Genomic DNA, 72089 nt, shown 5'->3' on the forward strand with positions numbered 1-72089 from the left:
TAGACATCATGACTTTCAAAGTACTTCTGCTAGGGGCTCCTCCAGTTTACCAATGTATTTCGCCTGTTGACGAGGCATTTGGCAACCTTAAGAGAGTCATACTTACTCCTGTCAGTTGCTCCCCGTTAAACCACAGTCACATCTACGATTTTCCTCTGCCGCTTTCACCAGACGCGATACGCCATTATTTGTCGAAATTATGACTTTCACAGTACTCATGCTAGGGGTTCCTCCAGTTTACCAATGTATTTCGCCTGTTGACGAACCATTTGGCTACCTTAAGAGAGTCATAGTTACTCCTGTCAGTTGCTCCCCGTTTTACCACAGTCACATTTTCAATCTTATTCTGGCCAGTTCAATTGAAGCGATACGCCATTATCGGTCAACCTAAAGAATTTCACAGTACTCCTGCCGGGAGCTCTCGAGTTTGCCGATGTATTTCGCCTGTTGACGAGGCATTTGGTTACCTTAAGAGAGTCATAGTTACCTCTTGCTGTTGCTCCCCATTTTACAACAGGCACATCTACAAGCTTACTCTGGCCAATTCTCCTGAAGCGATACGCTAATATCTATTGACATAAAGACTTTCACAGTACTCCTGCCGGGAGCTTTTCGACTTTGCCGATGTATTTCGCCTATTGACGAGGCGTTTGGCTACCTTAAGAGAGTCATAGTTACTCCTGCCAGTGTCTCTCCGTTAAACCACAGTCACATCTACCATTTTCCTCTGCCCCTTTCACCAGACGCGATACGCCATTATTTGTCGACATCATGACTTTCAAAGTACTCCTGCTAGGGGCTCCTCCAGTTTACCAATGTATTTCGCCTGTTGACGAGGCATTTGGCTACCTTAAGAGAGTCATACTTACTCCTGTCAGTTGCTCCCCGTTTTACCACAGTCACATTTTCAATCTTATTCTGGCCAGTTCACCCGAAGCGATACGCCACTTGACGAGGCATTTGGCTACCTTGAGAGAATCATAGTTACTCCTGTCAGTTGCTCCCCGTTAAACCACAGTCACATCTACGATTTTCCTCTGCCGCTTTCACCAGACGCGATACGCCATTATTTGTCGAAATTATGACTTTCACAGTACTCATGCTAGGGGTTCCTCCAGTTTACCAATGTATTTTGCCTGTTGACGAACCATTTGGCTACCTTAAGAGAGTCATAGTTACTCCTGTCAGTTGCTCCCAGTTTTACCACAGTCACATTTTCAATCTTATTCTGGCCAGTTCAATTGAAGCGATACGCCATTATCGGTCAACCTAAAGAATTTCACAGTACTCCTGCTGGGAGCTCTCGAGTTTGCCGATGTATTTCGCCTGTTGACGAGGCATTTGGTTACCTTAAGAGAGTCATAGTTACCTCTTGCTGTTGCTCCCCATTTTACAACAGGCACATCTACAAGCTTACTCTGGCCAATTCTCCTGAAGCGATACGCTAATATCTATTGACATAAAGACTTTCACAGTACTCCTGCCGGGAGCTTTTCGACTTTGCCGATGTATTTCGCCTATTGACGAGGCGTTTGGCTACCTTAAGAGAGTCATAGTTACTCCTGCCAGTGTCTCTCCGTTAAACCACAGTCACATCTACCATTTTCCTCTGCCCCTTTCACCAGACGCGATACGCCATTATTTGTCGACATCATGACTTTCAAAGTACTCCTGCTAGGGGCTCCTCCAGTTTACCAATGTATTTCGCCTGTTGACGAGGCATTTGGCTACCTTAAGAGAGTCATACTTACTCCTGTCAGTTGCTGCCCGTTTTACCACAGTCACATTTTCAATCTTATTCTGGCCAGTTCACCTGAAGCGATACGCCATTATCGGTCAACCTAAAGAATTTCACAGTACTCCTGCCGGGAGCTCTCGAGTTTGCCGATGTATTTCGCCTGTTGACGAGGCATTTGGTTACCTTAAGAGAGTCATAGTTACCTCTTGCTGTTGCTCCACATTTTACAACAGGCACATCTACAAGCTTACTCTGGCCAATTCTCCTGAAGCGATACGCTAATATCTATTGACATAAAGACTTTCACAGTACTCCTGCCGGGGGCTTCTCGAGTTTGCCGATGTATTTCGCCTGTTGACGTGGCATTTGGATACCTTAAGAGAGTCATAGTTACACCTTGCTGTTGCTCACCATTTTACAACAGGCACATCTACAAGCTTACTCTATCCAATTCTGCTGAAGCGATACGCTAATATCTGATGACATAAAGACTTTCACGGTTCTCCTGCCGGGAGCTTCTCGCCTTTGCCGACGTATTTCGCATATTGACGAGGCACCTGGCTGCCTTAAGAGAGTTATAGTTACTCCTGCCAGTGTCTCTCCGTTAAACCACATTCACATTTACAATTTTCCACTGCCCCTTTCACCAGACGCGATACGCCATTATTTGTAGACATCATGACCTTCAAAGTACTTCTGCTAGGGGCTCCTCCAGTTTACCAATGTATTTCGCCTGTTGACGAGGCATTTGGCTACCTTAAGAGAGTCATACTTACTCCTGTCAGTTGCTCCCCGTTAAACCACAGTCACATCTACGATTTTCCTCTGCCGCTTTCACCAGACGCGATACGCCATTATCTGTCGAAATTATGACTTTCACAGTACTCATGCTAGGGGTTCCTCCAGTTTACCAATGTATTTCGCCTGTTGACGAACCATTTGGCTACCTTAAGAGAGTCATAGTTACTCCTGTCAGTTGCTCCCCGTTTTACCACAGTCACATTTTCAATCTTATTCTGGCCAGTTCAATTGAAGCGATACGCCATTATCGGTCAACCTAAAGAATTTCACAGTTCTCCTGCCGGGAGCTCTCGAGTTTGCCGATGTATTTCGCCTGTTGACGAGGCATTTGGTTACCTTAAGAGAGTCATAGTTACCTCTTGCTGTTGCTCCACATTTTACAACAGGCACATCTACAAGCTTACTCTGGCCAATTCTCCTGAAGCGATACGCTAATATCTATTGACATAAAGACTTTCACAGTACTCCTGCCGGGAGCTTTTCGACTTTGCCGATGTATTTCGCCTATTGACGAGGCGTTTGGCTACCTTAAGAGAGTCATAGTTACTCCTGCCAGTGTCTCTCCGTTAAACCACAGTCACATCTACCATTTTCCTCTGCCCCTTTCACCAGACGCGATACGCCATTATTTGTCGACATCATGACTTTCAAAGTACTCCTGCTAGGGGCTCCTCCAGTTTACCAATGTATTTCGCCTGTTGACGAGGCATTTGGCTACCTTAAGAGAGTCATACTTACTCCTGTCAGTTGCTCCCCGTTTTACCACAGTCACATTTTCAATCTTATTCCGGAAAGTTCACCTGAAGCGATACGCCATTATCGGTCAACCTAAAGAATTTCACAGTACTCCTGCTGGGAGCTCTCGAGTTTGCCGATGTATTTCGCCTGTTGACGAGGCATTTGTTTACCTTAAGAGAGTCATAGTTACCTCTTGCTGTAGCTCCCCATTTTACAACAGGCACATCTACAAGCTTACTCTGGCCAATTCTTCTGAAGCGATACGCTAATATCTATTGACATAAAGACTTTCACAGTACTCCTGCCGGGGGCTTCTCGAGTTTGCCGATGTATTTCGCCTGTTGACGTGGCATTTGGATACCTTAAGAGAGTCATAGTTACACCTTGCTGTTGCTCACCATTTTACAACAGGCACATCTACAAGCTTACTCTATCCAATTCTGCTGAAGCGATACGCTAATATCTGATGACATAAAGACTTTCACGGTTCTCCTGCCGGGAGCTTCTCGACTTTGCCGACGTATTTCGCATATTGACGAGGCACCTGGCTACCTTAAGAGAGTTATAGTTACTCCTGCCAGTGTCTCTCCGTTAAACCACATTCACATTTGCAATTTTCCTCTGCCCCTTTCACCAGACGCGATACGCCATTATTTGTAGACATCATGACTTTCAAAGTACTTCTGCTAGGGGCTCCTCCAGTTTACCAATGTATTTCGCCTGTTGACGAGGCATTTGGCAACCTTAAGAGAGTCATACTTACTCCTGTCAGTTGCTCCCCGTTAAACCACAGTCACATCTACGATTTTCCTCTGCCGCTTTCACCAGACGCGATACGCCATTGATTGTCGAAATTATTACTTTCACAGTACTCATGCTAGGGGTTCCTCCAGTTTACCAATGTATTTCGCCTGTTGACGAACCATTTGGCTACCTTAAGAGAGTCATAGTTACTCCTGTCAGTTGCTCCCCGTTTTACCACAGTCACATTTTCAATCTTATTCTGGCCAGTTCAATTGAAGCGATACGCCATTATCGGTCAACCTAAAGAATTTCACAGTACTCCTGCCGGGAGCTCTCGAGTTTGCCGATGTATTTCGCCTGTTGACGAGGCATTTGGTTACCTTAAGAGAGTCATAGTTACCTCTTGCTGTTGCTCCCCATTTTACAACAGGCACATCTACAAGCTTACTCTGGCCAATTCTCCTGAAGCGATACGCTAATATCTATTGACATAAAGACTTTCACAGTACTCCTGCCGGGAGCTTTTCGACTTTGCCGATGTATTTCGCCTATTGACGAGGCGTTTGGCTACCTTAAGAGAGTCATAGTTACTCCTGCCAGTGTCTCTCCGTTAAACCACAGTCACATCTACCATTTTCCTCTGCCCCTTTCACCAGACGCGATACGCCATTATTTGTCGACATCATGACTTTCAAAGTACTCCTGCTAGGGGCTCCTCCAGTTTACCAATGTATTTCGCCTGTTGACGAGGCATTTGGCTACCTTAAGAGAGTCATACTTACTCCTGTCAGTTGCTCCCCGTTTTACCACAGTCACATTTTCAATCTTATTCTGGCCAGTTCACCTGAAGCGATACGCCATTATCGGTCAACCTAAAGAATTTCACAGTACTCCTGCCGGGAGCTCTCGAGTTTGCCGATGTATTTCGCCTGTTGACGAGGCATTTGGATACCTTAAGAGAGTCATAGTTACCCCTTGCTGTCGCTCCCCATTTTACAACAGGCACATCTACAAGCTTACTCTGGCCAATTCTCCTGAAGCGATACGCTAATATCTGTTGACATAAAGACTTTCACAGTACTCCTGCCGGGATCTTTTCGACTTTGCCGATGTATTTCGCCTATTGACGAGGCGTTTGGCTACCTTAAGAGAGTCATAGTTACTCCTGCCCGTGTCTCTCCGTTAAACCACAGTCACATCTACCATTTTCCTCTGCCCCTTTCACCAGACGCGATACGCCATTATTTGTAGACATCATGACTTTCAAAGTACTTCTGCTAGGGGCTCCTCCAGTTTACCAATGTATTTCGCCTGTTGACGAGGCATTTGGCTACCTTAAGAGAGTCATACTTACTCCTGTCAGTTGCTCCCCGTTTTACCACAGTCACATTTTCAATCTTATTCTGGCCAGTTCACCCGAAGCGATACGCCACTTGACGAGGCATTTGGCTACCTTAAGAGAGTCATAGTTACTCCTGTCAGTTGCTCCCCGTTAAACCACAGTCACATCTACGATTTTCCTCTGCCGCTTTCACCAGACGCGATACGCCATTATTTGTCGAAATTATGACTTTCACAGTACTCATGCTAGGGGTTCCTCCAGTTTACCAATGTATTTCGCCTGTTGACGAACCATTTGGCTACCTTAAGAGAGTCATAGTTACTCCTGTCAGTTGCTCCCCGTTTTACCACAGTCACATTTTCAATCTTATTCTGGCCAGTTCAATTGAAGCGATACGCCATTATCGGTCAACCTAAAGAATTTCACAGTACTCCTGCCGGGAGCTCTCGAGTTTGCCGATGTATTTCGCCTGTTGACGAGGCATTTGGTTACCTTAAGAGAGTCATAGTTACCTCTTGCTGTTGCTCCCCATTTTACAACAGGCACATCTACAAGCTTACTCTGGCCAATTCTCCTGAAGCGATACGCTAATATCTATTGACATAAAGACTTTCACAGTACTCCTGCCGGGAGCTTTTCGACTTTGCCGATGTATTTCGCCTATTGACGAGGCGTTTGGCTACCTTAAGAGAGTCATAGTTACTCCTGCCAGTGTCTCTCCGTTAAACCACAGTCACATCTACCATTTTCCTCTGCCCCTTTCACCAGACGCGATACGCCATTATTTGTCGACATCATGACTTTCAAAGTACTCCTGCTAGGGGCTCCTCCAGTTTACCAATGTATTTCGCCTGTTGACGAGGCATTTGGCTACCTTAAGAGAGTCATACTTACTCCTGTCAGTTGCTCCCCGTTTTACCACAGTCACATTTTCAATCTTATTCTGGCCAGTTCACCTGAAGCGATACGCCATTATCGGTCAACCTAAAGAATTTCACAGTACTCCTGCCGGGAGCTCTCGAGTTTGCCGATGTATTTCGCCTGTTGACGAGGCATTTGGATACCTTAAGAGAGTCATAGTTACCCCTTGCTGTCGCTCCCCATTTTACAACAGGCACATCTACAAGCTTACTCTGGCCAATTCTCCTGAAGCGATACGCTAATATCTGTTGACATAAAGACTTTCACAGTACTCCTGCCGGGATCTTTTCGACTTTGCCGATGTATTTCGCCTATTGACGAGGCGTTTGGCTACCTTAAGAGAGTCATAGTTACTCCTGCCCGTGTCTCTCCGTTAAACCACAGTCACATCTACCATTTTCCTCTGCCCCTTTCACCAGACGCGATACGCCATTATTTGTAGACATCATGACTTTCAAAGTACTTCTGCTAGGGGCTCCTCCAGTTTACCAATGTATTTCGCCTGTTGACGAGGCATTTGGCTACCTTAAGAGAGTCATACTTACTCCTGTCAGTTGCTCCCCGTTTTACCACAGTCACATTTTCAATCTTATTCTGGCCAGTTCACCCGAAGCGATACGCCACTTGACGAGGCATTTGGCTACCTTGAGAGAGTCATAGTTACTCCTGTCAGTTGCTCCCCGTTAAACCACAGTCACATCTACGATTTTCCTCTGCCGCTTTCACCAGACGCGATACGCCATTATTTGTCGAAATTATGACTTTCACAGTACTCATGCTAGGGGTTCCTCCAGTTCACCAATGTATTTTGCCTGTTGACGAACCATTTGGCTACCTTAAGAGAGTCATAGTTACTCCTGTCAGTTGCTCCCAGTTTTACCACAGTCACATTTTCAATCTTATTCTGGCCAGTTCAATTGAAGCGATACGCCATTATGGGTGAACCTAAAGAATTTCACAGTACTCCTGCTGGGAGCTCTCGAGTTTGCCGATGTATTTCGCCTGTTGACGAGGCATTTGGTTACCTTAAGAGAGTCATAGTTACCTCTTGCTGTTGCTCCCCATTTTACAACAGGCACATCTACAAGCTTACTCTGGCCAATTCTCCTGAAGCGATACGCTAATATCTATTGACATAAAGACTTTCACAGTACTCCTGCCGGGAGCTTTTCGACTTTGCCGATGTATTTCGCCTATTGACGAGGCGTTTGGCTACCTTAAGAGAGTCATAGTTACTCCTGCCAGTGTCTCTCCGTTAAACCACAGTCACATCTACCATTTTCCTCTGCCCCTTTCACCAGACGCGATACGCCATTATTTGTCGACATCATGACTTTCAAAGTACTCCTGCTAGGGGCTCCTCCAGTTTACCAATGTATTTCGCCTGTTGACGAGGCATTTGGCTACCTTAAGAGAGTCATACTTACTCCTGTCAGTTGCTCCTCGTTTTACCACAGTCACATTTTCAATCTTATTCTGGCCAGTTCACCTGAAGCGATACGCCATTATCGGTCAACCTAAAGAATTTCACAGTACTCCTGCCGGGAGCTCTCGAGTTTGCCGATGTATTTCGCCTGTTGACGAGGCATTTGGTTACCTTAAGAGAGTCATAGTTACCTCTTGCTGTTGCTCCCCATTTTACAACAGGCACATCTACAAGCTTACTCTGGCCAATTCTCCTGAAGCGATACGCTAATATCTATTGACATAAAGACTTTCACAGTACTCCTGCCGGGGGCTTCTCGAGTTTGCCGATGTATTTCGCCTGTTGACGTGGCATTTGGATACCTTAAGAGAGTCATAGTTACACCTTGCTGTTGCTCACCATTTTACAACAGGCACATCTACAAGCTTACTCTATCCAATTCTGCTGAAGCGATACGCTAATATCTGATGACATAAAGACTTTCACGGTTCTCCTGCCGGGAGCTTCTCGACTTTGCCGACGTATTTCGCATATTGACGAGGCACCTGGCTACCTTAAGAGAGTTATAGTTACTCCTGCCAGTGTCTCTCCGTTAAACCACATTCACATTTACAATTTTCCTCTGCCCCTTTCACCAGACGCGATACGCCATTATTTGTAGACATCATGACCTTCAAAGTACTTCTGCTAGGGGCTCCTCCAGTTTACCAATGTATTTCGCCTGTTGACGAGGCATTTGGCTACCTTAAGAGAGTCATACTTACTCCTGTCAGTTGCTCCCCGTTAAACCACAGTCACATCTACGATTTTCCTCTGCCGCTTTCACCAGACGCGATACGCCATTATTTGTCGAAATTATGACTTTCACAGTACTCATGCTAGGGGTTCCTCCAGTTTACCAATGTATTTCGCCTGTTGACGAACCATTTGGCTACCTTAAGAGAGTCATAGTTACTCCTGTCAGTTGCTCCCCGTTTTACCACAGTCACATTTTCAATCTTATTCTGGCCAGTTCAATTGAAGCGATACGCCATTATCGGTCAACCTAAAGAATTTCACAGTACTCCTGCCGGGAGCTCTCGAGTTTGCCGATGTATTTCGCCTGTTGACGAGGCATTTGGATACCTTAAGAGAGTCATAGTTACCCCTTGCTGTCGCTCCCCATTTTACAACAGGCACATCTACAAGCTTACTCTGGCCAATTCTCCTGAAGCGATACGCTAATATCTGTTGACATAAAGACTATCACAGTACTCCTGCCGGGATCTTTTCGACTTTGCCGATGTATTTCGCCTATTGACGAGGCGTTTGGCTACCTTAAGAGAGTCATAGTTACTCCTGCCAGTGTCTCTCCGTTAAACCACAGTCACATCTACCATTTTCCTCTGCCCCTTTCACCAGACGCGATACCCATTATTTGTCGACATCATGACTTTCAAAGTACTCCTCCTAGGGGCTCCTCCAGTTTACCAATGTATTTCGCCTGTTGACGAGGCATTTGGCTACCTTAAGAGAGTCATACTTACTCCTGTCAGTTGCTCCCCGTTTTACCACAGTCACATTTTCAATCTTATTCTGGCCAGTTCACCTGAAGCGATACGCCATTATCGGTCAACCTAAAGAATTTCACAGTACTCCTGCCGGGAGCTCTCGAGTTTGCCGATGTATTTCGCCTGTTGACGAGGCATTTGGATACCTTAAGAGAGTCATAGTTACCCCTTGCTGTCGCTCCCCATTTTACAACAGGCACATCTACAAGCTTACTCTGGCCAATTCTCCTGAAGCGATACGCTAATATCTGTTGACATAAAGACTATCACAGTACTCCTGCCGGGATCTTTTCGACTTTGCCGATGTATTTCGCCTATTGACGAGGCGTTTGGCTACCTTAAGAGAGTCATAGTTACTCCTGCCAGTGTCTCTCCGTTAAACCACAGTCACATCTACCATTTTCCTCTGCCCCTTTCACCAGACGCGATACCCATTATTTGTCGACATCATGACTTTCAAAGTACTCCTGCTAGGGGCTCCTCCAGTTTACCAATGTATTTCGCCTGTTGACGAGGCATTTGGCTACCTTAAGAGAGTCATACTTACTCCTGTCAGTTGCTCCCCGTTTTACCACAGTCACATTTTCAATCTTATTCTGGCCAGTTCACCTGAAGCGATACGCCATTATCGGTCAACCTAAAGAATTTCACAGTACTCCTGCCGGGAGCTCTCGAGTTTGCCGATGTATTTCGCCTGTTGACGAGGCATTTGTTTACCTTAAGAGAGTCATAGTTACCTCTTGCTGTTGCTCCCCATTTTACAACAGGCACATCTACAAGCTTACTCTGGCCAATTCTCCTGAAGCGATACGCTAATATCTATTGACATAAAGACTTTCACAGTACTCCTGCCGGGGGCTTCTCGAGTTTGCCGATGTATTTCGCCTGTTGACGTGGCATTTGGATACCTTAAGAGAGTCATAGTTACACCTTGCTGTTGCTCACCATTTTACAACAGGCACATCTACAAGCTTACTCTATCCAATTCTGCTGAAGCGATACGCTAATATCTGATGACATAAAGACTTTCACGGTTCTCCTGCCGGGAGATTCTCGACTTTGCCGACGTATTTCGCATATTGACGAGGCACCTGGCTACCTTAAGAGACTTATAGTTACTCCTGCCAGTGTCTCTCCGTTAAACCACATTCACATTTACAATTTTCCTCTGCCCCTTTCACCAGACGCGATACGCCATTATTTGTAGACATCATGACTTTCAAAGTACTTCTGCTAGGGGCTCCTCCAGTTTACCAATGTATTTCGCCTGTTGACGAGGCATTTGGCTACCTTAAGAGAGTCATACTTACTCCTGTCAGTTGCTCCCCGTTTTACCACAGTCACATTTTCAATCTTATTCTGGCCAGTTCACCTGAAGCGATACGCCATTATCGGTCAACCTAAAGAATTTCACAGTACTCCTGCCGGGAGCTCTCGAGTTTGCCGATGTATTTCGCCTGTTGACGAGGCATTTGTTTACCTTAAGAGAGTCATAGTTACCTCTTGCTGTTGCTCCCCATTTTACAACAGGCACATCTACAAGCTTACTCTGGCCAATTCTCCTGAAGCGATACGCTAATATCTATTGACATAAAGACTTTCACAGTACTCCTGCCGGGAGCTTTTCGACTTTGCCGATGTATTTCGCCTATTGACGAGGCGTTTGGCTACCTTAAGAGAGTCATAGTTACTCCTGCCAGTGTCTCTCCGTTAAACCACAGTCACATCTACCATTTTCCTCTGCCCCTTTCACCAGACGCGATACGCCATTATTTGTCGACATCATGACTTTCAAAGTACTCCTGCTAGGGGCTCCTCCAGTTTACCAATGTATTTCGCCTGTTGACGAGGCATTTGGCTACCTTAAGAGAGTCATACTTACTCCTGTCAGTTGCTCCTCGTTTTACCACAGTCACATTTTCAATCTTATTCTGGCCAGTTCACCTGAAGCGATACGCCATTATCGGTCAACCTAAAGAATTTCACAGTACTCCTGCCGGGAGCTCTCGAGTTTGCCGATGTATTTCGCCTGTTGACGAGGCATTTGGTTACCTTAAGAGAGTCATAGTTACCTCTTGCTGTTGCTCCCCATTTTACAACAGGCACATCTACAAGCTTACTCTGGCCAATTCTCCTGAAGCGATACGCTAATATCTATTGACATAAAGACTTTCACAGTACTCCTGCCGGGGGCTTCTCGAGTTTGCCGATGTATTTCGCCTGTTGACGTGGCATTTGGATACCTTAAGAGAGTCATAGTTACACCTTGCTGTTGCTCACCATTTTACAACAGGCACATCTACAAGCTTACTCTATCCAATTCTGCTGAAGCGATACGCTAATATCTGATGACATAAAGACTTTCACGGTTCTCCTGCCGGGAGCTTCTCGACTTTGCCGACGTATTTCGCATATTGACGAGGCACCTGGCTACCTTAAGAGAGTTATAGTTACTCCTGCCAGTGTCTCTCCGTTAAACCACATTCACATTTACAATTTTCCTCTGCCCCTTTCACCAGACGCGATACGCCATTATTTGTAGACATCATGACCTTCAAAGTACTTCTGCTAGGGGCTCCTCCAGTTTACCAATGTATTTCGCCTGTTGACGAGGCATTTGGCTACCTTAAGAGAGTCATACTTACTCCTGTCAGTTGCTCCCCGTTAAACCACAGTCACATCTACGATTTTCCTCTGCCGCTTTCACCAGACGCGATACGCCATTATTTGTCGAAATTATGACTTTCACAGTACTCATGCTAGGGGTTCCTCCAGTTTACCAATGTATTTCGCCTGTTGACGAACCATTTGGCTACCTTAAGAGAGTCATAGTTACTCCTGTCAGTTGCTCCCCGTTTTACCACAGTCACATTTTCAATCTTATTCTGGCCAGTTCAATTGAAGCGATACGCCATTATCGGTCAACCTAAAGAATTTCACAGTACTCCTGCCGGGAGCTCTCGAGTTTGCCGATGTATTTCGCCTGTTGACGAGGCATTTGGATACCTTAAGAGAGTCATAGTTACCCCTTGCTGTCGCTCCCCATTTTACAACAGGCACATCTACAAGCTTACTCTGGCCAATTCTCCTGAAGCGATACGCTAATATCTGTTGACATAAAGACTATCACAGTACTCCTGCCGGGATCTTTTCGACTTTGCCGATGTATTTCGCCTATTGACGAGGCGTTTGGCTACCTTAAGAGAGTCATAGTTACTCCTGCCAGTGTCTCTCCGTTAAACCACAGTCACATCTACCATTTTCCTCTGCCCCTTTCACCAGACGCGATACCCATTATTTGTCGACATCATGACTTTCAAAGTACTCCTCCTAGGGGCTCCTCCAGTTTACCAATGTATTTCGCCTGTTGACGAGGCATTTGGCTACCTTAAGAGAGTCATACTTACTCCTGTCAGTTGCTCCCCGTTTTACCACAGTCACATTTTCAATCTTATTCTGGCCAGTTCACCTGAAGCGATACGCCATTATCGGTCAACCTAAAGAATTTCACAGTACTCCTGCCGGGAGCTCTCGAGTTTGCCGATGTATTTCGCCTGTTGACGAGGCATTTGGATACCTTAAGAGAGTCATAGTTACCCCTTGCTGTCGCTCCCCATTTTACAACAGGCACATCTACAAGCTTACTCTGGCCAATTCTCCTGAAGCGATACGCTAATATCTGTTGACATAAAGACTATCACAGTACTCCTGCCGGGATCTTTTCGACTTTGCCGATGTATTTCGCCTATTGACGAGGCGTTTGGCTACCTTAAGAGAGTCATAGTTACTCCTGCCAGTGTCTCTCCGTTAAACCACAGTCACATCTACCATTTTCCTCTGCCCCTTTCACCAGACGCGATACCCATTATTTGTCGACATCATGACTTTCAAAGTACTCCTGCTAGGGGCTCCTCCAGTTTACCAATGTATTTCGCCTGTTGACGAGGCATTTGGCTACCTTAAGAGAGTCATACTTACTCCTGTCAGTTGCTCCCCGTTTTACCACAGTCACATTTTCAATCTTATTCTGGCCAGTTCACCTGAAGCGATACGCCATTATCGGTCAACCTAAAGAATTTCACAGTACTCCTGCCGGGAGCTCTCGAGTTTGCCGATGTATTTCGCCTGTTGACGAGGCATTTGTTTACCTTAAGAGAGTCATAGTTACCTCTTGCTGTTGCTCCCCATTTTACAACAGGCACATCTACAAGCTTACTCTGGCCAATTCTCCTGAAGCGATACGCTAATATCTATTGACATAAAGACTTTCACAGTACTCCTGCCGGGGGCTTCTCGAGTTTGCCGATGTATTTCGCCTGTTGACGTGGCATTTGGATACCTTAAGAGAGTCATAGTTACACCTTGCTGTTGCTCACCATTTTACAACAGGCACATCTACAAGCTTACTCTATCCAATTCTGCTGAAGCGATACGCTAATATCTGATGACATAAAGACTTTCACGGTTCTCCTGCCGGGAGATTCTCGACTTTGCCGACGTATTTCGCATATTGACGAGGCACCTGGCTACCTTAAGAGACTTATAGTTACTCCTGCCAGTGTCTCTCCGTTAAACCACATTCACATTTACAATTTTCCACTGCCCCTTTCACCAGACGCGATACGCCATTATTTGTAGACATCATGACTTTCAAAGTACTTCTGCTAGGGGCTCCTCCAGTTTACCAATGTATTTCGCCTGTTGACGAGGCATTTGGCAACCTTAAGAGAGTCATACTTACTCCTGTCAGTTGCTCCCCGTTAAACCACAGTCACATCTACGATTTTCCTCTGCCGCTTTCACCAGACGCGATACGCCATTATTTGTCGAAATTATGACTTTCACAGTACTCATGATAGGGGTTCCTCCAGTTTACCAATGTATTTCGCCTGTTGACGAACCATTTGGCTACCTTAAGAGAGTCATAGTTACTCCTGTCAGTTGCTCCCCGTTTTACCACAGTCACATTTTCAATCTTATTCTGGCCAGTTCAATTGAAGCGATACGCCATTATCGGTCAACCTAAAGAATTTCACAGTACTCCTGCCGGGAGCTCTCGAGTTTGCCGATGTATTTCGCCTGTTGACGAGGCATTTTGTTATCTTAAGAGAGTCATAGTTACCTCTTGCTGTTGCTCCACATTTTACAACAGGCACATCTACAAGCTTACTCTGGCCAATTCTCCTGAAGCGATACGCTAATATCTATTGACATAAAGACTTTCACAGTACTCCTGCCGGGAGCTTTTCGACTTTGCCGATGTATTTCGCCTATTGACGAGGCGTTTGGCTACCTTAAGAGAGTCATAGTTACTCCTGCCAGTGTCTCTCCGTTAAACCACAGTCACATCTACCATTTTCCTCTGCCCCTTTCACCAGACGCGATACGCCATTATTTGTCGACATCATGACTTTCAAAGTACTCCTCCTAGGGGCTCCTCCAGTTTACCAATGTATTTCGCCTGTTGACGAGGCATTTGGCTACCTTAAGCGAGTCATACTTACTCCTGTCAGTTGCTCCCCGTTTTACCACAGTCACATTTTCAATCTTATTCTGGCCAGTTCACCTGAAGCGATACGCCATTATCGGTCAACCTAAAGAATTTCACAGTACTCCTGCCGGGAGCTCTCGAGTTTGCCGATGTATTTCGCCTGTTGACGAGGCATTTGGATACCTTAAGAGAGTCATAGTTACCCCTTGCTGTCGCTCCCCATTTTACAACAGGCACATCTACAAGCTTACTCTGGCCAATTCTCCTGAAGCGATACGCTAATATCTGTTGACATAAAGACTATCACAGTACTCCTGCCGGGATCTTTTCGACTTTGCCGATGTATTTCGCCTATTGACGAGGCGTTTGGCTACCTTAAGAGAGTCATAGTTACTCCTGCCCGTGTCTCTCCGTTAAACCACAGTCACATCTACCATTTTCCTCTGCCCCTTTCACCAGACGCGATACGCCATTATTTGTAGACATCATGACTTTCAAAGTACTTCTGCTAGGGGCTCCTCCAGCTTACCAATGTATTTCGCCTGTTGACGAGGCATTTGGCTACCTTAAGAGAGTCATACTTACTCCTGTCAGTTGCTCCCCGTTTTACCACAGTCACATTTTCAATCTTATTCTGGCCAGTTCACCCGAAGCGATACGCCACTTGACGAGGCATTTGGCTACCTTAAGAGAGTCATAGTTACTCCTGTCAGTTGCTCCCCGTTAAACCACAGTCACATCTACGATTTTCCTCTGCCGCTTTCACCAGACTCGATACGCCATTATTTGTCGAAATTATGACTTTCACAGTACTCATGCTAGGGGTTCCTCCAGTTTACCAATGTATTTCGACTGTTGACGAACCATTTGGCTACCTTAAGAGAGTCATAGTTACTCCTGTCAGTTGCTCCCCGTTTTACCACAGTCACATTTTCAATCTTATTCTGGCCAGTTCACCTGAAGCGATACGCCATTATCGGTCAACCTAAAGAATTTCACAGTACTCCTGCCGGGAGCTCTCGAGTTTGCCGATGTATTTCGCCTGTTGACGAGGCATTTGGTTACCTTAAGAGAGTCATAGTTACCTCTTGCGTTTGCTCCCCATTTTACAACAGGCACATCTACAAGCTTACTCTGGCCAATTCTCCTGAAGCGATACGCTAATATCTATTGACATAAAGACTTTCACAGTACTCCTGCCGGGAGCTTTTCGACTTTGCCGATGTATTTCGCCTATTGACGAGGCGTTTGGCTACCTTAAGAGAGTCATAGTTACTCCTGCCAGTGTCTCTCCGTTAAACCACAGTCACATCTACCATTTTCCTCTGCCCCTTTCACCAGACGCGATACGCCATTATTTGTCGACATCATGACTTTCAAAGTACTCCTGCTAGGGGCTCCTCCAGTTTACCAATGTATTTCGCCTGTTGACGAGGCATTTGGCTACCTTAAGAGAGTCATACTTACTCCTGTCAGTTGCTGCCCGTTTTACCACAGTCACATTTTCAATCTTATTCTGGCCAGTTCACCTGAAGCGATACGCCATTATCGGTCAACCTAAAGAATTTCACAGTACTCCTGCCGGGAGCTCTCGAGTTTGCCGATGTATTTCGCCTGTTGACGAGGCATTTGGTTACCTTAAGAGAGTCATAGTTACCTCTTGCTGTTGCTCCCCATTTTACAACAGGCACATCTACAAGCTTACTCTGGCCAATTCTCCTGAAGCGATACGCTAATATCTATTGACATAAAGACTTTCACAGTACTCCTGCCGGGGGCTTCTCGAGTTTGCCGATGTATTTCGCCTGTTGACGTGGCATTTGGATACCTTAAGAGAGTCATAGTTACACCTTGCTGTTGCTCACCATTTTACAACAGGCACATCTACAAGCTTACTCTATCCAATTCTGCTGAAGCGATACGCTAATATCTGATGACATAAAGACTTTCACGGTTCTCCTGCCGGGAGCTTCTCGACTTTGCCGACGTATTTCGCATATTGACGAGGCACCTGGCTACCTTAAGAGAGTTATAGTTACTCCTGCCAGTGTCTCTCCGTTAAACCACATTCACATTTACAATTTTCCTCTGCCCCTTTCACCAGACGCGATACGCCATTAATTGTAGACATCATGACCTTCAAAGTACTTCTGCTAGGGGCTCCTCCAGTTTACCAATGTATTTCGCCTGTTGACGAGGCATTTGGCTACCTTAAGAGAGTCATACTTACTCCTGTCAGTTGCTCCCCGTTAAACCACAGTCACATCTACGATTTTCCTCTGCCGCTTTCACCAGACGCGATACGCCATTATTTGTCGAAATTATGACTTTCACAGTACTCATGCTAGGGGTTCCTCCAGTTTACCAATGTATTTCGCCTGTTGACGAACCATTTGGCTACCTTAAGAGAGTCATAGTTACTCCTGTCAGTTGCTCCCCGTTTTACCACAGTCACATTTTCAATCTTATTCTGGCCAGTTCAATTGAAGCGATACGCCATTATCGGTCAACCTAAAGAATTTCACAGTACTCCTGCCGGGAGCTCTCGAGTTTGCCGATGTATTTCGCCTGTTGACGAGGCATTTGGTTACCTTAAGAGAGTCATAGTTACCTCTTGCTGTTGCTCCCCATTTTACAACAGGCACATCTACAAGCTTACTCTGGCCAATTCTCCTGAAGCGATACGCTAATATCTATTGACATAAAGACTTTCACAGTACTCCTGCCGGGAGCTTTTCGACTTTGCCGATGTATTTCGCCTATTGACGAGGCGTTTGGCTACCTTAAGAGAGTCATAGTTACTCCAGCCAGTGTCTGTCCGTTAAACCACAGTCACATCTACCATTTTCCTCTGCCCCTTTCACCAGACGCGATACCCATTATTTGTCGACATCATGACTTTCAAAGTACTCCTGCTAGGGGCTCCTCCAGTTTACCAATGTATTTCGCCTGTTGTCGAGGCATTTGGCTACCTTAAGAGAGTCATACTTACTCCTGTCAGTTGCTCCCCGTTTTACCACAGTCACATTTTCAATCTTATTCTGGCCAATTCTCCTGAAGCGATACGCTAATATCTATTGACATAAAGACTTTCACAGTACTCCTGCCGGGGGCTTCTCGAGTTTGCCGATGTATTTCGCCTGTTGACGTGGCATTTGGATACCTTAAGAGAGTCATAGTTACACCTTGCTGTTGCTCACCATTTTACAACTGGCACATCTACAAGCTTACTCTGGCCAATTCTGCTGAAGCGATACGCTAATATCTGATGACATAAAGACTTTCACGGTTCTCCTGCCGGGAGCTTCTCGACTTTGCCGACGTATTTCGCATATTGACGAGGCACCTGGCTACCTTAAGAGAGTTATAGTTACTCCTGCCAGTGTCTCTCCGTTAAACCACATTCACATTTACAATTTTCCTCTGCCCCTTTCACCAGACGCGATACGCCATTATTTGTAGACATCATGACTTTCAAAGTACTTCTGCTAGGGGCGCCTCCAGTTTACCAATGTATTTCGCCTGTTGACGAGGCATTTGGCAACCTTAAGAGAGTCATACTTACTCCTGTCAGTTGCTCCCCGTTAAACCACAGTCACATCTACGATTTTCCTCTGCCGCTTTCACCAGACGCGATACGCCATTATTTGTCGAAATTATGACTTTCACAGTACTCATGATAGGGGTTCCTCCAGTTTACCAATGTATTTCGCCTGTTGACGAACCATTTGGCTACCTTAAGAGAGTCATAGTTACTCCTGTCAGTTGCTCCCCGTTTTACCACAGTCACATTTTCAATCTTATTCTGGCCAGTTCAATTGAAGCGATACGCCATTATCGGTCAACCTAAAGAATTTCACAGTACTCCTGCCGGGAGCTCTCGAGTTTGCCGATGTATTTCGCCTGTTGACGAGGCATTTGGTTATCTTAAGAGAGTCATAGTTACCTCTTGCTGTTGCTCCACATTTTACAACAGGCACATCTACAAGCTTACTCTGGCAATTCTCCTGAAGCGATACGCTAATATCTATTGACATAAAGACTTTCACAGTACTCCTGCCGGGAGCTTTTCGACTTTGCCGATGTATTTCGCCTATTGACGAGGCGTTTGGCTACCTTAAGAGAGTCATAGTTACTCCTGCCAGTGTCTCTCCGTTAAACCACAGTCACATCTACCATTTTCCTCTGCCCCTTTCACCAGACGCGATACGCCATTATTTGTCGACATCATGACTTTCAAAGTACTCCTGCTAGGGGCTCCTCCAGTTTACCAATGTATTTCGCCTGTTGACGAGGCATTTGGCTACCTTAAGAGAGTCATACTTACTCCTGTCAGTTGCTCCCCGTTTTACCACAGTCACATTTTCAATCTTATTCTGGCCAGTTCACCTGAAGCGATACGCCATTATCGGTCAACCTAAAGAATTTCACAGTACTCCTGCCGGGAGCTCTCGAGTTTGCCGATGTATTTCGCCTGTTGACGAGGCATTTGGATACCTTAAGAGAGTCATAGTTACCCCTTGCTGTCGCTCCCCATTTTACAACAGGCACATCTACAAGCTTACTCTGGCCAATTCTCCTGAAGCGATACGCTAATATCTGTTGACATAAAGACTTTCACAGTACTCCTGCCGGGATCTTTTCGACTTTGCCGATGTATTTCGCCTATTGACGAGGCGTTTGGCTACCTTAAGAGAGTCATAGTTACTCCTGCCCGTGTCTCTCCGTTAAACCACAGTCACATCTACCATTTTCCTCTGCCCCTTTCACCAGACGCGATACGCCATTATTTGTAGACATCATGACTTTCAAAGTACTTCTGCTAGGGGCTCCTCCAGTTTACCAATGTATTTCGCCTGTTGACGAGGCATTTGGCTACCTTAAGAGAGTCATAGTTACTCCTGTCAGTTGCTCCCCGTTAAACCACAGTCACATCTACGATTTTCCTCTGCCGCTTTCACCAGACGCGATACGCCATTATTTGTCGAAATTATGACTTTCACAGTACTCATGCTAGGGGTTCCTCCAGTTTACCAATGTATTTCGACTGTTGACGAACCATTTGGCTACCTTAAGAGAGTCATAGTTACTCCTGTCAGTTGCTCCCCGTTTTACCACAGTCACATTTTCAATCTTATTCTGGCCAGTTCACCTGAAGCGATACGCCATTATCGGTCAACCTAAAGAATTTCACAGTACTCCTGCCGGGAGCTCTCGAGTTTGCCGATGTATTTCGCCTGTTGACGAGGCATTTGGTTACCTTAAGAGAGTCATAGTTACCTCTTGCTGTTGCTCCCCATTTTACAACAGGCACATCTACAAGCTTACTCTGGCCAATTCTCCTGAAGCGATACGCTAATATCTATTGACATAAAGACTTTCACAGTACTCCTGCCGGGAGCTTTTCGACTTTGCCGATGTATTTCGCCTATTGACGAGGCGTTTGGCTACCTTAAGAGAGTCATAGTTACTCCTGCCAGTGTCTCTCCGTTAAACCACAGTCACATCTACCATTTTCCTCTGCCCCTTTCACCAGACGCGATACGCCATTATTTGTCGACATCATGACTTTCAAAGTACTCCTGCTAGGGGCTCCTCCAGTTTACCAATGTATTTCGCCTGTTGACGAGGCATTTGGCTACCTTAAGAGAGTCATACTTACTCCTGTCAGTTGCTCCCCGTTTTACCACAGTCACATTTTCAATCTTATTCTGGCCAGTTCACCTGAAGCGATACGCCATTATCGGTCAACCTAAAGAATTTCACAGTACTCCTGCCGGGAGCTCTCGAGTTTGCCGATGTATTTCGCCTGTTGACGAGGCATTTGGTTACCTTAAGAGAGTCATAGTTACCTCTTGCTGTTGCTCCCCATTTTACAACAGGCACATCTACAAGCTTACTCTGGCCAATTCTCCTGAAGCGATACGCTAATATCTATTGACATAAAGACTTTCACAGTACTCCTGCCGGGGGCTTCTCGAGTTTGCCGATGTATTTCGCCTGTTGACGTGGCATTTGGATACCTTAAGAGAGTCATAGTTACACCTTGCTGTTGCTCACCATTTTACAACAGGCACATCTACAAGCTTTTTCTATCCAATTCTGCTGAAGCGATACGCTAATATCTGATGACATAAAGACTTTCACGGTTCTCCTGCCGGGAGCTTCTCGACTTTGCCGACGTATTTCGCATATTGACGAGGCACCTGGCTACCTTAAGAGAGTTATAGTTACTCCTGCCAGTGTCTCTCCGTTAAACCACATTCACATTTACAATTTTCCTCTGCCCCTTTCACCAGACGCGATACGCCATTATTTGTAGACATCATGACCTTCAAAGTACTTCTGCTAGGGGCTCCTCCAGTTTACCAATGTATTTCGCCTGTTGACGAGGCATTTGGCTACCTTAAGAGAGTCATACTTACTCCTGTCAGTTGCTCCCCGTTAAACCACAGTCACATCTACGATTTTCCTCTGCCGCTTTCACCAGACGCGATACGCCATTATTTGTCGAAATTATGACTTTCACAGTACTCATGCTAGGGGTTCCTCCAGTTTACCAATGTATTTCGCCTGTTGACGAACCATTTGGCTACCTTAAGAGAGTCATAGTTACTCCTGTCAGTTGCTCCCCGTTTTACCACAGTCACATTTTCAATCTTATTCTGGCCAGTTCAATTGAAGCGATACGCCATTATCGGTCAACCTAAAGAATTTCACAGTACTCCTGCCGGGAGCTCTCGAGTTTGCCGATGTATTTCGCCTGTTGACGAGGCATTTGGTTACCTTAAGAGAGTCATAGTTACCTCTTGCTGTTGCTCCCCATTTTACAACAGGCACATCTACAAGCTTACTCTGGCCAATTCTCCTGAAGCGATACGCTAATATCTATTGACATAAAGACTTTCACAGTACTCCTGCCGGGAGCTTTTCGACTTTGCCGATGTATTTCGCCTATTGACGAGGCGTTTGGCTACCTTAAGAGAGTCATAGTTACTCCTGCCAGTGTCTCTCCGTTAAACCACAGTCACATCTACCATTTTCCTCTGCCCCTTTCACCAGACGCGATACCCATTATTTGTCGACATCATGACTTTCAAAGTACTCCTGCTAGGGGCTCCTCCAGTTTACCAATGTATTTCGCCTGTTGACGAGGCATTTGGCTACCTTAAGAGAGTCATACTTACTCCTGTCAGTTGCTCCCCGTTTTACCGCAGTCACATTTTCAATCTTATTCTGGCCAGCTCACCTGAAGCGATACGCCATTATCGGTCAACCTAAAGAATTTCACAGTACTCCTGCCGGGAGCTCTCGAGTTTGCCGATGTATTTCGCCTGTTGACGAGGCATTTGGATACCTTAAGAGAGTCATAGTTACCCCTTGCTGTCGCTCCCCATTTTACAACAGGCACATCTACAAGCTTACTCTGGCCAATTCTCCTGAAGCGATACGCTAATATCTATTGACATAAAGACTTTCACAGTACTCCTGCCGGGAGCTTTTCGACTTTGCCGATGTATTTCGCCTATTGACGAGGCGTTTGGCTACCTTAAGAGAGTCATAGTTACTCCTGCCAGTGTCTCTCCGTTAAACCACAGTCACATCTACCATTTTCCTCTGCCCCTTTCACCAGACGCGATACGCCATTATTTGTCGACATCATGACTTTCAAAGTACTCCTGCTAGGGGCTCCTCCAGTTTACCAATGTATTTCGCCTCTTGACGAGGCATTTGGCTACCTTAAGAGAGTCATACTTACTCCTGTCAGTTGCTCCCCGTTTTACCACAGTCACATTTTCAATCTTATTCTGGCCAGTTCACCTGAAGCGATACGCCATTATCGGTCAACCTAAAGAATTTCACAGTACTCCTGCCGGGAGCTCTCGAGTTTGCCGATGTATTTCGCCTGTTGACGAGGCATTTGGTTACCTTAAGAGAGTCATAGTTACCTCTTGCTGTTGCTCCCCATTTTACAACAGGCACATCTACAAGCTTACTCTGGCCAATTCTCCTGAAGCGATACGCTAATATCTATTGACATAAAGACTTTCACAGTACTCCTGCCGGGGGCTTCTCGAGTTTGCCGATGTATTTCGCCTGTTGACGTGGCATTTGGATACCTTAAGAGAGTCATAGTTACACCTTGCTGTTGCTCACCATTTTACAACAGGCACATCTACAAGCTTTTTCTATCCAATTCTGCTGAAGCGATACGCTAATATCTGATGACATAAAGACTTTCACGGTTCTCCTGCCGGGAGCTTCTCGACTTTGCCGACGTATTTCGCATATTGACGAGGCACCTGGCTACCTTAAGAGAGTTATAGTTACTCCTGCCAGTGTCTCTCCGTTAAACCACATTCACATTTACAATTTTCCTCTGCCCCTTTCACCAGACGCGATACGCCATTATTTGTAGACATCATGACCTTCAAAGTACTTCTGCTAGGGGCTCCTCCAGTTTACCAATGTATTTCGCCTGTTGACGAGGCATTTGGCTACCTTAAGAGAGTCATACTTACTCCTGTCAGTTGCTCCCCGTTAAACCACAGTCACATCTACGATTTTCCTCTGCCGCTTTCACCAGACGCGATACGCCATTATTTGTCGAAATTATGACTTTCACAGTACTCATGCTAGGGGTTCCTCCAGTTTACCAATGTATTTCGCCTGTTGACGAACCATTTGGCTACCTTAAGAGAGTCATAGTTACTCCTGTCAGTTGCTCCCCGTTTTACCACAGTCACATTTTCAATCTTATTCTGGCCAGTTCAATTGAAGCGATACGCCATTATCGGTCAACCTAAAGAATTTCACAGTACTCCTGCCGGGAGCTCTCGAGTTTGCCGATGTATTTCGCCTGTTGACGAGGCATTTGGTTACCTTAAGAGAGTCATAGTTACCTCTTGCTGTTGCTCCCCATTTTACAACAGGCACATCTACAAGCTTACTCTGGCCAATTCTCCTGAAGCGATACGCTAATATCTATTGACATAAAGACTTTCACAGTACTCCTGCCGGGAGCTTTTCGACTTTGCCGATGTATTTCGCCTATTGACGAGGCGTTTGGCTACCTTAAGAGAGTCATAGTTACTCCTGCCAGTGTCTCTCCGTTAAACCACAGTCACATCTACCATTTTCCTCTGCCCCTTTCACCAGACGCGATACCCATTATTTGTCGACATCATGACTTTCAAAGTACTCCTGCTAGGGACTCCTCCAGTTTACCAATGTATTTCGCCTGTTGACGAGGCATTTGGCTACCTTAAGAGAGTCATACTTACTCCTGTCAGTTGCTCCCCGTTTTACCACAGTCACATTTTCAATCTTATTCTGGCCAGCTCACCTGAAGCGATACGCCATTATCGGTCAACCTAAAGAATTTCACAGTACTCCTGCCGGGAGCTCTCGAGTTTGCCGATGTATTTCGCCTGTTGACGAGGCATTTGGATACCTTAAGAGAGTCATAGTTACCCCTTGCTGTCGCTCCCCATTTTACAACAGGCACATCTACAAGCTTACTCTGGCCAATTCTCCTGAAGCGATACGCTAATATCTGTTGACATAAAGACTTTCACAGTACTCCTGCCGGGATCTTTTCGACTTTGCCGATGTATTTCGCCTATTGACGAGGCGTTTAGCTACCTTAAGAGAGTCATAGTTACTCCTGCCCGTGTCTCTCCGTTAAACCACAGTCACATCTACCATTTTCCTCTGCCCCTTTCACCAGACGCGATACGCCATTATTTGTAGACATCATGACTTTCAAAGTACTTCTGCTAGGGGCTCCTCCAGTTTACCAATGTATTTCGCCTGTTGACGAGGCATTTGGCTACCTTAAGAGAGTCATAGTTACTCCTGTCAGTTGCTCCCCGTTAAACCACAGTCACATCTACGATTTTCCTCTGCCGCTTTCACCAGACGCGATACGCCATTATTTGTCGAAATTATGACTTTCACAGTAGTCATGCTAGGGGTTCCTCCAGTTTACCAATGTATTTCGCCTGTTGACGAACCATTTGGCTACCTTAAGAGAGTCATAGTTACTCCTGTCAGTTGCTCCCCGTTAAACCACAGTCACATCTACGATTTTCCTCTGCCGCTTTCACCAGACGCGATACGCCATTATTTGTCGAAATTCTGACTTTCACAATACTCATGCTAGGGGTTCCTCCAGTTTACCAATGTATTTCGCCTGTTGACGAACCATTTGGCTACCTTAAGAGAGTCATACTTACTCCTGTCAGTTGCTCCCCGTTTTACCACAGTCACATTTTCAATCTTATTCTGGCCAGTTCACCTGAAGCGATACGCCATTATCGGTCAACCTAAAGAATTTCACAGTACTCCTGCCGGGAGCTCTCGAGTTTGCCGATGTATTTCGCCTGTTGACGAGGCATTTGGTTACCTTAAGAGAGTCATAGTTACCTCTTGCTGTTGCTCCCCATTTTACAACAGGCACATCTACAAGCTTACTCTGGCCAATTCTCCTGAAGCGATACGCTAATATCTATTGACATAAAGACTTTCACAGTACTCCTGCCGGGGGCTTCTCGAGTTTGCCGATGTATTTCGCCTGTTGACGTGGCATTTGGATACCTTAAGAGAGTCATAGTTACACCTTGCTGTTGCTCACCATTTTACAACAGGCACATCTACAAGCTTACTCTATCCAATTCTGCTGAAGCGATACGCTAATATCTGATGACATAAAGACTTTCACGGTTCTCCTGCCGGGAGCTTCTCGACTTTGCCGACGTATTTCGCATATTGACGAGGCACCTGGCTACCTTAAGAGAGTTATAGTTACTCCTGCCAGTGTCTCTCCGTTAAACCACATTCACATTTACAATTTTCCTCTGCCCCTTTCACCAGACGCGATACGCCATTATTTGTAGACATCATGACCTTCAAAGTACTTCTGCTAGGGGCTCCTCCAGTTTACCAATGTATTTCGCCTGTTGACGAGGCATTTGGCAACCTTAAGAGAGTCATACTTACTCCTGTCAGTTGCTCCCCGTTAAACCACAGTCACATCTACGATTTTCCTCTGCCGCTTGCACCAGACGCGATACGCCATTATTTGTCGAAATTATGACTTTCACAGTACTCATGCTAGGGGTTCCTCCAGTTTACCAATGTATTTCGCCTGTTGACGAACCATTTGGCTACCTTAAGAGAGTCATAGTTACTCCTGTCAGTTGCTCCCCGTTTTACCACAGTCACATTTTCAATCTTATTCTGGCCAGTTCAATTGAAGCGATACGCCATTATCGGTCAACCTAAAGAATTTCACAGTACTCCTGCCGGGAGCTCTCGAGTTTGCCGATGTATTTCGCCTGTTGACGAGGCATTTGGTTACCTTAAGAGAGTCATAGTTACCTCTTGCTGTTGCTCCCCATTTTACAACAGGCACATCTACAAGCTTACTCTGGCCAATTCTCCTGAAGCGATACGCTAATATCTATTGACATAAAGACTTTCACAGTACTCCTGCCGGGAGCTTTTCGACTTTGCCGATGTATTTCGCCTATTGACGAGGCGTTTGGCTACCTTAAGAGAGTCATAGTTACTCCTGCCGGTGTCTCTCCGTTAAACCACAGTCACATCTACCATTTTCCTCTGCCCCTTTCACCAGACGCGATACCCATTATTTGTCGACATCATGACTTTCAAAGTACTCCTGCTAGGGGCTCCTCCAGTTTACCAACGTATTTCGCCTGTTGACGAGGCATTTGGCTACCTTAAGAGAGTCATACTTACTCCTGTCAGTTGCTCCCCGTTTTACCACAGTCACATTTTCAATCTTATTCTGGCCAGCTCACCTGAAGCGATACGCCATTATCGGTCAACCTAAAGAATTTCACAGTACTCCTGCCGGGAGCTCTCGAGTTTGCCGATGTATTTCGCCTGTTGACGAGGCATTTGGATACCTTAAGAGAGTCATAGTTACCCCTTGCTGTCGCTCCCCATTTTACAACAGGCACATCTACAAGCTTACTCTGGCCAATTCTCCTGAAGCGATACGCTAATATCTGTTGACATAAAGACTTTCACAGTACTCCTGCCGGGATCTTTTCGACTTTGCCGATGTATTTCGCCTATTGACGAGGCGTTTGGCTACCTTAAGAGAGTCATAGTTACTCCTGCCCGTGTCTCTCCGTTAAACCACAGTCACATCTACCATTTTCCTCTGCCCCTTTCACCAGACGCGATACGCCATTATTTGTAGACATCATGACTTTCAAAGTACTTCTGCTAGGGGCTCCTCCAGTTTACCAATGTATTTCGCCTGTTGACGAGGCATTTGGCTACCTTAAGAGAGTCATAGTTACTCCTGTCAGTTGCTCCCCGTTAAACCACAGTCACATCTACGATTTTCCTCTGCCGCTTTCACCAGACGCGATACGCCATTATTTGTCGAAATTATGACTTTCACAGTACTCATGCTAGGGGTTCCTCCAGTTTACCAATGTATTTCGCCTGTTGACGAACCATTTGGCTACCTTAAGAGAGTCATAGTTACTCCTGTCAGTTGCTCCCCGTTAAACCACAGTCACATCTACGATTTTCCTCTGCCGCTTTCACCAGACGCGATACGCCATTATTTGTCGAAATTCTGACTTTCACAATACTCATGCTAGGGGTTCCTCCAGTTTACCAATGTATTTCGCCTGTTGACGAACCATTTGGCTACCTTAAGAGAGTCATAGTTACTCCTGTCAGTTGCTCCCCGTTTTACCACAGTCACATTTTCAATCTTATTCTGGCCAGTTCACCTGAAGCGATACGCCATTATCGGTCAACCTAAAGAATTTCACAGTACTCCTGCCGGGAGCTCTCGAGTTTGCCGATGTATTTCGCCTGTTGACGAGGCATTTGGTTACCTTAAGAGAGTCATAGTTACCTCTTGCTGTTGCTCCCCATTTTACAACAGGCACATCTACAAGCTTACTCTGGCCAATTCTCCTGAAGCGATACGCTAATATCTATTGACATAAAGACTTTCACAGTACTCCTGCCGGGGGCTTCTCGAGTTTGCCGATGTATTTCGCCTGTTGACGTGGCATTTGGATACCTTAAGAGAGTCATAGTTACACCTTGCTGTTGCTCACCATTTTACAACAGGCACATCTACAAGCTTACTCTATCCAATTCTGCTGAAGCGATACGCTAATATCTGATGACATAAAGACTTTCACGGTTCTCCTGCCGGGAGCTTCTCGACTTTGCCGACGTATTTCGCATATTGACGAGGCACCTGGCTACCTTAAGAGAGTTATAGTTACTCCTGCAAGTGTCTCTCCGTTAAACCACATTCACATTTACAATTTTCCTCTGCCCCTTTCACCAGACGCGATACGACATTATTTGTAGACATCATGACTTTCAAAGTACTTCTGCTAGGGGCTCCTCCAGTTTACCAATGTATTTCGCCTGTTGACGAGGCATTTGGCTACCTTAAGAGAGTCATACTTACTCCTGTCAGTTGCTCCCCGTTAAACCACAGTCACATCTACGATTTTCCTCTGCCGCTTTCACCAGACGCGATACGCCATTATTTGTCGAAATTATGACTTTCACAGTACTCATGCTAGGGGTTCCTCCAGTTTACCAATGTATTTCGCCTGTTGGCGAACCATTTGGCTACCTTAAGAGAGTCATAGTTACTCCTGTCAGTTGCTCCCCGTTTTACCACAGTCACATTTTCAATCTTATTCTGGCCAGTTCAATTGAAGCGATACGCCATTATCGGTCAACCTAAAGAATTTCACGGTACTCCTGCCGGGAGCTCTCGAGTTTGCCGATGTATTTCGCCTGTTGACGAGGCATTTGGTTACCTTAAGAGAGTCATAGTTACCTCTTGCTGTTGCTCCCCATTTTACAACAGGCACATCTACAAGCTTACTCTGGCCAATTCTCCTGAAGCGATACGCTAATATCTATTGACATAAAGACTTTCACAGTACTCCTGCCGGGAGCTTTTCGACTTTGCCGATGTATTTCGCCTATTGACGAGGCGTTTGGCTAATTTAAGAGAGTCATAGTTACTCCTGCCAGTGTCTCTCCGTTAAACCACAGTCACATCTACCATTTTCCTCTGCCCCTTTCACCAGACGCGATACGCCATTATTTGTCGACATCATGACTTTCAAAGTACTCCTGCTAGGGGCTCCTCCAGTTTACCAATGTATTTCGCCTGTTGACGAGGCATTTGGCTACCTTAAGAGAGTCATACTTACTCCTGTCAGTTGCTCCCCGTTTTACCACAGTCACATTTTCAATCTTATTCTGGCCAGTTCACCCGAAGCGATACGCCACTTGACGAGGCATTTGGCTACCTTAAGAGAGTCATAGTTACTCCTGTCAGTTGCTCCCCGTTAAACCACAGTCACATCTACGATTTTCCTCTGCCGCTTTCACCAGACGCGATACGCCATTATTTGTCGAAATTATGACTTTCACAGTACTCATGCTAGGGGTTCCTCCAGTTTACCAATGTATTTCGCCTGTTGACGAGGCATTTGGCTACCTTAAGAGAGTCATACTTACTCCTGTCAGTTGCTCCCCGTTTTACCACAGTCACATTTTCAATCTTATTCTGGCCAGTTCACCTGAAGCGATACGCCATTATCGGTCAACCTAAAGAATTTCACAGTACTCCTGCCGGGAGCTCTCGAGTTTGCCGATGTATTTCGCCTGTTGACGAGGCATTTGGATACCTTAAGAGAGTCATAGTTATCCCTTGCTGTCGCTCCCCATTTTACAACAGGCACATCTACAAGCTTACTCTGGCCAATTCTCCTGAAGCGATACGCTAATATCTGTTGACATAAAGACTTTCACAGTACTCCTGCCGGGATCTTTTCGACTTTGCCGATGTATTTCGCCTATTGACGAGGCGTTTGGCTACCTTAAGAGAGTCATAGTTACTCCTGCCCGTGTCTCTCCGTTAAACCACAGTCACATCTACCATTTTCCTCTGCCCCTTTCACCAGACGCGATACGCCATTATTTGTTGACATCATGACTTTCAAAGTACTTCTGCTAGGGGCTCCTCCAGTTTACCAATGTATTTCGCCTGTTGACGAGGCATTTGGCTACCTTAAGAGAGTCATACTTACTCCTGTCAGTTGCTCCCCGTTTTACCACAGTCACATTTTCAATCTTATTCTGGCCAGTTCACCCGAAGCGATACGCCACTTGACGAGGCATTTGGCTACCTTAAGAGAGTCATAGTTACTCCTGTCAGTTGCTCCCCGTTAAACCACAGTCACATCTACGATTTTCCTCTGCCCCTTTCACCAGACGCGATACGCCATTATTTGTCGAAATTATGACTTTCACAGTACTCATGCTAGGGGTTCCTCCAGTTTACCAATGTATTTCGCCTGTTGACGAACCATTTGGCCACCTTAAGAGAGTCATAGTTACTCCTGTCAGTTGCTCCCCGTTTTACCACAGTCACATTTTCAATCTTATTCTGGCCAGTTCACCTGAAGCGATACGCCATTATCGGTCAACCTAAAGAATTTCACAGTACTCCTGCCGGGAGCTCTCGAGTTTGCCGATGTATTTCGCCTGGTGACGAGGCATTTGGTTACCTTAAGAGAGTCATAGTTACCTCTTGCTGTTGCTCCCCATTTTACAACAGGCACATCTACAAGCTTACTCTGGCCAATTCTCCTGAAGCGACACGCTAATATCTATTGACATAAAGACTTTCACAGTACTCCTGCCGGGAGCTTTTCGACTTTGCCGATGTATTTCGCCTATTGACGAGGCGTTTGGCTACCTTAAGAGAGTCATAGTTACTCCTGCCAGTGTCTCTCCGTTAAACCACAGTCACATCTACCATTTTCCTCTGCCCCTTTCACCAGACGCGATACGCCATTATTTGTCGACATCATGACTTTCAAAGTACTCCTGCTAGGGGCTCCTCCAGTTTACCAATGTATTTCGCCTGTTGACGAGGCATTTGGCTACCTTAAGAGAGTCATACTTACTCCTGTCAGTTGCTCCCCGTTTTACCACAGTCACATTTTCAATCTTATTCTGGCCAGTTCACCTGAAGCGATACGCCATTATCGGTCAACCTAAAGAATTTCACAGTACTCCTGCCGGGAGCTCTCGAGTTTGCCGATGTATTTCGCCTGTTGACGAGGCATTTGGATACCTTAAGAGAGTCATAGTTACCCCTTGCTGTCGCTCCCCATTTTACAACAGGCACATCTACAAGCTTACTCTGGCCAATTCTCCTGAAGCGATACGCTAATATCTGTTGACATAAAGACTTTCACAGTACTCCTGCCGGGATCTTTTCGACTTTGCCGATGTATTTCGCCTATTGACGAGGCGTTTGGCTACCTTAAGAGAGTCATAGTTACTCCTGCCCGTGTCTCTCCGTTAAACCACAGTCACATCTACCATTTTCCTCTGCCCCTTTCACCAGACGCGATACGCCATTATTTGTAGACATCATGACTTTCAAAGTACTTCTGCTAGGGGCTCCTCCAGTTTACCAATGTATTTCGCCTGTTGACGAGGCATTTGGCTACCTTAAGAGAGTCATACTTACTCCTGTCAGTTGCTCCCCGTTTTACCACAGTCACATTTTCAATCTTATTCTGGCCAGTTCACCCGAAGCGATACGCCACTTGACGAGGCATTTGGCTACCTTAAGAGAGTCATAGTTAGTCCTGTCAGTTGCTCCCCGTTAAACCACAGTCACATCTACGATTTTCCTCTGCCGCTTTCACCAGACGCGATACGCCATTATTTGTCGAAATTATGACTTTCACAGTACTCATGCTAGGGGTTCCTCCAGTTTACCAATGTATTTCGCCTGTTGACGAACCATTTGGCTACCTTAAGAGAGTCATAGTTACTCCTGTCAGTTGCTCCCCGTTTTACCACAGTCACATTTTCAATCTTATTCTGGCCAGTTCACCTGAAGCGATACGCCATTATCGGTCAACCTAAAGAATTTCACAGTACTCCTGCCGGGAGCTCTCGAGTTTGCCGATGTATTTCGCCTGTTGACGAGGCATTTGGTTACCTTAAGAGAGTCATAGTTACCTCTTGCTGTTGCTCCCCATTTTACAACAGGCACATCTACAAGCTTACTCTGGCCAATTCTCCTGAAGCGATACGCTAATATCTATTGACATAAAGACTTTCACAGTACTCCTGCCGGGAGCTTTTCGACTTTGCCGATGTATTTCGCCTATTGACGAGGCGTTTGGCTACCTTAAGAGAGTCATAGTTACTCCTGCCAGTGTCTCTCCGTTAAACCACAGTCACATCTACCATTTTCCTCTGCCCCTTTCACCAGACGCGATACGCCATTATTTGTCGACATCATGAATTTCAAAGTACTCCTGCTAGGGGCTCCTCCAGTTTACCAATGTATTTCGCCTGTTGACGAGGCATTTGGCTACCTTAAGAGAGTCATACTTACTCCTGTCAGTTGCTCCCCGTTTTACCACAGTCACATTTTCAATCTTATTCTGGCCAGTTCACCTGAAGCGATACGCCATTATCGGTCAACCTAAAGAATTTCACAGTACTCCTGCCGGGAGCTCTCGAGTTTGCCGATGTATTTCGCCTGTTGACGAGGCATTTGGATACCTTAAGAGAGTCATAGTTACACCTTGCTGTTGCTCACCATTTTACAACAGGCACATCTACAAGCTTACTCTATCCAATTCTGCTGAAGCGACACGCTAATATCTGTTGACATAAAGACTTTCACGGTTCTCCTGCCGGGAGCTTCTCGACTTTGCCGACGTATTTCGCATATTGACGAGGCACCTGGCTACCTTAAGAGAGTTATAGTTACTCCTGCCAGTGTCTCTCCGTTAAACCACATTCACATTTACAATTTTCCTCTGCCCCTTTCACCAGACACGATACGATATTATTCTTCGACATTATCACTTTCGCAGTACTCCTGCATGGGGCTCCTCCAGTTTACCAATGTATTTCGCCTGTTGACGAGGCATTTGGCTACCTTAAGAGAGTCATAGTTACTCCTGTCAGTTGCTCCCCGTTTTACCACAGTCACATTTTCAATCTTATTCTGGCCAGTTCAATTGAAGCGATACGCCATTATCGGTCAACCTAAAGAATTTCACAGTACTCCTGCCGGGAGCTCTCGAGTTTGCCGATGTATTTCGCCTGTTGACGAGGCATTTGGTTACCTTAAGAGAGTCATAGTTACCTCTTGCTGTTGCTCCCCATTTTACAACAGGCACATCTACAAGCTTACTCTGGCCAATTCTCCTGAAGCGATACGCTAATATCTATTGACATAAAGACTTTCACAGTACTCCTGCCGGGAGCTTTTCGACTTTGCCGATGTATTTCGCCTATTGACGAGGCGTTTGGCTACCTTAAGAGAGTCATAGTTACTCCTGCCAGTGTCTCTCCGTTAAACCACAGTCACATCTACCATTTCCCTCTGCCCCTTTCACCAGACGCGATACGCCATTATTTGTTGACATCATGACTTTCAAAGTACTCCTGCTAGGGGCTGCTCCAGTTTACCAATGTATTTCGCCTGTTGACGAGGCATTTGGCTACCTTAAGAGAGTCATACTTACTCCTGTCAGTTGCTCCCCGTTTTACCACAGTCACATTTTCAATCTTATTCTGGCCAGTTCACCTGAAGCGATACGCCATTATCGGTCAACCTAAAGAATTTCACAGTACTCCTGCCGGGAGCTCTCGAGTTTGCCGATGTATTTCGCCTGTTGACGAGGCATTTGGATACCTTAAGAGAGTCATAGTTACCCCTTGCTGTCGCTCCCCATTTTACAACAGGCACATCTACAAGCTTACTCTGGCCAATTCTCCTGAAGCGATACGCTAATATCTGTTGACATAAAGACTTTCACAGTACTCCTGCCGGGATCTTTTCGACTTTGCCGATGTATTTCGCCTATTGACGAGGCGTTTGGCTACCTTAAGAGAGTCATAGTTACTCCTGCCCGTGTCTCGCCGTTAAACCACAGTCACATCTACCATTTTCCTCTGCCCCTTTCACCAGACGCGATACGCCATTATTTGTAGACATCATGACTTTCAAAGTACTTCTGCTAGGGGCTCCTCCAGTTTACCAATGTATTTCGCCTGTTGACGAGGCATTTGGCTACCTTAAGAGAGTCATACTTACTCCTGTCAGTTGCTCCCCGTTTTACCACAGTCACATTTTCAATCTTATTCTGGCCAGTTCACCCGAAGCGATACGCCACTTGACGAGGCATTTGGCTACCTTAAGAGAGTCATAGTTACTCCTGTCAGTTGCTCCCCGTTAAACCACAGTCACATCTACGATTTTCCTCTGCCGCTTTCACCAGACGCGATACGCCATTATTTGTCGAAATTATGACTTTCACAGTACTCATGCTAGGGGTTCCTCAAGTTTACCAATGTATTTCGCCTGTTGACGAACCATTTGGCTACCTTAAGAGAGTCATAGTTACTCCTGTCAGTTGCTCCCCGTTTACCACAGTCACATTTTCAATCTTATTCTGGCCAGTTCACCTGAAGCGATACGCCATTATCGGTCAACCTAAAGAATTTCACAGTACTCCTGCCGGGAGCTCTCGAGTTTGCCGATGTATTTCGCCTGTTGACGAGGCATTTGGTTACCTTAAGAGAGTCATAGTTACCTCTTGCTGTTGCTCCCCATTTTACAACAGGCACATCTACAAGCTTACTCTGGCCAATTCTCCTGAAGCGATACGCTAATATCTATTGACGTAAAGACTTTCACAGTACTACTGCCGGGGTGCTTTTCGACTTTGCCGATGTATTTCGCCTATTGACGAGGCGTTTGGCTACCTTAAGAGAGTCATAGTTACTCCTGCCAGTGTCTCTCCGTTAAACCACAGTCACATCTACCATTTTCCTCTGCCCCTTTCACCAGACGCGATACGCCATTATTTGTCGACATCATGAATTTCAAAGTACTCCTGCTAGGGGCTCCTCCAGTTTACCAATGTATTTCGCCTGTTGAGGAGGCATTTGGCTACCTTAAGAGAGTCATACTTACTCCTGTCAGTTGCTCCCCGTTTTACCACAGTCACATTTTCAATCTTATTCTGGCCAGTTCACCTGAAGCGATACGCCATTATCGGTCAACCTAAAGAATTTCACAGTACTCCTGCCGGGAGCTCTCGAGTTTGCCGATGTATTTCGCCTGTTGACGAGGCATTTGGTTACCTTAAGAGAGTCATAGTTACCTCTTGCTGTTGCTCCCCATTTTACAACAGGCACATCTACAAGCTTACTCTGGCCAATTCTCCTGAAGCGATACGCTAATATCTATTGACATAAAGACTTTCACAGTACTCCTGCCGGGGGCTTCTCGAGTTTGCCGATGTATTTCGCCTGTTGACGAGGCATTTGGATACCTTAAGAGAGTCATAGTTACACCTTGCTGTTGCTCACCATTTTACAACAGGCACATCTACAAGCTTACTCTATCCAATTCTGCTGAAGCGACACGCTAATATCTGTTGACATAAAGACTTTCACGGTTCTCCTGCCGGGAGCTTCTCGACTTTGCCGACGTATTTCGCATATTGACGAGGCACCTGGCTACCTTAAGAGAGTTATAGTTACTCCTGCCAGTGTCTCTCCGTTAAACCACATTCACATTTACAATTTTCCTCTGCCCCTTTCACCAGACACGATACGATATTATTCTTCGACATTATCACTTTCGCAGTACTCCTGCATGGGGCTCCTCCAGTTTACCAATGTATTTCGCCTGTTGACGAGGCATTTGGCTACCTTAAGAGAGTCATAGTTACTCCTGTCAGTTGCTCCCCGTTTTACCACAGTCACATTTTCAATCTTATTCTGACAGTTCAATTGAAGCGATACGCCATTATCGGTCAACCTAAAGAATTTCACAGTACTCCTGCCGGGAGCTCTCGAGTTTGCCGATGTATTTCGCCTGTTGACGAGGCATTTGGTTACCTTAAGAGAGTCATAGTTACCTCTTGCTGTTGCTCCCCATTTTACAACAGGCACATCTACAAGCTTACTCTGGCCAATTCTCCTGAAGCGATACGCTAATATCTATTGACATAAAGACTTTCACAGTACTCCTGCCGGGAGCTTTTCGACTTTGCCGATGTATTTCGCCTATTGACGAGGCGTTTGGCTACCTTAAGAGAGTCATAGTTACTCCTGCCAGTGTCTCTCCGTTAAACCACAGTCACATCTACCATTTTCCTCTGCCCCTTTCACCAGACGCGATACGCCATTATTTGTCGACATCATGAATTTCAAAGTACTCCTGCTAGGGGCTCCTCCAGTTTACCAATGTATTTCGCCTGTTGAGGAGGCATTTGGCTACCTTAAGAGAGTCATACTTACTTCTGTCAGTTGCTCCCCGTTTTACCACAGTCACATTTTCAATCTTATTCTGGCCAGTTCACCTGAAGCGATACGCCATTATCGGTCAACCTAAAGAATTTCACAGTACTCCTGCCGGGAGCTCTCGAGTTTGCCGATGTATTTCGCCTGTTGACGAGGCATTTGGTTACCTTAAGAGAGTCATAGTTACCTCTTGCTGTTGCTCCCCATTTTACAACAGGCACATCTACAAGCTTACTCTGGCCAATTCTCCTGAAGCGATACGCTAATATCTATTGACATAAAGACTTTCACAGTACTCCTGCCGGGGGCTTCTCGAGTTTGCCGATGTATTTCGCCTGTTGACGAGGCATTTGGATACCTTAAGAGAGTCATAGTTACACCTTGCTGTTGCTCACCATTTTACAACAGGCACATCTACAAGCTTACTCTATCCAATTCTGCTGAAGCGACACGCTAATATCTGTTGACATAAAGACTTTCACGGTTCTCCTGCCGGGAGCTTCTCGACTTTGCCGACGTATTTCGCATATTGACGAGGCACCTGGCTACCTTAAGAGAGTTATAGTTACTCCTGCCAGTGTCTCTCCGTTAAACCACATTCACATTTACAATTTTCCTCTGCCCCTTTCACCAGACACGATACGATATTATTCTTCGACATTATCACTTTCGCAGTACTCCTGCATGGGGCTCCTCCAGTTTACCAATGTATTTCGCCTGTTGACGAGGCATTTGGCTACCTTAAGAGAGTCATAGTTACTCCTGTCAGTTGCTCCCCGTTTTACCACAGTCACATTTTCAATCTTATTCTGACAGTTCAATTGAAGCGATACGCCATTATCGGTCAACCTAAAGAATTTCACAGTACTCCTGCCGGGAGCTCTCGAGTTTGCCGATGTATTTCGCCTGTTGACGAGGCATTTGGTTACCTTAAGAGAGTCATAGTTACCTCTTGCTGTTGCTCCCCATTTTACAACAGGCACATCTACAAGCTTACTCTGGCCAATTCTCCTGAAGCGATACGCTAATATCTATTGACATAAAGACTTTCACAGTACTCCTGCCGGGAGCTTTTCGACTTTGCCGATGTATTTCGCCTATTGACGAGGCGTTTGGCTACCTTAAGAGAGTCATAGTTACTCCTGCCAGTGTCTCTCCGTTAAACCACAGTCACATCTACCATTTTCCTCTGCCCCTTTCACCAGACGCGATACGCCATTATTTGTCGACATCATGAATTTCAAAGTACTCCTGCTAGGGGCTCCTCCAGTTTACCAATGTATTTCGCCTGTTGAGGAGGCATTTGGCTACCTTAAGAGAGTCATACTTACTCCTGTCAGTTGCTCCCCGTTTTACCACAGTCACATTTTCAATCTTATTCTGGCCAGTTCACCTGAAGCGATACGCCATTATCGGTCAACCTAAAGAATTTCACAGTACTCCTGCCGGGAGCTCTCGAGTTTGCCGATGTATTTCGCCTGTTGACGAGGCATTTGGTTACCTTAAGAGAGTCATAGTTACCTCTTGCTGTTGCTCCCCATTTTACAACAGGCACATCTACAAGCTTACTCTGGCCAATTCTCCTGAAGCGATACGCTAATATCTATTGACATAAAGACTTTCACAGTACTCCTGCCGGGGGCTTCTCGAGTTTGCCGATGTATTTCGCCTGTTGACGAGGCATTTGGATACCTTAAGAGAGTCATAGTTACACCTTGCTGTTGCTCACCATTTTACAACAGGCACATCTACAAGCTTACTCTATCCAATTCTGCTGAAGCGACACGCTAATATCTGTTGACATAAAGACTTTCACGGTTCTCCTGCCGGGAGCTTCTCGACTTTGCCGACGTATTTCGCATATTGACGAGGCACCTGGCTACCTTAAGAGAGTTATAGTTACTCCTGCCAGTGTCTCTCCGTTAAACCACATTCACATTTACAATTTTCCTCTGCCCCTTTCACCAGACACGATACGATATTATTCTTCGACATTATCACTTTCGCAGTACTCCTGCATGGGGCTCCTCCAGTTTACCAATGTATTTCGCCTGTTGACGAGGCATTTGGCTACCTTAAGAGAGTCATAGTTACTCCTGTCAGTTGCTCCCCGTTTTACCACAGTCACATTTTCAATCTTATTCTGACAGTTCAATTGAAGCGATACGCCATTATCGGTCAACCTAAAGAATTTCACAGTACTCCTGCCGGGAGCTCTCGAGTTTGCCGATGTATTTCGCCTGTTGACGAGGCATTTGGTTACCTTAAGAGAGTCATAGTTACCTCTTGCTGTTGCTCCCCATTTTACAACAGGCACATCTACAAGCTTACTCTGGCCAATTCTCCTGAAGCGATACGCTAATATCTATTGACATAAAGACTTTCACAGTACTCCTGCCGGGAGCTTTTCGACTTTGCCGATGTATTTCGCCTATTGACGAGGCGTTTGGCTACCTTAAGAGAGTCATAGTTACTCCTGCCAGTGTCTCTCCGTTAAACCACAGTCACATCTACCATTTCCCTCTGCCCCTTTCACCAGACGCGATACGCCATTATTTGTCGACATCATGACTTTCAAAGTACTCCTGCTAGGGGCTGCTCCAGTTTACCAATGTATTTCGCCTGTTGACGAGGCATTTGGCTACCTTAAGAGAGTCATACTTACTCCTGTCAGTTGCTCCCCGTTTTACCACAGTCACATTTTCAATCTTATTCTGGCCAGTTCACCTGAAGCGATACGCCATTATCGGTCAACCTAAAGAATTTCACAGTACTCCTGCCGGGAGCTCTCGAGTTTGCCGATGTATTTCGCCTGTTGACGAGGCATTTGGCTACCTTAAGAGAGTCATAGTTACCCCTTGCTGTCGCTCCCCATTTTACAACAGGCACATCTACAAGCTTACTCTGGCCAATTCTCCTGAAGCGATACGCTAATATCTGTTGACATAAAGACTTTCACAGTACTCCTGCCGGGATCTTTTCGACTTTGCCGATGTATTTCGCCTATTGACGAGGCGTTTGGCTACCTTAAGAGAGTCATAGTTACTCCTGCCCGTGTCTCTCCGTTAAACCACAGTCACATCTACCATTTTCCTCTGCCCCTTTCACCAGACGCGATACGCCAATATTTGTAGACATCATGACTTTCAAAGTACTTCTGCTAGGGGCTCCTCCAGTTTACCAATGTATTTCGCCTGTTGACGAGGCATTTGGCTACCTTAAGAGAGTCATACTTACTCCTGTCAGTTGCTCCCCGTTTTACCACAGTCACATTTTCAATCTTATTCTGGCCAGTTCACCTGAAGCGATACGCCATTATCGGTCAACCTAAAGAATTTCACAGTACTCCTGCCGGGAGCTCTCGAGTTTGCCGATGTATTTCGCCTGTTGACGAGGCATTTGGTTACCTTAAGAGAGTCATAGTTACCTCTTGCTGTTGCTCCCCATTTTACAACAGGCACATCTACAAGCTTACTCTGGCCAATTCTCCTGAAGCGATACGCTAATATCTATTGACGTAAAGACTTTCACAGTACTACTGCCGGGGTGCTTTTCGACTTTGCCGATGTATTTCGCCTATTGACGAGGCGTTTGGCTACCTTAAGAGAGTCATAGTTACTCCTGCCAGTGTCTCTCCGTTAAACCACAGTCACATCTACCATTTCCCTCTGCCCCTTTCACCAGACGCGATACGCCATTATTTGTCGACATCATGACTTTCAAAGTACTCCTGCTAGGGGCTCCTCCAGTTTACCAATGTATTTCGCCTGTTGACGAGGCATTTGGCTACCTTAAGAGAGTCATACTTACTCCTGTCAGTTGCTCCCCGTTTTACCACAGTCACATTTTCAATCTTATTCTGGCCAGTTCACCTGAAGCGATACGCCATTATCGGTCAACCTAAAGAATTTCACAGTACTCCTGCCGGGAGCTCTCGAGTTTGCCGATGTATTTCGCCTGTTGACGAGGCATTTGGAGAGTCATACTTACTCCTGTCAGTTGCTCCCCGTTTTACCACAGTCACATTTTCAATCTTATTCTGGCCAGTTCACCTGAAGCGATACGCCATTATCGGTCAACCTAAAGAATTTCACAGTACTCCTGCCGGGAGCTCTCGAGTTTGCCGATGTATTTCGCCTGTTGACGAGGCATTTGGATACCTTAAGAGAGTCATAGTTACCCCTTGCTGTCGCTCCCCATTTTACAACAGGCACATCTACAAGCTTACTCTGGCCAATTCTCCTGAAGCGATACGCTAATATCTGTTGACATAAAGACTTTCACAGTACTCCTGCCGGGACCTTTTCGACTTTGCCGATGTATTTCGCCTATTGACGAGGCGTTTGGCTACCTTAAGAGAGTCATAGTTACTCCTGCCCGTGTCTCTCCGTTAAACCACAGTCACATCTACCATTTTCCTCTGCCCCTTTCACCAGACGCGATACGCCATTATTTGTAGACATCATGACTTTCAAAGTACTTCTGCTAGGGGCTCCTCCAGTTTTCCAATGTATTTCGCCGGTTGACGAGGCATTTGGCTACCTTAAGAGAGTCATACTTACTCCTGTCAGTTGCTCCCCGTTTTACCACAGTCACATTTTCAATCTTATTCTGGCCAGTTCACCCGAAGCGATACGCCACTTGACGAGGCATTTGGCTACCTTAAGAGAGTCATAGTTACTCCTGTCAGTTGCTCCCCGTTAAACCACAGTCACATCTACGATTTCCCTCTGCCGCTTTCACCAGACGCGATACGCCATTATTTGTCGAAATTATGACTTTCACAGTACTCATGCTAGGGGTTCCTCCAGTTTACCAATGTATTTCGCCTGTTGACGAACCATTTGGCTACCTTAAGAGAGTCATAGTTACTCCTGTCAGTTGCTCCCCGTTTTACCACAGTCACATTTTCAATCTTATTCTGGCCAGTTCACCTGAAGCGATACGCCATTATCGGTCAACCTAAAGAATTTCACAGTACTCCTGCCGGGAGCTCTCGAGTTTGCCGATGTATTTCGCCTGTTGACGAGGCATTTGGTTACCTTAAGAGAGTCATAGTTACCTCTTGCTGTTGCTCCCCATTTTACAACAGGCACATCTACAAGCTTACTCTGGCCAATTCTCCTGAGGCGATACGCTAATATCTATTGACATAAAGACTTTCACAGTACTCCTGCCGGGAGCTTTTCGACTTTGCCGATGTATTTCGCCTATTGACGAGGCGTTTGGCTACCTTAAGAGAGTCATAGTTACTCCTGCCAGTGTCTCTCCGTTAAACCACAGTCACATCTACCATTTTCCTCTGCCCCTTTCACCAGACGCGATACGCCATTATTTGTCGAAATTATGACTTTCACAGTACTCATGCTAGGGGTTCCTCCAGTTTACCAATGTATTTCGCCTGTTGACGAACCATTTGGCTACCTTAAGAGAGTCATAGTTACTCCTGTCAGTTGCTCCCCGTTTTACCACAGTCACATTTTCAATCTTATTCTGGCCAGTTCACCTGAAGCGATACGCCATTATCGGTCAACCTAAAGAATTTCACAGTACTCCTGCCGGGAGCTCTCGAGTTTGCCGATGTATTTCGCCTGTTGACGAGGCATTTGGTTACCTTAAGAGAGTCATAGTTACCTCTTGCTGTTGCTCCCCATTTTACAACAGGCTTATCTACAAGCTTACTCTGGCCAATTCTCCTGAAGCGATACGCTAATATCTATTGACATAAAGACTTTCACAGTACTCCTGCCGGGGGCTTCTCGAGTTTGCCGATGTATTTCGCCTGTTGACGAGGCATTTGGATACCTTAAGAGAGTCATAGTTACACCTTGCTGTTGCTCACCATTTTACAACAGGCACATCTACAAGCTTACTCTATCCATTTCTGCTGAAGCGACACGCTAATATCTGTTGACATAAAGACTTTCACGGTTCTCCTGCCGGGAGCTTCTCGACTTTGCCGACGTATTTCGCATATTGACGAGGCACCTGGCTACCTTAAGAGATTTATAGTTACTCCTGCCAGTGTCTCTCCGTTAAACCACATTCACATTTACAATTTTCCTCTGCCCCTTTCACCAGACACGATACGATATTATTCTTCGACATTATGACTTTCGCAGTACTCCTGCATGGGGCTCCTCCAGTTTACCAATGTATTTCGCCTGTTGACGAGGCATTTGGCTACCTTAAGAGAGTCATAGTTACTCCTGTCAGTTGCTCCCCGTTTTACCACAGTCACATTTTCAATCTTATTCTGGCCAGTTCACCTGAAGCGATACGCCATTATCGGTCAACCTAAAGAATTTCACAGTACTCCTTCCGGGAGCTCTCGAGTTTGCCGATGTATTTCGCCTGTTGACGAGGCATTTGGTTTCCTTAAGAGAGTCATAGTTACCTCTTGCTGTTGCTCCCCATTTTACAACAGGCACATCTACAAGCTTACTCTGGCCAATTCTCCTGAAGCGATACGCTAATATCTATTGACATAAAGACTTTCACAGTACTCCTGCCGGGGGCTTCTCGAGTTTGCCGATGTATTTCGCCTGTTGACGTGGCATTTGGATACCTTAAGAGAGTCATAGTTACACCTTGCTGTTGCTCACCATTTTACAACAGGCGCATCTACAAGCTTACTCTATCCAATTCTGCTGAAGCGATACGCTAATATCTGATGACATAAAGACTTTCACGGTTCTCCTGCCGGGAGCTTCTCGACTTTGCCGACGTATTTCGCATATTGACGAGGCACCTGGCTACCTTAAGAGAGTTATAGTTACTCCTGCCAGTTGCTCCCCGTTAAACCACAGTCACATCTACGATTTCCCTCTGCCGCTTTCACCAGACGCGATACGCCATTATTTGTCGAAATTATGACTTTCACAGTACTCATGCTAGGGGTTCCTCCAGTTTACCAATGTATTTCGCCTGTTGACGAACCATTTGGCTACCTTAAGAGAGTCATAGTTACTCCTGTCAGTTGCTCCCCGTTTTACCACAGTCACATTTTCAATCTTATTCTGGCCAGTTCACCTGAAGCGATACGCCATTATCGGTCAACCTAAAGAATTTCACAGTACTCCTGCCGGGAGCTCTCGAGTTTGCCGATGTATTTCGCCTGTTGACGAGGCATTTGGTTACCTTAAGAGAGTCATAGTTACCTCTTGCTGTTGCTCCCCATTTTACAACAGGCACATCTACAAGCTTACTCTGGCCAATTCTCCTGAGGCGATACGCTAATATCTATTGACATAAAGACTTTCACAGTACTCCTGCCGGGAGCTTTTCGACTTTGCCGATGTATTTCGCCTATTGACGAGGCGTTTGGCTACCTTAAGAGAGTCATAGTTACTCCTGCCAGTGTCTCTCCGTTAAACCACAGTCACATCTACCATTTTCCTCTGCCCCTTTCACCAGACGCGATACGCCATTATTTGTCGAAATTATGACTTTCACAGTACTCATGCTAGGGGTTCCTCCAGTTTACCAATGTATTTCGCCTGTTGACGAACCATTTGGCTACCTTAAGAGAGTCATAGTTACTCCTGTCAGTTGCTCCCCGTTTTACCACAGTCACATTTTCAATCTTATTCTGGCCAGTTCACCTGAAGCGATACGCCATTATCGGTCAACCTAAAGAATTTCACAGTACTCCTGCCGGGAGCTCTCGAGTTTGCCGATGTATTTCGCCTGTTGACGAGGCATTTGGTTACCTTAAGAGAGTCATAGTTACCTCTTGCTGTTGCTCCCCATTTTACAACAGGCACATCTACAAGCTTACTCTGGCCAATTCTCCTGAAGCGATACGCTAATATCTATTGACATAAAGACTTTCACAGTACTCCTGCCGGGGGCTTCTCGAGTTTGCCGATGTATTTCGCCTGTTGACGAGGCATTTGGATACCTTAAGAGAGTCATAGTTACACCTTGCTGTTGCTCACCATTTTACAACAGGCACATCTACAAGCTTACTCTATCCAATTCTGCTGAAGCGACACGCTAATATCTGTTGACATAAAGACTTTCACGGTTCTCCTGCCGGGAGCTTCTCGACTTTGCCGACGTATTTCGCATATTGACGAGGCACCTGGCTACCTTAAGAGAGTTATAGTTACTCCTGCCAGTGTCTCTCCGTTAAACCACATTCACATTTACAATTTTCCTCTGCCCCTTTCACCAGACGCGATACGCCATTATTTGTAGACATCATGACTTTCAAAGTACTTCTGCTAGGGGCTCCTCCAGTTTACCAATGTATTTCGCCTGTTGACGAGGCATTTGGCTACCTTAAGAGAGTCATAGTTACTCCTGTCAGTTGCTCCCCGTTTTACCACAGTCACATTTTCAATCTTATTCTGGCCAGTTCACCTGAAGCGATACGCCATTATCGGTCAACCTAAAGAATTTCACAGTACTCCTTCCGGGAGCTCTCGAGTTTGCCGATGTATTTCGCCTGTTGACGAGGCATTTGGTTACCTTAAGAGAGTCATAGTTACCTCTTGCTGTTGCTCCCCATTTTACAACAGGCACATCTACAAGCTTACTCTGGCCAATTCTCCTGAAGCGATACGCTAATATCTATTGACATAAAGACTTTCACAGTACTCCTGCCGGGGGCTTCTCGAGTTTGCCGATGTATTTCGCCTGTTGACGTGGCATTTGGATACCTTAAGAGAGTCATAGTTACACCTTGCTGTTGCTCACCATTTTACAACAGGCACATCTACAAGCTTACTCTATCCAATTCTGCTGAAGCGATACGCTAATATCTGATGACATAAAGACTTTCACGGTTCTCCTGCCGGGAGCTTCTCGACTTTGCCGACGTATTTCGCATATTGACGAGGCACCTGGCTACCTTAAGAGAGTTATAGTTACTCCTGCCAGTGTCTCTCCGTTAAACCACATTCACATTTACAATTTTCCTCTGCCCCTTTCACCAGACGCGATACGCCATTATTTGTAGACATCATGACTTTCAAAGTACTTCTGCTAGGGGCTCCTCCAGTTTACCAATGTATTTCGCCTGTTGACGAGGCATTTGGCTACCTTAAGAGAGTCATACTTACTCCTGTCAGTTGCTCCCCGTTAAACCACAGTCACATCTACGATTTTCCTCTGCCGCTTTCACCAGACGCGATACGCCATTATTTGTCGAAATTATGACTTTCACAGTACTCATGCTAGGGGTTCCTCCAGTTTACCAATGTATTTCGCCTGTTGACGAACCATTTGGCTACCTTAAGAGAGTCATAGTTACTCCTGTCAGTTGCTCCCCGTTTTACCACAGTCACATTTTCAATCTTATTCTGGCCAGTTCACCTGAAGCGATACGCCATTATCGGTCAACCTAAAGAATTTCACAGTACTCCTGCCGGGAGCTCTCGAGTTTGCCGATGTATTTCGCCTGTTGACGAGGCATTTGGTTACCTTAAGAGAGTCATAGTTACCTCTTGCTGTTGCTCCCCATTTTACAACAGGCACATCTACAAGCTTACTCTGGCCAATTCTCCTGAAGCGATACGCTAATATCTATTGACATAAAGACTTTCACAGTACTCCTGCCGGGAGCTTTTCGACTTTGCCGATGTATTTCGCCTATTGACGAGGCGTTTGGCTACCTTAAGAGAGTCATAGTTACTCCTGCCAGTGTCTCTCCGTTAAACCACAGTCACATCTACCATTTTCCTCTGCCCCTTTCACCAGACGCGATACGCCATTATTTGTCGACATCATGACTTTCAAAGTACTCCTGCTAGGGGCTCCTCCAGTTTACCAATGTATTTCGCCTGTTGACGAGGCATTTGGCTACCTTAAGAGAGTCATACTTACTCCTGTCAGTTGCTCCCCGTTTTACCACAGTCACATTTTCAATCTTATTCTGGCCAGTTCACCTGAAGCGATACGCCATTATCGGTCAACCTAAAGAATTTCACAGTACTCCTGCCGGGAGCTCTCGAGTTTGCCGATGTATTTCGCCTGTTGACGAGGCATTTGGTTACCTTAAGAGAGTCATAGTTACCTCTTGCTGTTGCTCCCCATTTTACAACAGGCACATCTACAAGCTTACTCTGGCCAATTCTCCTGAAGCGATACGCTAATATCTATTGACATAAAGACTTTCACAGTACTCCTGCCGGGGGCTTCTCGAGTTTGCCGATGTATTTCGCCTGTTGACGAGGCATTTGGATACCTTAAGAGAGTCATAGTTACACCTTGCTGTTGCTCACCATTTTACAACAGGCACATCTACAAGCTTACTCTATCCAATTCTGCTGAAGCGACACGCTAATATCTGTTGACATAAAGACTTTCACGGTTCTCCTGCCGGGAGCTTCTCGACTTTGCCGACGTATTTCGCATATTGACGAGGCACCTGGCTACCTTAAGAGAGTTATAGTTACTCCTGCCAGTGTCTCTCCGTTAAACCACATTCACATTTACAATTTTCCTCTGCCCCTTTCACCAGACACGATACGATATTATTCTTCGACATTATGACTTTCGCAGTACTCCTGCATGGGGCTCCTCCAGTTTACCAATGTATATCGCCTGTTGACGAGGCATTTGGCTACCTTACGAGAGTCATAGTTACTCCTGTCAGTTGCTCCCCGTTTTACCACAGTCACATTTTCAATCTTATTCTGGCCAGTTCACCTGAAGCGATACGCCATTATCGGTCAACCTAAAGAATTTCACAGTACTCCTGCCGGGAGCTCTCGAGTTTGCCGATGTATTTCGCCTGTTGACGAGGCATTTGGTTACCTTAAGAGAGTCATAGTTACCTCTTGCTGTTGCTCCCCATTTTACAACAGGCACATCTACAAGCTTACTCTGGCCAATTCTCCTGAAGCGATACGCTAATATCTATTGACATAAAGACTTTCACAGTACTCCTGCCGGGGGCTTCTCGAGTTTGCCGATGTATTTCGAATGTTGACGTGGCATTTGGATACCTTAAGAGAGTCATAGTTACACCTTGCTGTTGCTCACCATTTTACAACAGGCACATCTACAAGCTTACTCTATCCAATTCTGCTGAAGCGATACGCTAATATCTGATGACATAAAGACTTTCACGGTTCTCCTGCCGGGAGCTTCTCGACTTTGCCGACGTATTTCGCATATTGACGAGGCACCTGGCTACCTTAAGAGAGTTATAGTTACTCCTGCCAGTGTCTCTCCGTTAAACCACATTCACATTTACAATTTTCCTCTGCCCCTTTCACCAGACGCGATACGCCATTATTTGTAGACATCATGACTTTCAAAGTACTTCTGCTAGGGGCTCCTCCAGTTTACCAATGTATTTCGCCTGTTGACGAGGCATTTGGCTACCTTAAGAGAGTCATACTTACTCCTGTCAGTTGCTCCCCGTTAAACCACAGTCACATCTACGATTTTCCTCTGCCGCTTTCACCAGACGCGATACGCCATTATTTGTCGAAATTATGACTTTCACAGTACTCATGCTAGGGGTTCCTCCAGTTTACCAATGTATTTCGCCCGTTGACGAACCATTTGGCTACCTTAAGAGAGTCATAGTTACTCCTGTCAGTTGCTCCCCGTTTTACCACAGTCACATTTTCAATCTTATTCTGGCCAGTTCAATTGAAGCGATACGCCATTATCGGTCAACCTAAAGAATTTCACAGTACTCCTGCCGGGAGCTCCCGAGTTTGCCGATGTATTTCGCCTGTTGACGAGGCATTTGGTTACCTTAAGAGAGTCATAGTTACCTCTTGCTGTTGCTCCCCATTTTACAACAGGCACATCTACAAGCTTACTCTGGCCAATTCTCCTGAAGCGATACGCTAACATCTATTGACATAAAGACTTTCACAGTACTCCTGCCGGGAGCTTTTCGACTTTGCCGATGTATTTCGCCTATTGACGAGGCGTTTGGCTACCTTAAGAGAGTCATAGTTACTCCTGCCAGTGTCTCTCCGTTAAACCACAGTCACATCTACCATTTTCCTCTGCCCCTTTCACCAGACGCGATACGCCATTATTTGTCGACATCATGACTTTCAAAGTACTCCTGCTAGGGGCTCCTCCAGTTTACCAATGTATTTCGCCTGTTGACGAGGCATTTGGCTACCTTAAGAGAGTCATACTTACTCCTGTCAGTTGCTCCCCGTTTTACCACAGTCACATTTTCAATCTTATTCTGGCCAGTTCACCTGAAGCGATACGCCATTATCGGTCAACCTAAAGAATTTCACAGTACTCCTGCCGGGAGCTCTCGAGTTTGCCGATGTATTTCGCCTGTTGACGAGGCATTTGGATACCTTAAGAGAGTCATAGTTACCCCTTGCTGTCGCTCCCCATTTTACAACAGGCACATCTACAAGCTTACTCTGGCCAATTCTCCTGAAGCGATACTCTAATATCTGTTGACATAAAGACTTTCACAGTACACCTGCCGGGATCTTTTCGACTTTGCCGATGTATTTCGCCTATTGACGAGGCGTTTGGCTACCTTAAGAGAGTCATAGTTACTCCTGCCCGTGTCTCTCCGTTAAACCACAGTCACATCTACCATTTTCCTCTGCCCCTTTCACCAGACGCGATACGCTATTATTTGTAGACATCATGACTTTCAAAGTACTTCTGCTAGGGGCTCCTCCAGTTTACCAATGTATTTCGCCTGTTGACCAGGCATTTGGCTACCTTAAGAGAGTCATTCTTACTCCTGTCAGTTGCTCCCCGTTTTACCACAGTCACATTTTCAATCTTATTCTGGCCAGTTCACCCGAAGCGATACGCCACTTGACGAGGCATTTGGCTACCTTAAGAGAGTCATAGTTACTCCTGTCAGTTGCTCCCCGTTAAACCACAGTCACATCTACGATTTTCCACTGCCGCTTTCACCAGACGCGATACGCCATTATTTGTCGAAATTATGACTTTCACAGTACTCATGCTAGGGGTTCCTCCAGTTTACCAATGTATTTCGCCTGTTGACGAACCATTTCAAATGGTTCAAATGGCTCTGAGCACTATGGGACTCAACTGCTGTGGTCATAAGTCCCCTAGAACTTAGAACTACTTAAACCTAACTAACCTAAGGACAGCACACAACACCCAGCCATCACGAGGCAGAGAAAATTCCTGACCCCGCCGGGAATCAAACCCGGGAACCCGGGCGTGGGAAGCGAGAACGCTACCGCACGACCACGAGATGCGGGCGACGAACCATTTGGCTACCTTAAGAGAGTCATAGTTACTCCTGTCAGTTGCTCCCCGTTTTACCACAGTCACATTTTCAATCTTATTCTGGCCAGTTTACCTGAAGCGATACGCCATTATCGGTCAACCTAAAGAATTTCACAGTACTCCTGCCGGGAGCTCTCGAGTTTGCCGATGTATTTCGCCTGTTGACGAGGCATTTGGTTACCTTAAGAGAGTCATAGTTACCTCTTGCTGTTGCTCCCCATTTTACAACAGGCACATCTACAAGCTTACTCTGGCCAATTCTCCTGCAGCGATACGCTAATATCTATTGACATAAAGACTTTCACAGTACTCCTGCCGGGAGCTTTTCGACTTTGCCGATGTATTTCGCCTATTGACGAGGCGTTTGGCTACCTTAAGAGAGTCATAGTTACTCCTGCCAGTGTCACTCCGTTAAACCACAGTCACATCTACGATTTTCCTCTGCCGCTTTCACCAGACGCGATACGCCATTATTTGTCGAAATTATGACTTTCACAGTACTCATGCTACGGGTTCCTCCAGTTTACCAATGTATTTCGCCTGTTGACGAACCATTTGGCTACCTTAAGTGAGTCATAGTTACTCCTGTCAGTTGCTCCCCGTTTTACCACAGTCACATTTTCAATCTTATTCTGGCCAGTTCACCTGAAGCGATACGCCATTATCGGTCAACCTAAAGAATTTCACAGTACTCCTGCCGGGGGCTTCTCGAGTTTGCCGATGTATTTCACCTGTTGACGAGGCATTTGGATACCTTAAGAGAGTCATAGTTACACCTTGCTGTTGCTCACCATTTTACAACAGGCACATCTACAAGCTTACTCTATCCAATTCTGCTGAAGCGATACGCTAATATCTGTTGACATAAAGACTTTCACGGTTCTCCTGCCGGGAGCTTCTCGACTTTGCCGACGTATTTCGCATATTGACGAGGCACCTGGCTACCTTAAGAGAGTCATAGTTACTCCTGCCCGTGTCTCTCCGTTAAACCACAGTCACATCTACCATTTTCCTCTGCCCCTTTCACCAGACGCGATACGCTATTATTTGTAGACATCATGACTTTCAAAGTACTTCTGCTAGGGGCTCCTCCAGTTTACCAATGTATTTCGCCTGTTGACGAGGCATTTGGCTACCTTAAGAGAGTCATTCTTACTCCTGTCAGTTGCTCCCCGTTTTACCACAGTCACATTTTCAATCTTATTCTGGCCAGTTCACCTGAAGCGATACGCCATTATCGGTCAACCTAAAGAATTTCACAGTACTCCTGCCGGGAGCTCTCGAGTTTGCCGATGTATTTCGCCTGTTGACGAGGCATTTGGTTACCTTAAGAGAGTCATAGTTACCTCTTGCTGTTGCTCCCCATTTTACAACAGGCACATCTACAAGCTTACTCTGGCCAATTCTCCTGAAGCGATACGCTAATATCTATTGACATAAAGACTTTCACAGTACTCCTGCCGGGAGCTTTTCGACTTTGCCGATTTATTTCGCCTATTGACGAGGCGTTTGGCTACCTTAAGAGAGTCATAGTTACTCCTGCCAGTGTCTCTCCGTTAAACCACAGTCACATCTACAATTTTCCTCTGCCCCTTTCACCAGACGCGATACGCCATTATTTGTCGACATCATGACTTTCAAAGTACTCCTGCTAGGGGCTCCTCCAGTTTACCAATGTATTTCGCCTGTTGACGAGGCATTTGGCTACCTTAAGAGAGTCATAGTTACTCCTGTCAGTTGCTCCCCGTTTTACCACAGTCACATTTTCAATCTTATTCTGGCCAGTTCACCTGAAGCGATACGCCATTATCGGTCAACCTAAAGAATTTCACAGTACTCCTGCCGGGAGCTCTCGAGTTTGCCGATGTATTTCGCCTGTTGACGAGGCATTTGGTTACCTTAAGAGAGTCATAGTTACCTCTTGCTGTTGCTCCCCATTTTACAACAGGCACATCTACAAGCTTACTCTGGCCAATTCTCCTGAAGCGATACGCTAATATCTATTGACATAAAGACTTTCACAGTACTCCTGCCGGGGGCTTCTCGAGTTTGCCGATGTATTTCGCCTGTTGACGAGGCATTTGGATACCTTAAGAGAGTCATAGTTACACCTTGCTGTTGCTCACCATTTTACAACAGGCACATCTACAAGCTTACTCTATCCAATTCTGCTGAAGCGACACGCTAATATCTGTTGACATAAAGACTTTCACGGTTCTCCTGCCGGGAGCTTCTCGACTTTGCCGACGTATTTCGCACATTGACGAGGCACCTGGCTACCTTAAGAGAGTTATAGTTACTCCTGCCAGTGTCTCTCCGTTAAACCAAATTCACATTTACAATTTTCCTCTGCCCCTTTCACCAGACGCGATACGCCATTATTTGTAGACATCATGACTTTCAAAGTACTTCTGCTAGGGGCTCCTCCAGTTTACCAATGTATTTCGCCTGTTGACGAGGCATTTGGCTACCTTAAGAGAGTCATACTTAACTCCTGTCAGTTGCTCCCCGTTAAACCACAGTCACATCTACGATTTTCCTCTGCCGCTTTCACCAGACGCGATACGCCATTATTTGTCGAAATTATGACTTTCACAGTACTCATGCTAGGGGTTCCTCCAGTTTACCAATGTATTTCGCCTGTTGACGAACCATTTGGCTACCTTAAGTGAGTCATAGTTACTCCTGTCAGTTGCTCCCCGTTTTACCACAGTCACATTTTCAATCTTATTCTGGCCAGTTCACCTGAAGCGATACGCCATTATCGGTCAACCTAAAGAATTTCACAGTACTCCTGCCGGGGGCTTCTCGAGTTTGCCGATGTATTTCACCTGTTGACGAGGCATTTGGATACCTTAAGAGAGTCATAGTTACACCTTGCTGTTGCTCACCATTTTACAACAGGCACATCTACAAGCTTACTCTATCCAATTCCGCTGAAGCGATACGCTAATATCTGTTGACATAAAGACTTTCACGGTTCTCCTGCCGGGAGCTTCTCGACTTTGCCGACGTATTTCGCATATTGACGAGGCACCTGGCTACCTTAAGAGAGTTATAGTTACTCCTGCCAGTGTCTCTCCGTTAAACCACATTCACATTTACAATTTTCCTCTGCCCCTTTCACCAGACGCGATACGCCATTATTTGTAGACATCATGACTTTCAAAGTACTTCTGCTAGGGGCTCCTCCAGTTTACCAATGTATTTCGCCTGTTGACGAGGCATTTGGCTACCTTAAGAGAGTCATACTTACTCCTGTCAGTTGCTCCCCGTTTTACCACAGTCACATTTTCAATCTTATTCTGGCCAGGTCACCCGAAGCGATACGCCACTTGACGAGGCATTTGGCTACCTTAAGAGAGTCATAGTTACTCCTGTCAGTTGCTCCCCGTTAAACCACAGTCACATCTACGATTTTCCTCTGCCGCTTTCACCAGACGCGATACGCCATTATTTGTCGAAATTATGACTTTCACAGTACTCATGCTAGGGGTTCCTCCAGTTTACCAATGTATTTCGCCTGTTGACGAACCATTTGGCTACCTTAAGAGAGTCATAGTTACTCCTGTCAGTTGCTCCCCGTTTTACCACAGTCACATTTTCAATCTTATTCTGGCCAGTTCACCTGAAGCGATGCGCCATTATCGGTCAACCTAAAGAATTTCACAGTACTCCTGCCGGGAGCTCTCGAGTTTGCCGATGTATTTCGCCTGTTGACGAGTCATTTGGTTACCTTAAGAGAGTCATAGTTACCTCTTGCTGTTGCTCCCCATTTTACAACAGGCACATCTACAAGCTTACTCTGGCCAATTCTCCTGAAGCGATACGCTAATATCTATTGACATAAAGACTTTCACAGTACTCCTGCCGGGAGCTTTTCGACTTTGCCGATGTAATTCGCCTATTGACGAGGCGTTTGGCTACCTTAAGAGAGTCATAGTTACTCCTGCCAGTGTCTCTCCGTTAAACCACAGTCACATCTACCATTTTCCTCTGCCCCTTTCACCAGACGCGATACGCCATTATTTGTAGACATCATGACTTTCAAAGTACTTCTGCTAGGGGCTCCTCCAGTTTACCAATGTATTTCGCCTGTTGACGAGGCATTTGGCTACCTTAAGAGAGTCATACTTACTCCTGTCAGTTGCTCCCCGTTTTACCACAGTCACATTTTCAATCTTATTCTGGCCAGTTCACCTGAAGCGATACGCCATTATCGGTCAACCTAAAGAATTTCACAGTACTCCTGCCGGGAGCTCTCGAGTTTGCCGATGTATTTCGCCTGTTGACGAGGCATTTGGTTACCTTATGAGAGTCATAGTTACCTCTTGCTGTTGCTCCCCATTTTACAACAGGCACATCTACAAGCTTACTCTGGCCAATTCTCCTGAAGCGATACGCTAATATCTATTGACATAAAGACTTTCACAGTACTCCTGCCGGGGGCTTCTCGAGTTTGCCGATGTATTTCGCCTGTTGACGAGGCATTTGGATACCTTAAGAGAGTCATAGTTACACCTTGCTGTTGCTCACCATTTTACAACAGGCACATCTACAAGCTTACTCTATCCAATTCTGCTGAAGCGACACGCTAATATCTGTTGACATAAAGACTTTCACGGTTCTCCTGCCGGGAGCTTCTCGACTTTGCCGACGTATTTCGCATATTGACGAGGCACCTGGCTACCTTAAGAGAGTTATAGTTACTCCTGCCAGTGTCTCTCCGTTAAACCAAATTCACATTTACAATTTTCCTCTGCCCCTTTCACCAGACGCGATACGCCATTATTTGTAGACATCATGACTTTCAAAGTACTTCTGCTAGGGGCTCCTCCAGTTTACCAATGTATTTCGCCTGTTGACGAGGCATTTGGCTACCTTAAGAGAGTCATACTTAACTCCTGTCAGTTGCTCCCCGTTAAACCACAGTCACATCTACGATTTTCCTCTGCCGCTTTCACCAGACGCGATACGCCATTATTTGTCGAAATTATGACTTTCACAGTACTCATGCTAGGGGTTCCTCCAGTTTACCAATGTATTTCGCCAGTTGACGAACCATTTGGCTACCTTAAGTGAGTCATAGTTACTCCTGTCAGTTGCTCCCCGTTTTACCACAGTCACATTTTCAATCTTATTCTGGCCAGTTCACCTGAAGCGATACGCCATTATCGGTCAACCTAAAGAATTTCACAGTACTCCTGCCGGGGGCTTCTCGAGTTTGCCGATGTATTTCACCTGTTGACGAGGCATTTGGATACCTTAAGAGAGTCATAGTTACACCTTGCTGTTGCTCACCATTTTACAACAGGCACATCTACAAGCTTACTCTATCCAATTCTGCTGAAGCGATACGCTAATATCTGTTGACATAAAGACTTTCACGGTTCTCCTGCCGGGAGCTTCTCGACTTTGCCGACGTATTTCGCATATTGACGAGGCACCTGGCTACCTTAAGAGAGTCATAGTTACTCCTGCCCGTGTCTCTCCGTTAAACCACAGTCACATCTACCATTTTCCTCTGCCCCTTTCACCAGACGCGATACGCTATTATTTGTAGACATCATGACTTTCAAAGTACTTCTGCTAGGGGCTCCTCCAGTTTACCAATGTATTTCGCCTGTTGACGAGGCATTTGGCTACCTTAAGAGAGTCATTCTTACTCCTGTCAGTTGCTCCCCGTTTTACCACAGTCACATTTTCAATCTTATTCTGGCCAGTTCACCTGAAGCGATACGCCATTATCGGTCAACCTAAAGAATTTCACAGTACTCCTGCCGGGAGCTCTCGAGTTTGCCGATGTATTTCGCCTGTTGACGAGGCATTTGGTTACCTTAAGAGAGTCATAGTTACCTCTTGCTGTTGCTCCCCATTTTACAACAGGCACATCTACAAGCTTACTCTGGCCAATTCTCCTGAAGCGATACGCTAATATCTATTGACATAAAGACTTTCACAGTACTCCTGCCGGGAGCTTTTCGACTTTGCCGATGTATTTCGCCTATTGACGAGGCGTTTGGCTACCTTAAGAGAGTCATAGTTACTCCTGCCAGTGTCTCTCCGTTAAACCACAGTCACATCTACCATTTTCCTCTGCCCCTTTCACCAGACGCGATACGCCATTATTTGTCGACATCATGACTTTCAAAGTACTCCTGCTAGGGGCTCCTCCAGTTTACCAATGTATTTCGCCTGTTGACGAGGCATTTGGCTACCTTAAGAGAGTCATAGTTACTCCTGTCAGTTGCTCCCCGTTTTACCACAGTCACATTTTCAATCTTATTCTGGCCAGTTCACCTGAAGCGATACGCCATTATCGGTCAACCTAAAGAATTTCACAGTACTCCTGCCGGGAGCTCTCGAGTTTGCCGATGTATTTCGCCTGTTGACGAGGCATTTGGTTACCTTAAGAGAGTCATAGTTACCTCTTGCTGTTGCTCCCCATTTTACAACAGGCACATCTACAAGCTTACTCTGGCCAATTCTCCTGAAGCGATACGCTAATATCTATTGACATAAAGACTTTCACAGTACTCCTGCCGGGGGCTTCTCGAGTTTGCCGATGGATTTCGCCTGTTGACGAGGCATTTGGATACCTTAAGAGAGTCATAGTTACACCTTGCTGTTGCTCACCATTTTACAACAGGCACATCTACAAGCTTACTCTATCCAATTCTGCTGAAGCGACACGCTAATATCTGTTGACATAAAGACTTTCACGGTTCTCCTGCCGGGAGCTTCTCGACTTTGCCGACGTATTTCGCATATTGACGAGGCACCTGGCTACCTTAAGAGAGTTATAGTTACTCCTGCCAGTGTCTCTCCGTTAAACCAAATTCACATTTACAATTTTCCTCTGCCCCTTTCACCAGACGCGATACGCCATTATTTGTAGACATCATGACTTTCAAAGTACTTCTGCTAGGGGCTCCTCCAGTTTACCAATGTATTTCGCCTGTTGACGAGGCATTTGGCTACCTTAAGAGAGTCATACTTAACTCCTGTCAGTTGCTCCCCGTTAAACCACAGTCACATCTACGATTTTCCTCTGCCGCTTTCACCAGACGCGATACGCCATTATTTGTCGAAATTATGACTTTCACAGTACTCATGCTAGGGGTTCCTCCAGTTTACCAATGTATTTCGCCTGTTGACGAACCATTTGGCTACCTTAAGTGAGTCATAGTTACTCCTGTCAGTTGCTCCCCGTTTTACCACAGTCACATTTTCAATCTTATTCTGGCCAGTTCACCTGAAGCGATACGCCATTATCGGTCAACCTAAAGAATTTCACAGTACTCCTGCCGGGGGCTTCTCGAGTTTGCCGATGTATTTCACCTGTTGACGAGGCATTTGGATACCTTAAGAGAGTCATAGTTACACCTTGCTGTTGCTCACCATTTTACAACAGGCACATCTACAAGCTTACTCTATCCAATTCTGCTGAAGCGATACGCTAATATCTGTTGACATAAAGACTTTCACGGTTCTCCTGCCGGGAGCTTCGCGACTTTGCCGACGTATTTCGCATATTGACGAGGCACCTGGCTACCTTAAGAGAGTTATAGTTACTCCTGCCAGTGTCTCTCCGTTAAACCACATTCACATTTACAATTTTCCTCTGCCCCTTTCACCAGACGCGATACGCCATTATTTGTAGACATCATGACTTTCAAAGTACTTCTGCTAGGGGCTCCTCCAGTTTACCAATGTATTTCGCCTGTTGACGAGGCATTTGGCTACCTTAAGAGAGTCATACTTACTCCTGTCAGTTGCTCCCCGTTTTACCACAGTCACATTTTCAATCTTATTCTGGCCAGTTCACCTGAAGCGATACGCCATTATCGGTCAACCTAAAGAATTTCACAGTACTCCTGCCGGGAGCTCTCGAGTTTGCCGATGTATTTCGCCTGTTGACGAGGCATTTGGTTACCTTAAGAGAGTCATAGTTACCTCTTGCTGTTGCTCCCCATTTTACAACAGGCACATCTACAAGCTTACTCTGGCCAATTCTCCTGAAGCGATACGCTAATATCTATTGACATAAAGACTTTCACAGTACTCCTGCCGGGGGCTTCTCGAGTTTGCCGATGTATTTCGCCTGTTGACGAGGCATTTGGATACCTTAAGAGAGTCATAGTTACCTCTTGCTGTTGCTCCCCATTTTACAACAGGCACATCTACAAGCTTACTCTGGCCAATTCTCCTGAAGCGATACGCTAATATCTATTGACATAAAGACTTTCACAGTACTCCTGCCGGGAGCTTTTCGACTTTGCCGATGTATTTCGCCTATTGACGAGGCGTTTGGCTACCTTAAGCGAGTCATAGTTACTCCTGCCAGTGTCTCTCCGTTAAACCACAGTCACATCTACCATTTTCCTCTGCCCCTTTCACCAGACGCGATACGCCATTATTTGTCGACATCATGACTTTCAAAGTACTCCTGCTAGGGGCTCCTCCAGTTTACCAATGTATTTCGCCTGTTGACGAGGCATTTGGCTACCTTAAGAGAGTCATACTTACTCCTGTCAGTTGCTCCCCGTTTTACCACAGTCACATTTTCAATCTTATTCTGGCCAGTTCACCTGAAGCGATACGCCATTATCGGTCAACCTAAAGAATTTCACAGTACTCCTGCCGGGAGCTCTCGAGTTTGCCGATGTATTTCGCCTGTTGACGAGGCATTTGGTTACCTTAAGAGAGTCATAGTTACCTCTTGCTGCTGCTCCCCATTTTACAACAGGCACATCTACAAGCTTACTCTGGCCAATTCTCCTGAAGCGATACGCTAATATCTATTGACATAAAGACTTTCACAGTACTCCTGCCGGGGGTTTCTCGAGTTTGCCGATGTATTTCGCCTGTTGACGTGGCATTTGGATACCTTATGAGAGTCATAGTTACACCTTGCTGTTGCTCACCATTTTACAACTGGCACATCTACAAGCTTACTCTATCCAATTCTGCTGAAGCGATACGCTAATATCTGATGACATAAAGACTTTCACGGATCTCCTGCCGGGAGCTTCTCGACTTTGCCGACGTATTTCGCATATTGACGAGGCACCTGGCTACCTTAAGAGAGTTATAGTTACTCCTGCCAGTGTCTCTCCGTTAAACCAAATTCACATTTACAATTTTCCTCTGCCCCTTTCACCAGACGCGATACGCCATTATTTGTAGACATCATGACTTTCAAAGTACTTCTGCTAGGGGCTCCTCCAGTTTACCAATGTATTTCGCCTGTTGACGAGGCATTTGGCTACCTTAAGAGAGTCATACTTACTCCTGTCAGTTGCTCCCCGTTAAACCACAGTCACATCTAAGATTTTCCTCTGCCGCTTTCACCAGACGCGATACGCCATTATTTGTCGAAATTATGACTTTCACAGTACTCATGCTAGGGGTTCCTCCAGTTTACCAATGTATTTCGCCTGTTGACGAACCATTTGGCTACCTTAAGAGAGTCATAGTTACTCCTGTCAGTTGCTCCCCGTTTTACCACAGTCACATTTTCAATCTTATTCTGGCCAGTTCACCTGAAGCGATGCGCCATTATCGGTCAACCTAAAGAATTTCACAGTACTCCTGCCGGGAGCTCTCGAGTTTGCCGATGTATTTCGCCTGTTGACGAGGCATTTGGTTACCTTAAGAGAGTCATAGTTACCTCTTGCTGTTGCTCCCCATTTTACAACAGGCACATCTACAAGCTTACTCTGGCCAATTCTCCTGAAGCGATACGCTAATATCTATTGACATAAAGACTTTCACAGTACTCCTGCCGGGAGCTTTTCGACTTTGCCGATGTAATTCGCCTATTGACGAGGCGTTTGGCTACCTTAAGAGAGTCATAGTTACTCCTGCCAGTGTCTCTCCGTTAAACCACAGTCACATCTACCATTTTCCTCTGCCCCTTTCACCAGACGCGATACGCCATTATTTGTCGACATCACGACTTTCAAAGTACTCCTGCTAGGGGCTCCTCCAGTTTACCAATGTATTTCGCCTGTTGACGAGGCATTTGGCTACCTTAAGAGAGTCATACTTACTCCTGTCAGTTGCTCCCCGTTTTACCACAGTCACATTTTCAATCTTATTCTGGCCAGTTCACCTGAAGCGATACGCCATTATCGGTCAACCTAAGGAATTTCACAGTACTCCTGCCGGGAGCTCTCGAGTTTGCCGATGTATTTCGCCTGTTGACGAGGCATTTGGTTACCTTAAGAGAGTCATAGTTACCTGTTGCTGTTGCTCCCCATTTTACAACAGGCACATCTACAAGCTTACTCTGGCCAATTCTCCTGAAGCGATACGCTAATATCTATTGACATAAAGACTTTCACAGTACTCCTGCCGGGGGTTTCTCGAGTTTGCCGATGTATTTCGCCTGTTGACGTGGCATTTGGATACCTTAAGAGAGTCATAGTTACACCTTGCTGTTGCTCACCATTTTACAACAGGCACATCTACAAGCTTACTCTATCCAATTCTGCTGAAGCGATACGCTAATATCTGATGACATAAAGACTTTCACGGTTCTCCTGCCGGGAGCTTCTCGACTTTGCCGACGTATTTCGCATATTGACGAGGCACCTGGCTACTTTAAGAGAGTTATAGTTACTCCTGCCAGTGTCTCTCCGTTAAACCAAATTTACATTTACAATTTTCCTCTGCCCCTTTCACCAGACGCGATACGCCATTATTTGTCGAAATTATGACTTTCGCAGTACTCATGCTAGGGGTTCCTCCAGTTTACCAATGTATTTCGCCTGTTGACGAACCATTTGGCTACCTTAAGAGAGTCATAGTTACTCCTGTCAGTTGCTCCCCGTTTTACCACAGTCACATTTTCAATCTTATTCTGGCCAGTTCACCTGAAGCGATGCGCCATTATCGGTCAACCTAAAGAATTTCACAGTACTCCTGCCGGGAGCTCTCGAGTTTGCCGATGTATTTCGCCTGTTGACGAGGCATTTGGTTACCTTAAGAGAGTCATAGTTACCTCTTGCTGTTGCTCCCCATTTTACAACAGGCACATCTACAAGCTTACTCTGGCCAATTCTCCTGAAGCGATACGCTAATATCTATTGACATAAAGACTTTCACAGTACTCCTGCCGGGAGCTTTTCGACTTTGCCGATGTAATTCGCCTATTGACGAGGCGTTTGGCTACCTTAAGAGAGTCATAGTTACTCCTGCCAGTGTCTCTCCGTTAAACCACAGTCACATCTACCATTTTCCTATGCCCCTTTCACCAGACGCGATACGCCATTATTTGTCGACATCATGACTTTCAAAGTACTCCTGCTAGGGGCTCCTCCAGTTTACCAATGTATTTCGCCTGTTGACGAGGCATTTGGCTACCTTAAGAGAGTCATACTTACTCCTGTCAGTTGCTCCCCGTTTTACCACAGTCACATTTTCAATCTTATTCTGGCCAGTTCACCTGAAGCGATACGCCATTATCGGTCAACCTAAAGAATTTCACAGTACTCCTGCCGGGGGCTTCTCGAGTTTGCCGATGTATTTCACCTGTTGACGAGGCATTTGGATACCTTAAGAGAGTCATAGTTACACCTTGCTGTTGCTCACCATTTTACAACAGGCACATCTACAAGCTTACTCTATCCAATTCTGCTGAAGCGATACGCTAATATCTGTTGACATAAAGACTTTCACGGTTCTCCTGCCGGGAGCTTCTCGACTTTGCCGACGTATTTCGCATATTGACGAGGCACCTGGCTACCTTAAGAGAGTCATAGTTACTCCTGCCCGTGTCTCTCCGTTAAACCACAGTCACATCTACCATTTTCCTCTGCCCCTTTCACCAGACGCGATACGCTATTATTTGTAGACATCATGACTTTCAAAGTACTTCTGCTAGGGGCTCCTCCAGCTTACCAATGTATTTCGCCTGTTGACGAGGCATTTGGCTACCTTAAGAGAGTCATTCTTACTCCTGTCAGTTGCTCCCCGTTTTACCACAGTCACATTTTCAATCTTATTCTGGCCAGTTCACCTGAAGCGATACGCCATTATCGGTCAACCTAAAGAATTTCACAGTACTCCTGCCGGGAGCTCTCGAGTTTGCCGATGTATTTCGCCTGTTGACGAGGCATTTGGTTACCTTAAGAGAGTCATAGTTACCTCTTGCTGTTGCTCCCCATTTTACAACAGGCACATCTACAAGCTTACTCTGGCCAATTCTCCTGAAGCGATACGCTAATATCTATTGACATAAAGACTTTCACAGTACTCCTGCCGGGAGCTTTTCGACTTTGCCGATGTATTTCGCCTATTGACGAGGCGTTTGGCTACCTTAAGAGAGTCATAGTTACTCCTGCCAGTGTCTCTCCGTTAAACCACAGTCACATCTACCATTTTCCTCTGCCCCTTTCACCAGACGCGATACGCCATTATTTGTCGACATCATGACTTTCAAAGTACTCCTGCTAGGGGCTCCTCCAGTTTACCAATGTATTTCGCCTGTTGACGAGGCATTTGGCTACCTTAAGAGAGTCATAGTTACTCCTGTCAGTTGCTCCCCGTTTTACCACAGTCACATTTTCAATCTTATTCTGGCCAGTTCACCTGAAGCGATACGCCATTATCGGTCAACCTAAAGAATTTCACAGTACTCCTGCCGGGAGCTCTCGAGTTTGCCGATGTATTTCGCCTGTTGACGAGGCATTTGGTTACCTTAAGAGAGTCATAGTTACCTCTTGCTGTTGCTCCCCATTTTACAACAGGCACATCTACAAGCTTACTCTGGCCAATTCTCCTGAAGCGATACGCTAATATCTATTGACATAAAGACTTTCACAGTACTCCTGCCGGGGGCTTCTCGAGTTTGCCGATGGATTTCGCCTGTTGACGAGGCATTTGGATACCTTAAGAGAGTCATAGTTACACCTTGCTGTTGCTCACCATTTTACAACAGGCACATCTACAAGCTTACTCTATCCAATTCTGCTGAAGCGACACGCTAATATCTGTTGACATAAAGACTTTCACGGTTCTCCTGCCGGGAGCTTCTCGACTTTGCCGACGTATTTCGCATATTGACGAGGCACCTGGCTACCTTAAGAGAGTTATAGTTACTCCTGCCAGTGTCTCTCCGTTAAACCAAATTCACATTTACAATTTTCCTCTGCCCCTTTCACCAGACGCGATACGCCATTATTTGTAGACATCATGACTTTCAAAGTACTTCTGCTAGGGGCTCCTCCAGTTTACCAATGTATTTCGCCTGTTGACGAGGCATTTGGCTACCTTAAGAGAGTCATACTTAACTCCTGTCAGTTGCTCCCCGTTAAACCACAGTCACATCTACGATTTTCCTCTGCCGCTTTCACCAGACGCGATACGCCATTATTTGTCGAAATTATGACTTTCACAGTACTCATGCTAGGGGTTCCTCCAGTTTACCAATGTATTTCGCCTGTTGACGAACCATTTGGCTACCTTAAGTGAGTCATAGTTACTCCTGTCAGTTGCTCCCCGTTTTACCACAGTCACATTTTCAATCTTATTCTGGCCAGTTCACCTGAAGCGATACGCCATTATCGGTCAACCTAAAGAATTTCACAGTACTCCTGCCGGGGGCTTCTCGAGTTTGCCGATGTATTTCACCTGTTGACGAGGCATTTGGATACCTTAAGAGAGTCATAGTTACACCTTGCTGTTGCTCACCATTTTACAACAGGCACATCTACAAGCTTACTCTATCCAATTCTGCTGAAGCGATACGCTAATATCTGTTGACATAAAGACTTTCACGGTTCTCCTGCCGGGAGCTTCTCGACTTTGCCGACGTATTTCGCATATTGACGAGGCACCTGGCTACCTTAAGAGAGTTATAGTTACTCCTGCCAGTGTCTCTCCGTTAAACCACATTCACATTTACAATTTTCCTCTGCCCCTTTCACCAGACGCGATACGCCATTATTTGTAGACATCATGACTTTCAAAGTACTTCTGCTAGGGGCTCCTCCAGTTTACCAATGTATTTCGCCTGTTGACGAGGCATTTGGCTACCTTAAGAGAGTCATACTTACTCCTGTCAGTTGCTCCCCGTTTTACCACAGTCACATTTTCAATCTTATTCTGGCCAGTTCACCTGAAGCGATACGCCATTATCGGTCAACCTAAAGAATTTCACAGTACTCCTGCCGGGAGCTCTCGAGTTTGCCGATGTATTTCGCCTGTTGACGAGGCATTTGGTTACCTTAAGAGAGTCATAGTTACCTCTTGCTGTTGCTCCCCATTTTACAACAGGCACATCTACAAGCTTACTCTGGCCAATTCTCCTGAAGCGATACGCTAATATCTATTGACATAAAGACTTTCACAGTACTCCTGCCGGGGGCTTCTCGAGTTTGCCGATGTATTTCGCCTGTTGACGAGGCATTTGGATACCTTAAGAGAGTCATAGTTACCTCTTGCTGTTGCTCCCCATTTTACAACAGGCACATCTACAAGCTTACTCTGGCCAATTCTCCTGAAGCGATACGCTAATATCTATTGACATAAAGACTTTCACAGTACTCCTGCCGGGAGCTTTTCGACTTTGCCGATGTATTTCGCCTATTGACGAGGCGTTTGGCTACCTTAAGCGAGTCATAGTTACTCCTGCCAGTGTCTCTCCGTTAAACCACAGTCACATCTACCATTTTCCTCTGCCCCTTTCACCAGACGCGATACGCCATTATTTGTCGACATCATGACTTTCAAAGTACTCCTGCTAGGGGCTCCTCCAGTTTACCAATGTATTTCGCCTGTTGACGAGGCATTTGGCTACCTTAAGAGAGTCATACTTACTCCTGTCAGTTGCTCCCCGTTTTACCACAGTCACATTTTCAATCTTATTCTGGCCAGTTCACCTGAAGCGATACGCCATTATCGGTCAACCTAAAGAATTTCACAGTACTCCTGCCGGGAGCTCTCGAGTTTGCCGATGTATTTCGCCTGTTGACGAGGCATTTGGTTACCTTAAGAGAGTCATAGTTACCTCTTGCTGCTGCTCCCCATTTTACAACAGGCACATCTACAAGCTTACTCTGGCCAATTCTCCTGAAGCGATACGCTAATATCTATTGACATAAAGACTTTCACAGTACTCCTGCCGGGGGTTTCTCGAGTTTGCCGATGTATTTCGCCTGTTGACGTGGCATTTGGATACCTTATGAGAGTCATAGTTACACCTTGCTGTTGCTCACCATTTTACAACTGGCACATCTACAAGCTTACTCTATCCAATTCTGCTGAAGCGATACGCTAATATCTGATGACATAAAGACTTTCACGGATCTCCTGCCGGGAGCTTCTCGACTTTGCCGACGTATTTCGCATATTGACGAGGCACCTGGCTACCTTAAGAGAGTTATAGTTACTCCTGCCAGTGTCTCTCCGTTAAACCAAATTCACATTTACAATTTTCCTCTGCCCCTTTCACCAGACGCGATACGCCATTATTTGTAGACATCATGACTTTCAAAGTACTTCTGCTAGGGGCTCCTCCAGTTTACCAATGTATTTCGCCTGTTGACGAGGCATTTGGCTACCTTAAGAGAGTCATACTTACTCCTGTCAGTTGCTCCCCGTTAAACCACAGTCACATCTATGATTTTCCTCTGCCGCTTTCACCAGACGCGATACGCCATTATTTGTCGAAATTATGACTTTCACAGTACTCATGCTAGGGGTTCCTCCAGTTTACCAATGTATTTCGCCTGTTGACGAACCATTTGGCTACCTTAAGAGAGTCATAGTTACTCCTGTCAGTTGCTCCCCGTTTTACCACAGTCACATTTTCAATCTTATTCTGGCCAGTTCACCTGAAGCGATGCGCCATTATCGGTCAACCTAAAGAATTTCACAGTACTCCTGCCGGGAGCTCTCGAGTTTGCCGATGTATTTCGCCTGTTGACGAGGCATTTGGTTACCTTAAGAGAGTCATAGTTACCTCTTGCTGTTGCTCCCCATTTTACAACAGGCACATCTACAAGCTTACTCTGGCCAATTCTCCTGAAGCGATACGCTAATATCTATTGACATAAAGACTTTCACAGTACTCCTGCCGGGAGCTTTTCGACTTTGCCGATGTAATTCGCCTATTGACGAGGCGTTTGGCTACCTTAAGAGAGTCATAGTTACTCCTGCCAGTGTCTCTCCGTTAAACCACAGTCACATCTACCATTTTCCTCTGCCCCTTTCACCAGACGCGATACGCCATTATTTGTCGACATCATGACTTTCAAAGTACTCCTGCTAGGGGCTCCTCCAGTTTACCAATGTATTTCGCCTGTTGACGAGGCATTTGGCTACCTTAAGAGAGTCATACTTACTCCTGTCAGTTGCTCCCCGTTTTACCACAGTCACATTTTCAATCTTATTCTGGCCAGTTCACCTGAAGCGATACGCCATTATCGGTCAACCTAAGGAATTTCACAGTACTCCTGCCGGGAGCTCTCGAGTTTGCCGATGTATTTCGCCTGTTGACGAGGCATTTGGTTACCTTAAGAGAGTCATAGTTACCTGTTGCTGTTGCTCCCCATTTTACAACAGGCACATCTACAAGCTTACTCTGGCCAATTCTCCTGAAGCGATACGCTAATATCTATTGACATAAAGACTTTCACAGTACTCCTGCCGGGGGTTTCTCGAGTTTGCCGATGTATTTCGCCTGTTGACGTGGCATTTGGATACCTTAAGAGAGTCATAGTTACACCTTGCTGTTGCTCACCATTTTACAACAGGCACATCTACAAGCTTACTCTATCCAATTCTGCTGAAGCGATACGCTAATATCTGATGACATAAAGACTTTCACGGTTCTCCTGCCGGGAGCTTCTCGACTTTGCCGACGTATTTCGCATATTGACGAGGCACCTGGCTACTTTAAGAGAGTTATAGTTACTCCTGCCAGTGTCTCTCCGTTAAACCAAATTTACATTTACAATTTTCCTCTGCCCCTTTCACCAGACGCGATACGCCATTATTTGTCGAAATTATGACTTTCGCAGTACTCATGCTAGGGGTTCCTCCAGTTTACCAATGTATTTCGCCTGTTGACGAACCATTTGGCTACCTTAAGAGAGTCATAGTTACTCCTGTCAGTTGCTCCCCGTTTTACCACAGTCACATTTTCAATCTTATTCTGGCCAGTTCACCTGAAGCGATGCGCCATTATCGGTCAACCTAAAGAATTTCACAGTACTCCTGCCGGGAGCTCTCGAGTTTGCCGATGTATTTCGCCTGTTGACGAGGCATTTGGTTACCTTAAGAGAGTCATAGTTACCTCTTGCTGTTGCTCCCCATTTTACAACAGGCACATCTACAAGCTTACTCTGGCCAATTCTCCTGAAGCGATACGCTAATATCTATTGACATAAAGACTTTCACAGTACTCCTGCCGGGAGCTTTTCGACTTTGCCGATGTAATTCGCCTATTGACGAGGCGTTTGGCTACCTTAAGAGAGTCATAGTTACTCCTGCCAGTGTCTCTCCGTTAAACCACAGTCACATCTACCATTTTCCTATGCCCCTTTCACCAGACGCGATACGCCATTATTTGTCGACATCATGACTTTCAAAGTACTCCTGCTAGGGGCTCCTCCAGTTTACCAATGTATTTCGCCTGTTGACGAGGCATTTGGCTACCTTAAGAGAGTCATACTTACTCCTGTCAGTTGCTCCCCGTTTTACCACAGTCACATTTTCAATCTTATTCTGGCCAGTTCACCTGAAGCGATACGCCATTATCGGTCAACCTAAAGAATTTCATAGTACTCCTGCCGGGAGCTCTCGAGTTTGCCGATGTTTTTCGCCTGTTGACGAGGCATTTGGTTACCTTAAGAGAGTCATAGTTACCTCTTGCTGTTGCTCCCCATTTTACAACAGGCACATCTACAAGCTTACTCTGGCCAATTCTCCTGAAGCGATACGCTAATATCTATTGACATAAAGACTTTCACAGTACTCCTGCCGGGGGCTTCTCGAGTTTGCCGATGTATTTCGCCTGTTGACGAGGCATTTGGATACCTTAAGAGAGTCATAGTTACACCTTGCTGCTGCTCACCATTTTACAACAGGCACATCTACAAGCTTACTCTATCCAATTCTGCTGAAGCGACACGCTAATATCTGTTGACATAAAGACTTTCACGGTTCTCCTGCCGGGAGCTTCTCGACTTTGCCGACGTATTTCGCATATTGACGAGGCACCTGGCTACCTTAAGAGAGTTATAGTTACTCCTGGCAGTGTCTCTCCGTTAAACCACATTCACATTTACAATTTTCCTCTGTTCCTTTCACCAGACACGATACGATATTATTCTTCGACATTATGACTTTCGCAGTACTCCTGCACGGGGCTCCTCCAGTTTACCAATGTATTTCGCCTGTTGACGAGGCATTTGCCTACCTTAAGAGAGTCATAGTTACTCCAGTCAGTTGCTCCCCGTTTTACCACAGTCACATTTTCAATCTTATTCTGGCCAGTTCACCTGAAGCGATACGCCATTATCGGTCAACCTAAAGAATTTCACAGTACTCCTGCCGGGAGCTCTCGAGTTTGCCGATGTATTTCGCCTGTTGACGAGGCGTTTGGTTACCTTAAGAGAGTCATAGTTACCTCTTGCTGTTGCTCCCCATTTTACAACAGGCACATCTACAAGCTTACTCTGGCCAATTCTCCTGAAGCGATACGCTAATATCTATTGACATAAAGACTTTCACAGTACTCCTGCCGGGAGCTTTTCGACTTTGCCGATGTATTTCGCCTATTGACGAGGCGTTTGGCTACCTTAAGCGAGTCATAGTTACTCCTGCCAGTGTCTCTCCGTTAAACCACAGTCACATCTACCATTTTCCTCTGCCCCTTTCACCAGACGCGATACGCCATTATTTGTCGACATCATGACTTTCAAAGTACTCCTGCTAGGGGCTCCTCCAGTTTACCAATGTATTTCGCCTGTTGACGAGGCATTTGGCTACCTTAAGAGAGTCATACTTACTCCTGTCAGTTGCTCCCCGTTTTACCACAGTCACATTTTCAATCTTATTCTGGCCAGTTCACCTGAAGCGATACGCCATTATCGGTCAACCTAAAGAATTTCACAGTACTCCTGCCGGGAGCTCTCGAGTTTGCCGATGTATTTCGCCTGTTGACGAGGCATTTGGTTACCTTAAGAGAGTCATAGTTACCTCTTGCTGCTGCTCCCCATTTTACAACAGGCACATCTACAAGCTTACTCTGGCCAATTCTCCTGAAGCGATACGCTAATATCTATTGACATAAAGACTTTCACAGTACTCCTGCCGGGGGTTTCTCGAGTTTGCCGATGTATTTCGCCTGTTGACGTGGCATTTGGATACCTTATGAGAGTCATAGTTACACCTTGCTGTTGCTCACCATTTTACAACTGGCACATCTACAAGCTTACTCTATCCAATTCTGCTGAAGCGATACGCTAATATCTGATGACATAAAGACTTTCACGGATCTCCTGCCGGGAGCTTCTCGACTTTGCCGACGTATTTCGCATATTGACGAGGCACCTGGCTACCTTAAGAGAGTTATAGTTACTCCTGCCAGTGTCTCTCCGTTAAACCAAATTCACATTTACAATTTTCCTCTGCCCCTTTCACCAGACGCGATACGCCATTATTTGTAGACATCATGACTTTCAAAGTACTTCTGCTAGGGGCTCCTCCAGTTTACCAATGTATTTCGCCTGTTGACGAGGCATTTGGCTACCTTAAGAGAGTCATACTTACTCCTGTCAGTTGCTCCCCGTTAAACCACAGTCACATCTATGATTTTCCTCTGCCGCTTTCACCAGACGCGATACGCCATTATTTGTCGAAATTATGACTTTCACAGTACTCATGCTAGGGGTTCCTCCAGTTTACCAATGTATTTCGCCTGTTGACGAACCATTTGGCTACCTTAAGAGAGTCATAGTTACTCCTGTCAGTTGCTCCCCGTTTTACCACAGTCACATTTTCAATCTTATTCTGGCCAGTTCACCTGAAGCGATGCGCCATTATCGGTCAACCTAAAGAATTTCACAGTACTCCTGCCGGGAGCTCTCGAGTTTGCCGATGTATTTCGCCTGTTGACGAGGCATTTGGTTACCTTAAGAGAGTCATAGTTACCTCTTGCTGTTGCTCCCCATTTTACAACAGGCACATCTACAAGCTTACTCTGGCCAATTCTCCTGAAGCGATACGCTAATATCTATTGACATAAAGACTTTCACAGTACTCCTGCCGGGAGCTTTTCGACTTTGCCGATGTAATTCGCCTATTGACGAGGCGTTTGGCTACCTTAAGAGAGTCATAGTTACTCCTGCCAGTGTCTCTCCGTTAAACCACAGTCACATCTACCATTTTCCTCTGCCCCTTTCACCAGACGCGATACGCCATTATTTGTCGACATCATGACTTTCAAAGTACTCCTGCTAGGGGCTCCTCCAGTTTACCAATGTATTTCGCCTGTTGACGAGGCATTTGGCTACCTTAAGAGAGTCATACTTACTCCTGTCAGTTGCTCCCCGTTTTACCACAGTCACATTTTCAATCTTATTCTGGCCAGTTCACCTGAAGCGATACGCCATTATCGGTCAACCTAAGGAATTTCACAGTACTCCTGCCGGGAGCTCTCGAGTTTGCCGATGTATTTCGCCTGTTGACGAGGCATTTGGTTACCTTAAGAGAGTCATAGTTACCTGTTGCTGTTGCTCCCCATTTTACAACAGGCACATCTACAAGCTTACTCTGGCCAATTCTCCTGAAGCGATACGCTAATATCTATTGACATAAAGACTTTCACAGTACTCCTGCCGGGGGTTTCTCGAGTTTGCCGATGTATTTCGCCTGTTGACGTGGCATTTGGATACCTTAAGAGAGTCATAGTTACACCTTGCTGTTGCTCACCATTTTACAACAGGCACATCTACAAGCTTACTCTATCCAATTCTGCTGAAGCGATACGCTAATATCTGATGACATAAAGACTTTCACGGTTCTCCTGCCGGGAGCTTCTCGACTTTGCCGACGTATTTCGCATATTGACGAGGCACCTGGCTACTTTAAGAGAGTTATAGTTACTCCTGCCAGTGTCTCTCCGTTAAACCAAATTTACATTTACAATTTTCCTCTGCCCCTTTCACCAGACGCGATACGCCATTATTTGTCGAAATTATGACTTTCGCAGTACTCATGCTAGGGGTTCCTCCAGTTTACCAATGTATTTCGCCTGTTGACGAACCATTTGGCTACCTTAAGAGAGTCATAGTTACTCCTGTCAGTTGCTCCCCGTTTTACCACAGTCACATTTTCAATCTTATTCTGGCCAGTTCACCTGAAGCGATGCGCCATTATCGGTCAACCTAAAGAATTTCACAGTACTCCTGCCGGGAGCTCTCGAGTTTGCCGATGTATTTCGCCTGTTGACGAGGCATTTGGTTACCTTAAGAGAGTCATAGTTACCTCTTGCTGTTGCTCCCCATTTTACAACAGGCACATCTACAAGCTTACTCTGGCCAATTCTCCTGAAGCGATACGCTAATATCTATTGACATAAAGACTTTCACAGTACTCCTGCCGGGAGCTTTTCGACTTTGCCGATGTAATTCGCCTATTGACGAGGCGTTTGGCTACCTTAAGAGAGTCATAGTTACTCCTGCCAGTGTCTCTCCGTTAAACCACAGTCACATCTACCATTTTCCTATGCCCCTTTCACCAGACGCGATACGCCATTATTTGTCGACATCATGACTTTCAAAGTACTCCTGCTAGGGGCTCCTCCAGTTTACCAATGTATTTCGCCTGTTGACGAGGCATTTGGCTACCTTAAGAGAGTCATACTTACTCCTGTCAGTTGCTCCCCGTTTTACCACAGTCACATTTTCAATCTTATTCTGGCCAGTTCACCTGAAGCGATACGCCATTATCGGTCAACCTAAAGAATTTCATAGTACTCCTGCCGGGAGCTCTCGAGTTTGCCGATGTTTTTCGCCTGTTGACGAGGCATTTGGTTACCTTAAGAGAGTCATAGTTACCTCTTGCTGTTGCTCCCCATTTTACAACAGGCACATCTACAAGCTTACTCTGGCCAATTCTCCTGAAGCGATACGCTAATATCTATTGACATAAAGACTTTCACAGTACTCCTGCCGGGGGCTTCTCGAGTTTGCCGATGTATTTCGCCTGTTGACGAGGCATTTGGATACCTTAAGAGAGTCATAGTTACACCTTGCTTTTGCTCACCATTTTACAACAGGCACATCTACAAGCTTACTCTATCCAATTCTGCTGAAGCGACACGCTAATATCTGTTGACATAAAGACTTTCACGGTTCTCCTGCCGGGAGCTTCTCGACTTTGCCGACGTATTTCGCATATTGACGAGGCACCTGGCTACCTTAAGAGAGTTATAGTTACTCCTGCCAGTGTCTCTCCGTTAAACCACATTCACATTTACAATTTTCCTCTGCCCCTTTCACCAGACACGATACGATATTATTCTTCGACATTATGACTTTCGCAGTACTCCTGCATGGGGCTCCTCCAGTTTACCAATGTATTTCGCCTGTTGACGAGGCATTTGGCTACCTTAAGAGAGTCATAGTTACTCCTGTCAGTTGCTCCCCGTTTTACCACAGTCACATTTTCAATCTTATTCAGGCCAGTTCACCTGAAGCGATACGCCA

Source organism: Schistocerca americana, chromosome X, assembly GCF_021461395.2.
Source record: "Schistocerca americana isolate TAMUIC-IGC-003095 chromosome X, iqSchAmer2.1, whole genome shotgun sequence".
NCBI classification, from domain to species: domain Eukaryota; kingdom Metazoa; phylum Arthropoda; class Insecta; order Orthoptera; family Acrididae; genus Schistocerca; species Schistocerca americana.